At 39.3% G+C, this 60948-nt stretch overlaps 1 protein-coding gene across 1 annotated transcript; it reads left to right on the top strand.

The window, feature by feature from the left end:
* The first annotated feature begins 2595 nt into the window (after positions 1-2595).
* mpped2 (metallophosphoesterase domain containing 2b) lies at positions 2596-33889 on the top strand. The gene is made up of 7 exons (XM_052119976.1): positions 2596-2815; positions 3674-3904; positions 6729-6910; positions 8709-8934; positions 28740-28855; positions 28977-29090; positions 32645-33889. Exons 2-7 carry the CDS (start codon positions 3777-3779, stop codon positions 32761-32763), a joined length of 885 nt encoding a protein of 294 aa, XP_051975936.1. The 5' UTR covers positions 2596-2815; positions 3674-3776; the 3' UTR covers positions 32764-33889.
* The last annotated feature ends 27059 nt before the right edge of the window (positions 33890-60948 follow it).

Here is a 60948-nt window from a genome sequence, read left to right as displayed (position 1 = left end):
AATCTTAATTTGCTTCAATCTGCTGATGAAAAAAAGTCATACACATCTGGGATGGCATGAGGGTGAGTAAATGATGTATTTTTGGGTGAATTATCTCTTTAAAGCTTCATGCATATTAATTATGAAATAATTAGCAGAAGGCTTTTTTTAAAATAGTTATAGATGAAGGATAGGATGTTACACAGCAGGACATGTCAACTTCCCAAAAGTATTTAATTACCCTTTTGTTAAATATTCACAATGCATACAGGAATACTGGCAGCTGCTGTATGATTTGATTGTGAAATGAATGTGTCATTGTCAAAATAGATGATTCAGGGAGTTAACAGGACCTGCATCCCCCTTTACTAATTACCCCAGTCTCCACAGAGTCAATTCATCTCATAAAGGGGGACTCCTGGCAAGCTGCTGCAATTGTTGAGACTCCACAGGAGACTGCAAATGCCCAGTGACCACTGCTGAAGACCCAAACCCCACTGAATTATGTGGAATTAGTCTGTATTGATTCATTCTCTGTAGACCTTGGATTTATTTCCTTAGTAATTACTTCAGAGGTCAGCAAATGGTCATTCTTTAAAAATTGTTTTTTTACTGTACTTTGTTTATTATATTAACTGGAATAAATGTAATAGTCTATCATAGGAGATATGCTACTTCAGATATGTTTTAACAAGCATAAACAGCTTCATTTATGTCAACATGAAATTGCATTTTTTGACTTAGAAATACAAAATGCATAATGTAAATTGAGTTATATAGGATATTTAATGCGAAAAATTGGGCGGGTCTTGATTTTATCCATCAGAAATGGATTGAATCATGAAAAGTGTTACCTACAGTAGTATGACAGGTGGTAAGAGGGGAAGTGTTGAAATGTAAGAGTGATGACTATCATTTACTCTTTTTTTTTAACGTGATGCATAGATGAAACATTCACAATAAGATCATATTTATGTAAAAGTAAAAAGGGTAAAAAAAAAAATAATGTTGACTACTATTCTTGTTTCAGCCATGCCAATAAAAGCATCTTTTTTATGTTTTAGCCTTCTAATTAAATTCCAAATGGTTTAAAAAATATTTTTTAATCCATCTTTAAAATTTCTTTGAACACAGAAAACAGATTGAGCAATACATCACATAAACTGTATGCTATGTTCATGGTACATCTTGGTATCTCTTGATGTCTATCTATGGTATCCCTTGAGGGAGAATTATCCTTTGCAACAAAGACACTTAATATTGCTATAGAACCAATCAAAACACCCACAATCCCAATACACCAATACAGCCAGACTCTGAATGGTATACAGCAGTAATGATCTGACGCTTGCTCTCCTGTGCTGTACAGACAAGAGAGCAATGCTGGTGATGCCAGGCTCTGTCTGTTTAAAACTGAATGACAGAAGGCACGGAAGCTTGAACAGCCTGGTTGCCATGGAAGTGAAATTTTCTTTCAGCTTTGCTTTTCCCTGCCTCCCTCACCCTCTGTTCTTCAAAGAATGCCCCCTCTCTCTCTCTCTCTCTCTCTCTCTCTCTCTCTCTCTCTCTATCTCGCTCTCATACACGCCAACGAAGGTTTGGTATATGTGTATAAGCATGTCTGAAGAAGAGTGAAAATCCAGGTTTTGTTCCCTTATCACTGTCACTACATTAATTCAATAATTAAATACATAATATTCATCCTGGTACTTCAGTTATATTAATCAGACTTGATGTTTACAAAAGTTTCAGACGGACTACATTATAGCAGTCAAGAGGTGAGAGTATGTTTGCCATGATAAATTAGTTTAATTATGAATTCTAAAAATACTAAAAACAAAAATGCAACTTAAATATAATCATGCAGAGTTAAAAATACATTTTTTATGTCTCAATTTCATGTTTAAAGGGAGAGTTCACCAAAAATGAACATGTTCGCATCATTTACTCACTTTCATGCCATCCCAGATGTGTGACATTCTTTCTTCTACAGAACACAAACAAAGACTTTTAGAAGAATATCTCAGATTTTTTTTTCCTTTCAATGCACATAAATGGTGCACTATCCCTTTAAGTTCCAGCACATTTTTGTGACTTTTCTAAGATAAATAAGCACTGTGTGAAACAGTGCTGAGTCGCCATTTGAAACCCAATGTAAAATTAGGGTCAAGAAGAAAATGCTACAAATGAACTGCTAGATCATAAAACCAAAGTTGGCCTATTTAGACTAGCTGTTGTCATAACCAGGGCTGGACTGAGAAGAGTCCGCCCCTGATCGGCCCCAAAATGCGTCGGCCCACCGGGAAAATGCCCGGTATGCCAGATTACCAGTCCAGCACAAAAACACAGTTCATGTCCAATGTAAATACAAGCATTTTACTAACTAACTGGCCCGTTTTTACTGACCGTATATACTGACCGTAAGTATATGCAAATATCACATTGTTAAATTCATTGGTTGTCTGACCTATCGCGTGCGTTTCCGGTTCAAGGTATTGCCCAATAGCTGTCTGTTTTTTCTCCCCTCGACGTGACAGCGGCGTTCAACCACTGTGTTTGCTGAATGCTCTCTGACCCCAGTGGCAGCAAACACTCACTGCACTCGTCTCTCGGGCTCCCCCTCTTCCCACACAGAGGCTGTTCTGTCTTCAATCTCCCTCCTTCCTAGTCTGTCGCATTTCAGTGAGAGTGCTAGTAGAGAGAGAGACCCCGGGGGTCGAAGGTTCTGCCCCGGCCGCCGCGACCTCAACCCCTCACGGTTTTCGAAATATCTGATGACCGTCGTTTTTGACACTTCAGTGGACGAACCCGGAGCGATTTTGGGCCAAAAGAAAAGGTAGCCTACCTACACTCTTGAAGAAGAAGGTCGCTGGGGGGAGAAATAGCGAGGCACAAAGCGGTAATGGGTTAGAGGTGGCTGCTTGTCATGTTCGAAGGAAATAGGTTAGAACGTTTCTTCGGATACATTGTATTATTTTCCCGCGGTCAAGTTTCTTTCATGTTTCTGCATAGCGCCGCGTCTGATGATTTATATGGAAAGCGGAAATATTTGATAGCGTGGCTTTTATGTGGTAAAAATTGCTCTTGTTCTGCATATGGTAATAATAAATGGGTTATTTGTGTAGTTTGAATGAACGTGTTTTTATATGTTACTATCAATAGCTGCTGCTTCGTAGCAAGCAGGTCAGATTTTGCATAACCGGTACAATGAGGGGGAAAATACTGACTTTCCCCGTGTAGTCTGAGGCCAGTTGAGGAGTCAGGCTTTTGTTGACAGATAATTATGGAGTCAGCCTGCCAGTTTACCGTGTAACACGAGCTATTGGTCATAAGTGGTATTTATGTGGCCGTTCTGAAATCGTCTAGGGAGGGTGACCAAAGTTCAAGTTTATGGCAAAAGGTTAACCCGCCAGAGACTGTGTGAGAATACTGTATAAGATTGGAACAGCTTTTTTACGTAAAGCCATAAAAGTGTATATCCTTATCCTTGAGCTCCCTTTAGTGAGTAGGCACTATTCATGTAAGAACAAAACTGTTTTCCTGTGTATATAGATTTATATGTAGAATATACAAACAGATGTATGGAAATCATGGGATCATATTTTTTCTTATACTCTGATTTTGAAACTTTTTATTTAACTGTATTTGGATTTGCATCATTAACATTTTGACCTTGTGTCTTGTGTCTATGTAGGTGGTGACTCACAACCAAGCCTTGGGAGTCGACTTGAGAGATGCTTGCTTACTGGATTGGCACTGTTCCGTTGTGACCTGCTCATGTCCAAATCTGAGGTGCCATGGCTCGCAGAATATCCTCTCAGGGGAAGGTCACCATCTCTGTGGATGAGTACAGTTCCAAACCGACCCAGGCTTTCACCCATTACAACATCAACCAAAGCCGCTTCCAGCCCCCTCACGTTCACATGTGAGTATCTGTGTACAGTGCTGCTGTAACTGAAATATTGATTTAATTGATTGATTTGGGGAAGGGCAGAATGCTGACAGCGAGGACATCTGGCTGCTTTTGTCTCTGTCTCGCCCACCAGGTGATCAGAGAGACTCCTGCAGTTTCACTTCTGTTGTAATGAATTAAATTGGCCTTTTTAACTTGATATTGTTATGGCATTTGCAGATTAAGCATCTTAATGAGATTTTTTGGGGCATAACAAGGTTTAATAATGTTCAGATGTTTCAGATAATGGCACTGTGTAAATCTAGTCCAGTTTTAAACTGGCTATTACATTTTTTTTATTGCCATTTAAGGGATAATACACCCAAAAATGAAAATTCTGTCATCATGTTCTCACCCTTATGTTGTTCCAAAACAGTAAGACTCTTTTGCTTTCTTCTGTGGAACACAAAAGAAGTTGTTAAGCAGCATGTTAGCCTTATTAGCCATTTGTTTTCATTGTATGGGAAAATGGTGCAGTGGAAGTGAATAGTGACTGAGTCTAACATTCTGCCTAACATGTCCTTTTTTAATCTGCTGAAGAAAATCATACGGGTTTGGAACAACATGTTTGGAGTAAATGATGACAGAATTGAATATTTTCATATTTTCCAATAGCCTATTTACTGTACCTATTTCCCCCTTTTCTTTACAGCCAAATATTCTGCCTAACCTGATGCTTCTGTGGATAAAAATAAACTTTGCTGTCCAAAGCATGAAAAACAATCACTCTTTTAAGGATTAATCTGGCATGATCAGCCAAGTGGGCTGTTGGATTAGCAGATGCCTTAATTGCCAGAGAGTCTTTTTAAAGTGCATTATGGGATTTAATTGGGAAGTTTGGAGTTTAAATAAAATCTCTTAGCTTAAACGCAGACCAAAAACCAATGGTAGATTATGTATACATAACATCAGTACATTTAAAAAATAAAATCATTTGTGCACACAATTTTTTACAATCCTAATAGAGATGTTAGGACCAATACAGTGTAAGACTTGTCTCATGTTATTGTACTTATTAACCAAAGAGAGGTTAAAGGTTAGTTGACTTGATTAGCTCTTTAACAATAGCTTTTTGACCCCAGGGTCAGAGCTCACCTCTAAAGAAACCTGACTATTGACTGATGCTGATGATGGCATAATGAGGTCTGTTGTGGATATTGAAGAATGGGCTGGGCTGATTAGCAGAGCCTTTGCTGCCTTAATGGTGTTGCACAATAACATACATCAGCCTTAGGAAAGGGAAAGCATTAGGATGTACGTACCATCAAATTGCTTCTAAGTATGAAAAACTATGCTATTTGTCATTTTACTCTATTGTCTGACTAATTCAAAGCACTCTTGGCAACAAATGTGCAGTACAGTACAGCTTAATTGATCTGTATGGCATTAATATAATTGGGACATTTATAGGAATGATATGAATTCACATATAGAATGCTTAAATGTAGGGTATAGAGAAAGAATGCAAAAATCATTATATGTGTTATGAAAGCTCTTTTTTTCCTCTTGCCAAATCACTTTCAATTTAAACATAATCTACTGTTGTTGAGTAGTTTAAGTGACATCTACTACCTATGCCAGCCTTATAGATTCTAAAAAATCTTTTGAGCTCTTTATTGCCAGGTGTATGTGGTTGATATAGACATTTGAGTGAATGTTAATGTAAAACATAGGAATATGGCACTAGTGAAAACCTGTATGTGAATAATTGTTAAAGGGATAGTTCACCCATAAATTCTCCCATTACTTTCTCACCCTCATACCATCCCAAACGTGTATTACGTTCTTTCTTTTGCAGAACACAACATTTTTTAGAACAATATCCCAGCTCTGTTGGTCTTTTCTTTTATGCAAGTGAATGGTGGCCAGAAATCTGAAGGTCCAAGAAGCATATAAAATCAGCAGTAAAAGTAATTCTTAAGACTCCAGTTGTTTAATCCATATCTTCAAAAGCAATATGATATGTGTGGGTGAGAAACAGATCAATATTTAAGTTCTTTTTACTATACATCTCCACTTTCACTTTCAGATATGAATGGAGATTTATAGTAAAAAGGATTTTAATATTGATCTGTTTCTTACCCATACTTATCATTTGGCTTCCAAAGATATGGATTTAACCACTGGAGCCTTATAAATTTCAAGGACCAACAGATTCTTCTAAAAATCTTTGTGTTCTGTTGAAGAAAGATAGTCATACACATCTGGGATGGCATGAGGGTGAGTAAAATATTATTTTAATGTTAAAACCAAAAAAGAAAAGAAATTGTCATATCTAACATTATTTAATTGGTTTATTTTTCCCCTGAGGTTCACTTAGGTCCTAGTATAATGGTAGTCGAGTTTTTGTTTTGCCAACAGTATTGTGATGTAGTTTAACACTATCATTTTCCACTCTCTCTTTCACCTTTAGTTTAAAATGTGCAATTTTTGCTGCCTTTAAGACTTCTATGTAAATTACCTCTTCACAGGTGCATTCACAACTTTCTGAAGTACAGAACAAAGCATTTTTTATTTAATACATGGCCTTCTTGGACTAGGGTGGAGGTTTTGAGGGAGTTCTAAAAGTTACAGTGTATTTTTTATAGTACATTGCTTTCTCAAGTCAAAATATCTAGGAAAATTAGATTTTTCATGACAAGACCCTTTAAAAATATCTTGAAAATTGCAAAGATACAGTTTCTTAGAAGGTTTCTTCTACCAGTCACTAATGGCGATGATTAAAGTAATGATTTTTACAAATAATGCATAAGTATTTCCCCCCGAAAACGAACACACTTGCTCTCTATTTCTACAGGGTAGAGCCACTTCCCTATGATGCGCCGAAGCCTGTTGGTCATACGCGTTTCGTCTGCGTTTCAGACACGCACTCAAGGACAGATGGAATCCAGATGCCTTTCGGTGATGTGTTGCTTCATACAGGTGACTTCACTGAACTCGGCCTCCCTTCTGAAGTGAAGAAGTTTAATGACTGGTTAGGTAAGTCTTCAAAACCAGTCCTGTCATCAGTTCTGTCAACCCCTTCCCCTTCTGTCACAACACTAACTCTCAAATAGGAAGTTCATATTAATGTTTCTTCTACAATATAGTTCACCCAAAAATTTTATGAAAATGAAAAATCATTTACTCACACTCATGTCATTCCAAATCCATATGAAATAATTTTTTCCATGGAAAACAAAAGGAGATGTTATGTTGAAGGACAGTGTCAGTTACCATTCACTTTCATTGTATGGAAAAAATGAACGGTTACTGAGATTAACATACTGCTTAACATCTGCTTTTGTGTTACTAGGGCCCTATGAAATAAATTTGATCTTTTTCCAAACTGCATGTTTTATCTTTTTATTTTCTCTTAATTCTGTGTTTTAAAGTTTACTTACATTGAATCATTAAAAAAATTGTCTAATCAAATTAATATATAGAATTTTAATCAAATGAAAACAGAATAATTACTTTTTAACATAACATTGCATTATTTTTATTAAATGAAGACCATCTGTACTGATCCTCACATAATCCAAAACACAAAAAGGAGTTAGTTGTTTACTATTATTATTATTTATCAAATACAGTGCTATCATTACACTACTACTACTACTAAATTGAATATACATTTTATTATACAGAAATAATATATTTCTGTTGCATTTATTTCAATTTCATGCATCTAGTTAAATCAAGCTTTTATTTTGGTGGAAAACCTGATGTTTTTGACGGCTTCACTTCCACCTCCAAAAATGCAGTTTGATATATGCAGTCTAATATGCTTATTAAACCGCAAAAGGCTATGATGTAATTATATAAATATAAAGTCTGCATGTGCTACACGCTTCACAGTGATTAAAGTGCTCTACTCTTTGTCATTACTACACACACAGAGTGCACATGATGTTAATGATGCAGTAAGTGTATAAGCAGTGGCTTACATTCGTTTACTGTTGAAGCGTGCACCTCATGCAGACCGTAAATCTTAGCCTTTTGTGGTTTAATCATTACACTAGGACATATCACAATTTTAATTTGATTAATTGTGCATTTATATATTAAGGTCATCCTATATATGTAAAATTCTGTATATCATTCTGCGTTTTATAGTTAATTCAGTTTTTATGACTGGATTCCACGATTCTGTCTTTGTTTTCCGCATCGCAAAAATCATAGGGCCCTTTGTTCCACCGAAGAAAGATGGTGAACTATTACTTATAACTATGATTCATCAGCAGCAGTTCTGGCAAGTACTGACTGAACATCTTTGCTGTTAGTGGGAGGTCAAGGAGGTCAGATTGGAAATTGGAAAAATGCCCAACTGATGGCTGTAATAGTTGCCCTTTGGACTCAGCAGCATTTCACTTTGATAAAATTAATAAAGGTTCTTTTAGGATTGCAGAGGTCAAAAAAATTGTTTATCTGGTGGAATCAAAATCATGCCGCCACCTTCGAACGGCAGCAGCCACAGTGAACTGATGAGTTGTAAGTTCGCCTTGGGATAGTAAAAGCATTTGTTGCAGTATGTAAACCATATATTGTATTTCACAGTACAGCCTAAATATTTCGCACAATTATGACTAAGGCACGGCAGCTTCTTTTTGTTAAAGCATCATTTTCTGTAAAGTGCTATACAAATAAAAATGACTTGACTTTGATCAAAAATATTATGGAATTATCTAAAGTAGGAATCTTCAAACCTTTTCAGGAAAAGGACCCCATGGTGCATAGAAAGATGGAGCGAATTTGAAGTTTGCTTCTAAAAGATGTTATTCTCATTATCTTACAGGTAGTCTTCCATATGAGTACAAAGTTGTCATCGCTGGAAACCATGAACTTACCTTCGATAAAGACTTTATGTCGGAACTCATAAAGCAGGATTACTACCGCTTCCCCTCAGTCTCCAAGCTGAGGTCTGAGGACTTTGACGACGTTCAGTCCCTCCTTACAAACTGTGTGTACTTACAGGACTCTGAGGTCACCATTAAAGGATTCAGGATATATGGGGCCCCTTGGTGAGTTCCACAGTCTTTTCGTTAGTTGTCTTCATCATTGTGTTGTCATCACATTGTCAGTTTGTTCCTATTTCTGTGCTACATCTTCCTGAAAGATGCCATGCAGTGGCACAAACTGTTCAACACTTTATCAGACACTTGAATTAGATATCCTCGGCAAATGCTTAGCCAGGTTTAGTTTTTGGATAATAACTTAAAATTCCTTTGTAGAATACAAAAGTAAAGTTTCCATATTTGTTTTAAAGTTAACATGAATTAAAAAAGCCTATTTACTTTTAGTAAATACGTTCTTGGTTTGTTGTGCAGGATTAATTAGTACTGTACAGTTTATAGTACTGTACAAAAAAAAAAAATTATGGCTTTGTATCTTTCAATAAAATGTAACACCTAGTCTGTTTTACCTGAGATAAATATATTAACAAATTAACTATGCAACATTTATCATATTTTTTTTATTAATAACAGTTTAATTTAAATAGTTATTGTTGTATTTTTTCCATGTTTAATTCTAGTGTCAAATCTATTTTCAGTTCAATACACTAAATATATCTTTGAATGTCTAATCATTAGACTCTAATGTGTAGCCAGCATTCTTACAGGCTTCAAATAGGCTATGTTTTTTTTTAGGTGATACTTGGATAGTCTGATTTGATCATACATCATACTTGGTTTGGAAAGTTTGAGAAACTCTCTAAAATATTTAGAAATGTTTAGCCATATTTCCACGCTTGACGTGGAGTGTTTAACTGCAGCAAACAGACGTCATTGTTTGGTGACTTTTATTTATTTTGTTTATATTATGCTGAAGTAGAATCCATAGCAGTATTAATATATTTGATAAATCTCCATAAATCTCAATCAGTGATGTATATGTATAAACCATTATGCAACATATGCCAGGTCCATTAGTTAAGTAACAGATGGCCGATTGACCTACATTATTCTTTGTCTGTAATTTATTGGAATCAAATAAGATTTATTGTGTGACGAAGTCTCGGATGATTTCTCATGGTTGGGCTATATATTGAGATTGACGTATTGTCTCTGGCCATGAACAGAGAGACCTCTGTAGACCTGGGTTATGTTAGACACTTTTGTGTGCTCTGCTCCAAAGGACTTGAGACATGTCCTCACTCGCTACAGATAGTGTTACACACACACACACACACACACACACACACACACACACACACACACACCGTCATCACACATTGGCATCCATAATGTGAAGACCTCACCATCTGATAAGCATGTTATTATCTGAGTTAACCCCTCACCCACTCTGCCCCCTCTCTCCCACGGGACGCTGAAAGAGCTGTGTTAGATTTCAGGTGTGGAGAGATGTCTAACAGTGTTTGGCATGGAGGGCATGGTCACATTGTGAAACGATGGTCTGTTTATTACCTGGAGACAAAGGCGATGGTAAAGCGTCAATGGAAATTCATGACAGTTGCTCAGTGTGGACAAGGAAAATAAAAAAATATTCTTATATCTTATAGTCCTTATTTAAAGGTGAAGCATATAAATTATTTTGCGCAACTTAGCAGTTTTAAAACAAGTCTCATCACTGCCCCCAGTCTTTTTTTGTTTTATTATTCCAGCTAATAAAGGGTGCATACCATCTTGCTCCCTTTCTCTCTATGTCATAAATCAGTATGTCTTGAATATGATTTTGGGCACTGGCAAGGGTTCCCATCCATTGAATGTTGGGACACATATGACACAATTAAATGTTCGCTCGCAAAACATTTTTGTTGGAGATATTATAACATGGTGTTATTATAAAAAGATATATTTTTACATCTTCTTCTAAAGACTAATATTCACTACTTTTGCACATGCAGTCATCTTCAAACGACTTGATAGACTTCAGATGACATGATGACATTGCCTGTCAGGGAACATGGGGTTCCTGTAGCTAAACTGATAGAGCATGGGCTAGCAATGCCAAGATCATGGGTTTTATTTCCAGAGAACCCACAAACTGATAAAATGTATACCTTGAATGCACTGTATGCCTAATGCATAAATGTAACATTGAGAAACGACGCGCCCTGGTTTTTTACAGTGCATTGTTGGAATTTTTAGGGAGCGATCTTTTCAGTGCACTGGAATGATTTTGCTAATTGGACAGCCCTAAAAATGTCTCACTCCCTGGTTGGTGCCCTGATTGGGAGCTGATTTGAGACACACCCAAAATCAATTGTATGTGATAATGTTTTGATGCCTGATGTAATATTTTCACTTGAATCACATAAAAGTCTGGAAAATGTAAAATTCTAGAGTTTAAGTGTGACAAAGAGAAAAACAACAACCAAAACAGTATAGTTTTATAATGGCAACCATCATATTGTTTATCTGTAAAATAAAAAAATATTATCGACTAACAGTATTGGACAAAATCTAATGTAAATCATGTTAAAGTCTGGAAAATTGAACATTCTGGAGCCTGAGTGATAAAGAAAAAAACCAGACAAAACATTATAGATTTGTTAGAGCGTCCTTCATTTTGTTATCTGAAAAATAATTATCAACTATTGATATAGGCCAAAATCTAATGTAAAATCATGCGAAAGTCTGGAAAATTGTATATTCTGGAGCTGAAGTGGGAACAAGAGAAGAAAAAAAATAGACAAAACAGTATAGATTTATAACAGCAACAATCACATTGTTTATCTGTAAGATAAAAATTATTATTGAATATCGTTATCAGCTAAAATTGAATGTAAAAGTCTGGAAAATTTTACATTGTGAGAACAAAGAGAAAAACAACAGACAAATCAGTATAGATTTATAAGAGCGACCATCGTATTGTTTTTCTGTAAGAAAAGAAATTATGATCGGCTATTATTATGAGATAAAATTATTTGTGGAATCCTTCTTCTATTTTTAGAAGAAGAAAAACAACATGCAAAACAGTTTAGGTTTATAAAAGCAACCATCATGTTATATTGGCTATTGATATTGGCCAAAATTTCCTGTAAAATTATGGAGCAATGAAAAAAACTTGACAGAACTAGGTTTATAATAATGACAATCATATTCTTAATGATATATAAAAATATTAATTGGCTAGCAGTATCTCCCAAATATCAGTATTGGTGCATCCCTAATGAAACTAGCAATTTGTACAAATTTTAAAAGGTTTTTATTGTCATCCATTTCCTGGTAACCATTTGTCTTAGCTAATTGTTAAATATTTTCTGCAAATGCATGCTAGATGGAATATTTGAGCCAATCTTTTTGAGCATATGTTTTGAAAAGATCGATGATGTGATTGTATTGCATATAGACAAAAACAACCAAATACAAAACTGTATAGGGTATCTGCAATATCTGTTCTTTATTCAGCCAAAATTAGAATGCTAATTTTGGTAAGAAGTGGGAAAGCCAGACATCTAAGGTGGGTGGTCTTGGGGGGATGCCCTTTTGTCATGATTTTCCCAGCCTCTCCTGCAGGAAGTGTTTTTAGTTCTAACACATCCTGGTGCTTTGTTGTTAGCCAGGATCAAAACGTGAGGCCGACCCTGGTGCACCCCTCTAAGGACATGCTCGCAGTGGGTCGCTCTGACCTGCATGACCCTGGGCCTCAAGTATCAAGGAGGTCATTTACATGGCTTCATTCTTCTTCCCTACAAAGAGCTCGCTCAAGCTTGACTCAGACCGAACTCCTGTCTGGTCCAAGGTAGAAGAAAAGCTCCCCTGTTTTATGTCCATTTATTTATTGGTGTTCCATGTCATGGCGGTACTCCCATCAGTATGTTGACCTTGGCTGTGACATGGCTGTGGCAGATAATGTTGATTTTTCTCTGTATCGGACCAGTCAAATCTCAGATTTACCATCATAAATATAATCAGATCATCCAATAGAAATTAGACTATCTCATATAACTTGACAACAGCTATCCTGATAATGGTGCATTTGGTAATCCGACTTATGCTACGGCTGATATCCGTACAGATATTTGTGGCATATATTCCAGCTTGCAGCTGTGATTAGTTTGATTAACCAGTAAGCTGGTTGTGCCAGAAGGCGGTTTGGCTTTTGAAAATCAAAGGCTGTCTAATCCTCTTAGGAATTATTCTCAAGATAGTGGGGGTGTGCCTTGTTTTTTCTGCCATTAAAACAATATTGAACAGTGAACAGCTTCATCTCCTGGTTAACATTATATGTTTGTTAAAAGATTCTGAATGAAAGTTTGGCGATAACATAGTAGATACTTCTCCATTTTCGTCTTGAAGCATTGTGGGTTTAATTTTAAATTTTAAATTTTAACATTAAATTAATTATTTGTAAAACCATTCTTCCGTAAATTGTTGCATTTAATTGGTGAGTTGAATTGAATTGTAACAATGGTTTACGATCAATTCGCATAGTATTTCGTTCTTCTCATGTTTCATCAATAAGGGCCATTGAGCGGGAATGTCTTGCATGAAACTAAACAATGCATTTTGTTTCTTTTGCTGTGCAATGGAATATATAAACTGTTGGATCAAATGTCAGTATACCTTGATAAATATATATATGCAATCCAGGAGACTGAATATATCAGTTACATTTTTGCAATTAATTTTATTTTGCATAGGCAATTCATGTTACTTTCAGTGTGAATAGGCTTATTATTTCTTGAAATAAACTTGCAAACATGTTTGGCATTTTTAAATTATTTGCGTCATTTTATAAATATTCCAGATTAGTTTTGGAAGCCTCAATGGTACACAGAGAATTGCCTGTTTGCATGCTACAATTATTATTAAAAAAATTATATATATTTATATATATTTATCTTTTTTCCCTGAGAATCTGAGTAAATATAATGCTAAGTAAAAATAATAATTTTGTGTGTGCAATTTTATGGATAACAACACCGACATTCTGAACAGCACTAATGAGGGAAAGAGCAATCACCTGCTGCCCAGCACTAGCATCAGTTATAAGACTTTACATATCTACACATCAACACCCTTACTAACATTTATTCCAGTTAACTGTAACAGAATTTTTCATTACAACTGTGGTAGTTGTAGCCAAGAAAACCATGGATGGTTGGAAACAAGTCATGGGTATGTAAGTGCTTTCAATTGTCCCAATGTGTATGTTTCAGATGTCCCAATGTGTATACAGAGAACTGAATAAAATAAACAAATTATATATTGGTTGCATTCCAGGGCAAAAACTAAAATTCATGTTGAGTGTGTAAAATAGGCACATATTAAATTGTATCACGGCAGACTTTGACGTATCAGCATATATAGGATCGCAGGCCAAGAGAATCGATTCAAGAATGTATCTTGATGAAACGTCCGATTTACACACTTAGACATACCTCAGTAGTGTTAGAAGGTCTGCTATTGAATAAATCAATAAGAACATGTTGACAGGGTCTGCATCAGACTGACACTCATAGTGCATAGTTGTTTCGATAAATGTGAACGCACTTGCGACGTGTCCCAATATCAGAATTTAATTGTGATTGAAACTGCACAAATGAAATCCAGTATATGCTTGAGAGAATCTGCGGGAAAGAAAAAAAAAGCCACTCTTAGAATCTGGGCTTCCATAAAAATTTTCGCATTTTTAATGTTCTTTTCTGAAAATTCTTCTAAAGAAAATGCGAAACACTGCGCATTTCCATGAACTGAAAATGCGCATTATCTTGAGAGAGCATGCCTTTTTGTCATGGAGCAGCTAAACAACCTCTTTGCTTCGGGGACAGTTGTACGATATGTTATTAAATGCTGCCAGGAGATGTCGCAGAATGCAATAGCTCACAAAACGAGGGCTCAAATGGCTATTCCCATTCACCAACAGCCTCCATATACATGGGAGCACCCTCGCTCAAAAAAGTGCTGGTGGATTGTGAGGACCCTCTGTGGGTTATGCACTTTCAACTGACAAGAGCTATGTTTGTAGAATTGTGTGGCCTTTCGTTGAGCCAGTCATGTCAAGCTCTCGCACACCTATACCATCCGACGAGCGCCATCATGGTTTCCAAATGACCATGACACGTGATCGTTCATGTGAATGTCTTTTCCATCACATTAATGTGCATTTTAACTAATGTGAAACTCCAGAAAATCCACCTCCTCTTAGCGCATAAAATGTTATGCTAATTTTGATAGCTTATTCACATATCAAGCATTTCCTTTCAGGATTTCTTGCGCATAAGGTATCCTGAAAGGAAATGCTTGATGAGCAAAAATAGTTGGATGGAAATGCAGCTTGAGTAGGTGTTTATTTAGATGACTTGCTTCTGCATTATTGAAATGTAGGACATTATATGAATGAAAAAATAGATGGACAAAAATATCAATACAGGGTGCTAAATTATCAATACACATAGCATTTTGAAAAAGCATTGCGATATATGATTGTATCAACAGCCCTAGTTTGTATGATCCCTGAAGTGTGAAAAAATACGAATGAAAGTGGGTGTTTGCTGTGTGATGTACCAGATGCTCATCTTGGAAACAATTTTTCATTTCATCATTGACCTTGAAACCGACTGTCTTTTGTCATGAAACAGCAATTCGCATACAGTGCATAAATCTAATTACCTCCTGCATCCGGTCTACTCCGCTATCAACAGAAGCCTCTATAGAAGCAACAATCCTTTCCAGCTCCTGCTGACAAGCTACCTTTTCACGTCACTGATTGTAAGCTGACCCCTGGCCTGTAGGTGCCGTCATTTGTCAGCAGTAATTAACAGCTGACATCTCCTCCACTGGGCTAGCTGATGGCTGACGGCGGTTGTGGTACCAGGCAAGATGGATTGGGAAAGGGGGGTAGAGGGCATTGTCAGGGCACATGCAGAGTGAAAGAGTGTTGGCTGAGTCGAAAAGGTTGTGCAAGCTGTACAGAGACACTGGCGGCTAAAAAAGAGAAAATTGGTACTTTTATTCACCAAAGTGGCATTCAACTGATCACAATATGTAGCCAGGACATTAATAATGTGAAAAATTTCAGAACTTCTTAAATTACGTCAAAGAGTTCTCATCAAAAAATCCTCCACGTGTAGCAATGCCAGCTTTGCAGATCCTTGACATTCAAGCTGTCAGTTTGTCCAGATATGTGACTGTGGAGCAAAGGGGGCTGGGCTGGGCTGGGCTAGAATGTCGCACGCCCGGTCCCCAATCGGCCTGATGGGGTGCATGAGGGATAAAGGTGGCCGGTGACGATGGTTTGGGATAGAGAGAATTACGGGCATGTCCGTCATGTGTGTGTTTATGTTTGTGCTTTTGGTTTAAGTTTTCATAAAATTTTGATTTATATTGACAAGCTGGTTCTCACCTCCTCCTTGCCCATCTAAACCCCCTTACAGTGACATTTCACTCTGCGCTTCCTGTAGCACTTGCCATAGATGTGAATGTCTTGTCAGGCACTTCTCACGCAACTTACAATCTAGCTGAGCCCACAAAAGCTCAATCGGGTTAAGATCCATAACACTCTTTTCCAATGATCTGTTGTCCAATGTCTGTGTTTCTTTGCCCACTCTAACCTTTTCTTTTTGATTTTCTGTTTCAAAAGTGACTTTTCCTTTGCAATTTTTCCCATACAGACTGTACCACTTAGTCTTCTCTTTACTGTTGTACATGAAACTGGTGTTGAGCGGGTAGAATTCAATGAAGCTGTCAGCTGAGGACATGTGAGGCATCTATTTCTCAAACTAGAGGCTCTGATGTACTTATCCTCTTGTTTAGTTGTACATCTGGCCTTCCACATCTCTTACTGTCCTTGTTAGAGCCAGTTGTCCTTTGTTTTTGATGACTGTGGTGTACACCTTTGTATGAAATTTTCAGTTTTTTGACAATTTCAATTTAATTGTATAGCCTTTAGTTTTGTGCGATCTTCTCCATAGTCCGATCGTCCTATCGTCAGCTTGTGAGATCGCCAATACACAATATTATTACGTGGGGGAGGGGCAATAATTTACTTATTTGCTCATTTATCATTGTCCATCATTTTACAAACAAAGATTGAGTTGGTGATAAAGAAAATATCACGTCACCTATTTAGCAATATTTAGGTTTTAAACCAGACTCAAATGGCGAGTTGTGCTGGTGAAGGAGTCTCAAACCACAAACCTATATGTACATTTGCGTGCCAAAAGATCAAAGTCAGACATCTATCTTCGGAGCTTTTACAAAAAGCACTATGTACAAATGAAACAGCGAAAGGTGGGCTCAGTGCACAGCAGCTGTCTCCAAGAATATTGCAAAGGAGATGGTCTTCTATCATGCAGTTGAGAAGGCAAGTTTTAGAGAACTACTTCAAACCTTTGCCAAACAGTATGAGCTGCCGGGGAGCAAGTACTTCAACAACACTGCTATCCCTGATCTATACAATAAAATGAGGGAGAGCATCACTAAAGATTTGAAAAAGACTTTTTCGCTTTGACCACAGAGCATAAAGCATAAATATGACCCCCTACATGTCTGTGACAGTCCATTATATTTCGGAGGATTGGAAACTGGAGGCAAAATGTCTCGAAATGACATTCATCCTGGAGAACCACACTGCAGAGATACTAGCTGAGGGGCTGACAGAGGTCATGCACGATTGGGACATATAAAAGAGTAAAATTTAATTTATCACTACTGACAACGGGGCCAATATTGTTGCGGCCATACGAGAGATCAAATGGCTATGGCTAAACTCTTTTGCCCATAACTTGAATGTGGCAGTCAATTATTCACTACATAAGGAGAAAGCAAAAACTGATCGAGCTTTTGGCATCTGTCACTTCATTAACGGCGCATTCTCTCAGAGACGACGAGAGCTCCGCAAGGCACAGGAACAGCTGAATCTACCTCAACAAATGCTGATAACAGTATAGCAACATTTTTCTTAATTCTTAATTTATTAGCTTAATATTTCTCAAGGCCCATACATTAATGTTAATGACAATGTCAGTCTTAGACTAGAAATAGCCTAATCCTAATTGTACGTTAATTAATGACAATATTAGGCAAATTATTATTATTATTATTATTATTATTGTAAGATTGTGCAACTCGTTGGGGATCAATCTATTCAATGATAGTTAAAATCTTGGAACAGCTCCCTGCAATCAAATGTGTTTTTGCTGATGACAAGAGCCGTTGCACACTTGCAAATGTGACTTGGCAGGACATTGCTGTACTAGAGGCTGTCAAGGATGGGTTGACACCTGTCGCAGAATTTACTGTTATTTTATCATCTGAGAATTACGTGACATTCTCATCTCTGCTGCCCATGCGGCATCTTATGAAGGATATCCTGAAGGAGGAGGAGACTGATATAAAGATGATGTCAGAAACTAAAAGGGGGATCTTGGAGAAACTCTACTCAAACTCGACCCTTCAGTTGATGCGCAAAGCCACCCTCCTTGACCCGCGCTATAAGGTAGACCACATTGATGCCGCACACCTTGATGTGATCAAAAGTCAGATTGAGGTTTAGATGGTGGCAAACTCGAAGGATAAATTCAAGCCACCTTTATGCATCAGAGTGGAGGATGATGAGGAGGAGGAAGAAGAAAAAGAAGTGGGTGTAGCAGCTAAGAAGCAGCCGGCTATGAGGACCAAAACACTGGGCTGTTTATTCAAAAACCGAAAACCATTTATTTTGACACACTGTTTTTGATTAATAGAAATATAAGGAGTGGATGGACTTTTAACATTGTAGGGTGGTTGTGTACACACAATTGCCGACTCGCATTTATGTATAAACACCATGTAAAAGTGAATTTAGCATAATTGGTCCCCTTTAAGGCATGCCAGTCTATTGCATACTGTGGCAACTCAAAAACAAACACAAAGACAATGTTAAGCTTCATTTAACAAATCAAATAGCTTTCAAATAGTGGTGTTTGATATAATGGCAAGTGATTTTCTAGAACCAAATTAGCAATTTAGCATGATTACTCAAGGATAAATGTTGGAGTGATGGCTGCTGGAAATGGGGCCAAATTAGATTTGATCAAATATAACTTTTTTCCTAGTGGTGCTGTTTTTTACATCAGTAATGTCCTGACTATATTTTGTGATCCGTTGTATGCCACTTTGGTAAATTAAAGTACCAATTTCCTTCCAAAACAGCAAAATCTGTACATTATTCCAAACTTTTGGCCACTAGTGTACGTTGGCTAAGATGTTGACCATGTGGAAGTTTCTCTCAAAAAAAAATATTTTGGATCTTTTTACTGGCCTCAGGAGTAGAGTGATCCCTGAAACCCTTATTTCATCTCTCGAGAGGATTGAATAGTGCTATTTCTGTGTTCTTTCAAGGCATTGTTTAGACGCAACATATTTTGTCTAGGATTAGTCTAGCTTGGTGGTCTAAAGTTACTTTATATATAATTACCTATTATTAAAATAAGTGTATTGTTTGTAGAGGAGCAACATTTAAAGCATTAACATTATTCCAGATACATTTGAAAATGGCATTTTCATTTTCAAAATGCAAAAAAATAAATAAAACAAATGCGGTTCTACGTACGGTCTGAAACGCAATTGTTCTCATGTTCTGTCACCGGACAGCAATTCTGAGTAAACTTCCCATTGCCTTTGAAGGAATGCAATGAGGAGTTTGTACAAAGTAACATTTATCTTTTAAAAACATTATCAACATTTTCAAACTGGATAGCAGGCACAACAACCTTGAGTGATTTGTGTTGAATGGATCACATGACTGACACATATCTTCTTCAGATATCTCCATTTCCCCTGTCCACACTACAACACGAAGAAGGCGTTTTATAGTTTATCCACTTTGGAGAGTGTTTTCGAAAAGCTCAGCTTTTGCTGTCAAAAACGCAGAGAAAAAGATGCGTTTTCAAACGAAAAAATATTAGTGTGGACGTGGCTTTAATTTATCCCTATTGTCAAGGCTATAGTGAACATAAGATTCCTGTTTCGGTAAACTCCAGTTCTATGAAAGCGAGAACAGCTTAAAGTTAAGCTACTTATTTGAAATATCGTACAGAAATTATGTCAGGTGTTTAAAAAAGAAATTACAAAAAAATTATTGATAAGCTGGCTTTTGTTTTATTTATATTTGCATGTCAAACATGATATAAATTTTTTCAGAGAGTGACAAGAATTCAACATTTGAATAAGGTGTGAATAGTTTAACCAAAAACTGTCTTTGGTGTGAAGTCTTATCTGTCTTTGTGTGAACAAGCCTTAGAGGGATCATTTGCCCCAAAATGAAAATGTTTCTAATTTAATCACCTTCAGTGGAAAACACCACTTATTGGACCGCTCCGCCCGCAAATCTATCGTATGACTTGAAAAGAACATGGCGCACAATTCATACGGATTACTTTTATGGTGGTTTTTATTCTTATTGGAGCTTGACTGCCCATTTTGTACACTTTTAGATCCAAAAACATTAGACATTTGAACCAGATTGAATGAATTTGTTGCTTGGAGATGCTATTGTCACTCTATTGGACTGCCTTACAGAATAACACTATACAGGAATTTTCTTTCTCCATCTCTCTCTTTCTCTCCTGACCTGTAACACTCCTCTCCAGCATCACTTTCAGAATCACGCCGTTCTTTCTCTGATCCCGCTCTTTCTTGCCATCCTGCTGTCAGGGACAGATAAATATTTCATTAATCCTTTTTGCATGTGAGGTGTTTGAAGGACTGGCAGGCCTGTGCATCAGAGTGGCACACTAATTCCTCAGTAAGCACACAGAGTGTGTATGTTGGGGGTTGGGGTGTGTTTCTGAGGCTCAGCCACAGTACTGCCGTCTGCCCCTGTGTGCCAATGTTTGTGTGTTGTGTCCAGGTCACAGAGAGTTCATCAAAACAAAGTGCTGTCACAGCCAAAATTAAACACATGTTCACAGAAACATATATACATTCACGTCTCACTGCAGAACACAGTTCTTTCTCTCTTTTTGAAAGATAATTTTTTATATAACTTTTATATTGATTCTAGTTTTACAGCTTCAACTTTTCTGTTTCTTTTCTTGGTTTGTATACTTTCCTTTTATGTCTGTTATGTCTATCAGTAGTAGTAATGTATTTAGATGAGATTATCGGCATTGGCAAATAATTTGGTGTGCTGGGGCGATTATTAGAAGTGCTCACTTGTTAGTTTCAAATCTGTCAACAGCCTTGTCAGTGGAAAAATGCACATTTGTTTTTTGGTGAATTTAAAAAAAATATTTTTTGTAAAATAATATTTTGTTTTTCAAATAAAAAGCACTTGTATATAATTTGATATTGTATCATTTATTGTATTTTAAATATTATTATATTTTTACATTATTATTTAAATTATATGACATCTGCAGTATATCAGCTATTGACTATATTAATCTTTATTTTAATCTAATTTTCTACACTTTTTATGTTATATTCTAGTGACATATCTGACGATATTTTGCGATTATCGGCATTGGCCAAAATCAAAAGTAACAGTCAGTATCTGGTGTGACCACCAGCTACATTAATTATTAATTACTGCAGTGCATCTCCTCCTCATGAACTGCACCAGGTTTGCCAGTGAGATGTTACCCCACTCTTCCACCAAGGCACTTGCAAGTTCCCAGACATTTCTGGGGGGAATGGCCCTAGCCCTAGCCCTCACCCTCCAATCCAACAGGTCCCAGATGTGCTCAATGGGACTTAGATCCAGGCTCTTCGCTGGCCATAGCAGAACACTGACATTCCTGTCTTGCAGGAAATCATGCACAGAACGAGCAGTATGGCTAGTTGCATTGTCATGCTTAAGGGTCAGGATGAACCTGCAAGAAGGCTACCAAGTGAGGGAGAAGGATGTCTTCACTGTAACGCACAGCGTTGAGATTGCCTGCAATGAAAACAAGCTCAGTCCGATGATGCTGTGACACCGCCCCACACCATGACGCACCCTCCACCTCCAAATCGATCCCGCTCCAGAGTACAGGCCTCGGTGTAATGCTCATTCCTTCAATGATAAACATCATCAAACGAGTTCAACAATCACCCGTGGTGAGACAAAACTGTAACTTGTCATTGAAGAACACTTTTTGCCAGTCCTATCTGGTCCAGCGAAGGTGGGTTTGTGCCCATAGGCAATGTTGTTGCCGGTGATGTCTGGTAAGAACCTGCCTTACAACAGGCTTACAAGCCCTCAATCCAGCCTCTTTAGACAGTGCTGGGTAGATTACTTGTGAATTGTAATCAGTTACTGATTACAAATTACATGACAAAAATGCAATCAGTAACATAATCATATAGATTGCAATTTTGGGGTAATCTAATCTGATTACTTTTTAGTACATTTGGATTACTTAATCTAAAAACACTGAAACACATTTACATTTACATTAATTTATGCATTTGGCAGACGCTTTTATCCAAAGCGACTTACAGAGCCCTTATTACAGGGACAATCCCCCCGGAACAACCTGGAGTTAAGTGCCTTGCTCAAGGACACAATGGTGGTGGCTGTGGGGCTTGAACCAGCATCCTTCTGATTACCAGATTACAAGTTATGTGCTTAGACCACTACACCACCACCACTCCATTTAACCCTCACTGCTTACTCGTAGTCCATCACCTATTCCAAAGCTGAGGTGCAATATATTAACTTTTGATCTTCAAGAATATTGTAAAAGAGCAGAATATTTTAAAACTGCAGAGTTCCACCAAATCACACAAGGAACAATTGTGTCAAATTGTATGTCAAGTTTCATGACAAAGTTTAAACTGACTGCCAGACCACTCCATCTACACTTGGCTGACTAGTAGCGAGTATCAGTTCTGAGTGAAATACATGCAAACCTCCCCCTCTCTTTCAAAATACTAGAAGATTTACCGAACGTATATCAGAGGTAGGGCTGCACAATTAATCGGAAAAACTAATCGCGATTACGGCTGCCGCGTTCAATTTAAGTTTGCTCCTGTTGCATGAATGGTTTCTATTTACAACGTGTTTTTGCAGTGGTTGAGTATTCTAACAATCACTAACATGTCCGTTGAGTAATTAAACGGCAATGGCCAATCAGGGCCGCTTAGATTAGTCCTCCTTCTTATCAGTAAAGACAACTGATCCTAATGCGCAAGCGTTAACCCGTCTGAATGCCCAGATGCTTGTTTTATGTTTTTGCTCTTTTCGCGTGGCACACGAAAATTAATACTGGAGAAACATCACCTGACACTTGAAAAGTAGAACAAGAGCGAAAGCACTTTGTAATTATTTTGGATTTATTGCATATTGCACCGCTCACTTTGAACGTAGACGTTAAATACACCGCAAATGAGCAACACGACAAAACTAAAACGCTCCTGTTCTAATCAAGGCATAGACAGGGTGTAAATTATTGAAATTATTGATTTATTATGCTTTGTTTTTAATGAGAGCTTTTATGAGAATGCAGAACTTTGTGTGGAGTGTCATTGAGCTCGTGTCGAAATACAGGTCTCATACAGTGTAAACCTGCAGTGAATGACGGCAGTCATTGTAATGGAAGAGTTTGTCGTGTTGCTCGATTTCTGTGTACATTTTATAAAAATGTTATACAATTTTTTTTTAACATTTTGTTTTGTCATGTTAATAAGTAGGCCAATATGAACTTGATTTTTTACAAAATAGCAATAAAGTAATAAACTGATCTATATGTGTAGTCAACATAAAGAATATGGCATGAATAGCATTTCAGGAAACACCGTCATTGTTATCGCGTTTGCTCTTGTAAGACCCATTTGCCACGTAGCTGGTATTGGTAGATTTAACATTTTCATGAATCGCACAAACTCCAATAGCAAATGACTGTTTTTAATTTCCAAAGTGCAACCACTGAGACCAAAAATTATCTAACAATGATCTTACATGAACAAGATCACCATTGAAGATCTAATGGGATGAATGGTCCTTGCTGAATGCAGTAACTTGGTCGATTTAAATCAACTGTTAATAAGTTTGAAAATTGAATATGTATTTACTGTATGTGGACTAATAATTTAAGTAGTAATTTAGCAATAATTTAATTTATTCTATACCATAGATATCCATTTAAAGTCGTTTTTATTCGTCTTACCTTAACAAACGTTATTACAATATAAAGTACAATATAATATAATGCTTAAAAGGAACTGGAGCACAGCTCATATCCAAGATTGAAATCTGCTATTGAAATCTGCTATTTAAAAGTAAGAATCCAAATGGAAAAAAATATCCCAAAAAATCATATAAGGATGACTGAAGCTAATTGGCCACTGCCAATTTAGTATCACTTAAATAAGATACTGGTTTGTGTTTGTTCACATGCCCTGACAAAATGCAGCTAGTCTGCTGATATGCGTTGAGTTTTTAATGTTTTGTTGCCTAATAAAATTATTTGGTATTGGAGATAAAGTGCTTTGCTCGTTTTCAATTTTAATTTGATGTTGAAAATTTTTAAAGATTGAAAAAAGAGAATGATTAGGATGATCAGTAAATTATTAACAATTTATTGCCGTTGCCTTGTTATTACTTAATCTATAAAAAAAGTAACTAGTCTGATTACAAATATTTTTAAATGTAATTTAATCCAATTACAAGTACTTGATTTTTATAATCTGATTACGTAATCCATATTATATGTAATACGTTACTTCCTAGCACTGACTCTAGATATCTGCTTTGGCTACTGAAAAACCTGTTTGAGAACTGTTAATTGGGCTTTTGTCTATATGCAGAGACAACTACAAGTAAACCATTCATAGGTTGATTTCTCCAAAAAAGTGCTTTGTTTGAGTGTCCCAATCAGACAGACAGTGCAACATTGTCTCAACCAATTGCGTGAGTTTGGGTTGGACTGTGTGTTTTTTCAACCACTGGAAGATACTGCATTCAGAAAATCTGTTTGAAAACTGTTTATTTTTGCAATTCTGTTCAGTAACGCTTGTGGCGCAGAAAATATACACTGCAGCTTTAAAGGTGAAGTATTTAACTTTTTCTGTGTTAAAATACTTCTATCCCATCTTAATATGCAGAGACAACTATAAGTAAATCATTCATAGGTTAATTTTATCTAAAACTTATCTAAGCACTGTGTTTATGTTGCACTTTTGTTTTAGTTTGTTTTGAGGGACCCGCTTAGACCCGCACCAGTAATGTTACAAAAAAAAATGACATGAGTTGGGGCAGGAATATCTCTTTGTTTGACCAATGGCATATTCAGAAAGCTGTTTTTAAAACGGACTTTATCTTTGCAATTCCCTTTGTTGGTGCTAGTGGTGCCAACAACTGTATTTCTTACAGAGAGAGAATTTGCACACAATTCCCCCCTTTTTTTGTTCTTGAAAGTGATCCTTCCCATTGTTTTTATGTGTGTGTTGGGATGTAATGGCAGATTAATGACGACTAGCTTGATGTGAGGATGGAAGCGCGACTCAGACGCTGTCATTTTATGTGCAAGTTAAATGCTCCAGGAAATCTTTGCAGGGTTTGAGTGATTGTACCCCAGAGGATCGGCCTGGTGCACAGACACCAAAAGCAGCCACTCGCCTTTATTTGCCTTTCCATCAATCACTTGTGGACAGGCCCAGCTACCCAACACATACATGCACACTTGCACTGAAACCTCAGCAGCCATTTCCTCTGTTCAGGCATTATTTTGTCCAATATCAGCCCCAGTCTTTCGCCCCCTCCCTTCAGATGGCCTGATCTATGAAGGAACGTTAATGGATAGACAAACAGTGGGTAATGCTGGAAATCTATGAAACCAGCCTCTGATGATTGACATTTAGTGTCCACTACATAAATGAGTGCTGTATTCAGTTTAGTTAATGAAGGATGTTGGTGGTAAAATGGCAGCTAATCTTTGAATATTTGCCTAAATAGCTTCTTTTTTTTTTTTTTACTTTGTCATCAAAGTAATTGGCCAAAATTCTGCTTAACTGTATATTAAACATCCAGTATGTTCTGCTTGGACGTTATTGTGCAGATGGAGAAATTACCTGATGCTGGAAAATGATTGTGTCACGTCTGGTTAGGAATTCTGATGCTATTTTTTCTGATGCAAATTCTAGAGACTGTTGTGTGAAAATCCCAGGAGATCAGCAGATACAGAAATACTCAAATCAGCCCGTCTGGCACCAACAAGCATCCATGCGATTATCTAATCAGCCAATTATGTGGCACTAGAGCTGTGCAAAAAATCATGCAGATACGGGTCAGGAGCTTCAGTTAATGTTCACTTCAACCATCAGAATGGGGACAAAATGTGATCTCAGTGATTTGGACTGTGGCATGATTGTTGGAGCCAGATGGGCTGGTTTGAGTGTTTCTGTAACTGCTGATCTCACTGTGATTTTGATGCACAACAGTCTCTAGAATTTACTCTGAATGGTGCCAAAAACAAAAAACATCCAGTGAGCGGCAGTTCTGTGGACAGAAATGCCTTGTTGATGAGAGAGATCAAAAGAGAATGGCCAGACTGGTTCGAACTGACAAAGTCAGATAATCGCTCTGGTTTGGCACTGTTTTGGCAGCACAAGGTAGAACTACACAATATTAGGCAGGTGGTTATAATGTCGTGGCTGATCCAGGGGTGGACTGGCCATCGGGATAAACAGGACTTTTCCCAATGGGCTGGCCAAACGGGCGAATGGGCCACGATAAACTGAAATGGACCGTCAAGTTATGCAGAACGGGCCACAAAATGGTCCTGCGATATGCCGAAGGGGGCAGCGATATACAAAAAAGGACAGCAACACTCATGTAAAATCCAGGGCCGATTTCTGTTCCTAGTCCACCCCTGGGTTGATCAGTGCATGTATGCCTGTGAATACTGGCAGTATCAAGCCTCTTCAGACTTATTAATGCTATTAGCTGCTACTACTACTTAGCTACTTAGTATTTGTAATCTCATTCTTCCCAATGCTTCTTTTTTGTTTCAGTTGGTTTTATATTAATAGGAAAAGGGGCTAATTTCAAAGGGGACATATTGGAGAAAAAAGGATTATCCTTGCTCTCTAAAAATAAGACTTACTCAAATGTTTACAGCACAAAGCTCACGCCCCTGTCCACCCAGACCATTTATGGAAACTAAGCTGCAAAAATAGGTCATTTCAAAACTGTCATGTTATAGCATCCAAACCTTCAATATATTAACTTATAATATACTGTGAGTCCCCTGTTCACTGTGTTAAGTGCTTTGAGTGTAGTATTTCCAAAAGGCTGTATAAATGCAACATTCATTCATTATGATTGGCCTGGTTTGCTTCTCACTGCATGTTCAGCAACTTATTCTAACTATAGTTACTGGTTTCACAAGCAAAGAGGTCAGCCAATCATAACAGATGTTGTTTACATATCAAAGTCTTAAAGGTACATTAGCAAAATCAGCATGTTTTATTCTAACTAGGGTTTCAAATTTTAAGAAATTTCCTTAATCGACAATAGTTAATGTTATTGAATTAAAATCTATTAATCTTTAACAAATAACAATAATAAACTGTTGGTGGTGAACAGCTTGAAACTCTAAGACACATGTTTCTCTTCCATTTAAAGCTTTATTTCTACAAAGTTTGATTTTTGACTGACCAACTGTTCTAATGCAGACTTAAAAACATCAACATCGGTGAAAAATTGCTTACTGTAGAAGGAAACGTGAAAACATGAAACAAATTATGTGCATGTAACCTACTGTTTAAATAAAATTTTAATAAATACAAATATGAAATGAGATATATATATATTTTATTTTTAATACGTTCAGTCTATGTTTAGTATGAATTTGTGAATTGTTTAATTTACCGTTAGTGTATTACTGTTTATAGTATCTTGTATAGAAGAGACAAATTTGAGTCCATTAAAAATTCCCATTGCAGATTGTGATTTATTTCAGTATTTTGTCATTCATTGATTTCTTGTTCAATGTGGACAGACAAATTGCTTGTAATCGGAAACTTGGAGCATCACACTTGGTTAGGACACAAAATAGTCATTAAAACTAAATTATAACTTATGTTGGTGTAACAAGCCTTGACTAATAGTTTAAGTTGACTTCAAGAAACAAATAAAATGTTACAAAAGTTTACTTAAAATTAGTGATGCACCAAACTGAACATCTGTGCAACTGGGAAATCGAAATACTAACTGAATTTGAAAGCCTATTTGAATATCCCTACTTTGAATAAGGCTCTTTAACAGCTTTTTACATTTTTGTACATTTGTAAGCCCACTGTGTTTGTATCAAGCATTGTGGTTATAGAAATCCTGCACTATAGCGCCATTTTTAAAGCGCAGTTGCAGATGTAACCCTGCTGGCAGTGTACTCTGTTGTGCTTCTAACGCTCATTTATCTGCACCGTATCCATTTATCCCCAGCCGTAGTTATCAGCATGAGGTCAGTTCCTGCCCTCTCTACCAAGGCCTGCATTTAGTCCTGGCCTTGCGCAGCCTTGTCTAGCTGGGGCCAGACACTTGGCCCTTATCAGACGGGGTCTGAGAATGGTAAATAAAGGTCTGGCCCAGGTTACAGTGTGCTGTCAGCAGGCCTGTCCCAGAGGGGAAATAAAACTCTTATTAACATGCTTCTGCTCATTGGTGCTGACAGCTTGATCAATCTCCCTCCTCTGCAGATGACCTCTGCTCTGCTGCGAACTGCCGGGTGCCCTGATGGAGACTGAAATGAATAGCTTTGGTTGTGCCGTGGTCTCAAATCTGATACTACAATTCTCTGGAAGCATTTCGATTTTTTTATATTTGTTTAAAAAAAAAAAAAGCCATCTGGATATTGTCGAGCTTTGCTATATGTGTGTGAGAACAGCATGCAGGCATGTGTATGATGATTTCGACATTTATGAAGTGTGTAAAATGTGCTTTGTTCCCATAGGACACCCTGGTTTAATGGATGGGGCTTTAACTTGCCTCGTGGCCAGTCACTCCTCGATAAGTGGAACCAGATCCCTGAAGATATAGATATTCTTATGACACATGGGCCTCCTTTGGGTAAGCATCGAAAAATTAAGTATGAATACATGAGTTTGTGTCTGGTGCATGAACTGTTGTTTTTATGTAGTCATAAATGTGATGGTGGGCCACTAAGATTGTGATGTTGGTCTTGGTCCAGGGTTCAGAGATTGGGTGCCCAAAGAGCTCCAGAGAGTTGGATGTGTGGAGCTGCTCAACACAGTACAAAAGAGGGTCCAACCCAAACTCCACACATATGGGGGAATCCACGAAGGTAAGTGCATGCATGTTTTGAACACTATTTGATAGTGTGCTGCAGGCCCACCACAGCTCGTTTGACCTTGCTTAAATCTGTGGCTGATAGATTAACTTTGAGATTCAATACTGCTTCTACATAAATTTATTTAAAGAGTTGGTTAGATTGAAAGATCGTACAGACAGATAGACAGACAAATTGTAAACAAACAGACAGAGATAGTTTGTAGGTTAGTAGACAGACAGACAGACAGACAGTTAATTAGTTAGTAGAGAAACAGACATATAGACAATCAGACAGACAGTTAGTTGACAGAGTTAGTTAGTTAGTTTTTTTGTTAGTGAAACATCAAAATTTCTTCTAAAAACATTTATTAAGTATTTAGGCACTGAAGACACGTTTGTTATGTTTAAAAAGTGAGATTTTTCCCCCATTCATTCATTATGCTGGTCTTCAGCTGCACAATTGTACGAGGTCTTCATGCCATTTAGTGCGCTTCATAATGCACCACATATTCTCAATTGGAGATGGTCAGGAATGCAGGTAGGCCAATCTAGCACCCGCACTCTCTGCTTATATGCCCAGTATGTGGTTTGAAGTTGTCCTGCTGAAAATGCCAGGACGTCCCTGGAAAAGATGGTGCTGGATGGCAGTGTATGCTGCTCCAACATTTTTACACTTTGCTGTGTTTTTTAAAAACTATTTGAAATGTGAACTCATCGGACCAAAAAACACAAGATCCACTGTTCTGCATTCCATCTAAGATGAGACAGAGCCCAGAGAAGTCGGCAGCGCTTCTGGACAGTGTTGATGTAGGGCTTCTGCTTTGCATAGTTAAGTCTTAACTTGCATCTGTGGAGGCAGTGGTTAATGGTGTTGACTTACAAAGCTTTACTAAATTAATCCCAAGCCCATGTTGATGATATCCATTACAGATGAATGATGCTTTTTAAGACAGTGATTTGATCATGCACATTCAGAAGTGGTTTTCATCTTGCCCTTTATGCACTGAGATTTGATGAGATTTGTCTTTCCAATTTGTCTTTGGGGAACATTGTTCTCAAAGTGCTGGATTATTTGCTGAAGAATCTATTTGCAAATTGACAAGTCTCGAATGATTCTTGCTGTTGAAGGACTAGGCTGTTTTTGGAGGCTCCTTATATACTATAACACGATTGCCTCACTCGTTTAACATCTCCTGTTTCACATTGCCTTGTTATTTTAACTATTCAAATTGTATGTAAGTCTTAAATTGCTCCTGTCCCAACTTTTTTGGAGTGTGTTGCAATCATCTTATTTGAAATTACTGTACATAAGAAAAACAAACAAACAAACAAACATAGAAAATCACAAGTTATACATCATATAATGTTTTGTTGTAGTGCTTTCAATATAGCACTCATTGTTTTTATTAGCATTTTTCATACTGTCCCAACTATTTTGAAATTGGGGTTGTAGATAAACAGACAGTAAGTTAGCAGACAACCTATAGACAGATAGGCAGTTATTTAGTTGACAGATAGACAGACACCGTCAGTTAGTAGACACACAGTAAGTTAGACAGAAAGACGGACAGTTTGTTGACAGAGATAGAAAGTTAGGTAGTTAGTTAGTCGACTGTAGACAAACAGACAGTTAGTAGACAAACAGAAAGACAGACAGTTAGTGGAGAAATAGACTGAAAGACACAGTTAGTAGATGGACAGACAGATAGATAGACAGACAGACAGACAGGTAGTTAAAAGACATGCAGACAGACACAGTTAGTCAACATGCTTACATTGAGTTAGTTAGTAGACAAACAGACAATAGAAATACAGAAAGATAGTGTTAGTAGACAGACACAGTTAGTTAGTACAGTGTTTCCCAACCACTGTGCCATGAAAGATTGTCAGGTGTGCCGTCAAATCATCAAATTCCACAAAATAAATAAATGCATGAAAAAATATTATAATTTCAGGGATCCAAACTCCTCACCTTTGGGAGAAATTTGCCATTTTGAAACCATAATCGGTCAATTTTGTGAATGTGCAAAGCAATGATTAATGTGCAAATGTGAGTGATATTTATACGGCTGAGTTCAGCCTCCAGAACCAAATTAAAACTGCCACGAGAGGTGGTCTGTCCGAGGCAAAGATGCAAAATCGAATGACAATAGCCTCGGCATCAGTCTCCCTTGATGCGAGCACCCAGTTTAAGTTGATGCAGACAAGGAGGAAGCTTTAAGTTGTCGATTGATTTCTGTTCAGTTCATTTTTTTACGTGTTTTGTTCATATTTTAATCGTTTTTGTAATATTGTGTTGTTCATATGTCGTGTTTTAGTGGCCTCCGCTGTCACTGCGGGCAAAAAAACATTAATCTGCTTTGTGTGGTGCCTCTGTTGTTCATCGTTTCTCTTCATAAATAAATAAATGCATAATCTGCTATATGCTCATCCTGTAAGTTCATGATTAAAAATGAAAACGTGAACGAAAATAAAAGCTGTTAAATGTCTTATTATCATTCAATATGAAAATTAAAATGACGGGTAATAATAGATTATGAGAGAATTTTTACAACCCTGTCCGTCCAAATGATGGACGATGAGAAAGTTGAGCAAGCACTCTGTGACTTGTTGTTTTATTTTGCATTGCCGAATTCAAACATTACAAGTAAACACGCTACTAAGATGGACAGAAAACATGGACATTCTTGAAAAGGAAAAATATTTGTCGATGGTTAGCCTATGTGAGATGGTGTGCCGTAGATTTCTTTTGGTCGTAAAAAGTGTGCTGTGGCAACACTTGGTTGGGAAACACTGAGTTCGTCAACAGATGGATGGACAGACAAGAAGTTAGTTAGTTAGTTAGTTAGTTAGTTAGTCAAACAGAAAGATAGACAGTTAGTTAGTAGACAAACAGAAATAGACAAACAAGCAGACAGACAGACCGACAGACAGTAGATAAACTGACTGGTAAAGAGACATGTAGTTAGTAGACAAATAAACAGACAAACAGACAGTTAATTAATAGACAGACAGTTAGTGGAGAAACGGATAGACAGAAAGACACAGTTAGTAGACAGATAGGCAAGGTAGTTAGAAGACAAAGAGAAAGAGACTTTTAGTTAGTAGACAGACAGACAGACACAGTTAGTTAACAAACAGAAAGACTGTTAGACAGACAGTAGACAAATGGATAGACAGACAAAGTTAGTAGACAAACACGTAGACAGTTAGTCGACAGCCAGATAGACAGAAACCGTTAGTAGACAGACAGACAGACAGACAGACCGTTTCTTAGCTAGACATAGACAAACAGACTAGACAAACAGACAGTTAGTTAGTTTATACCAGATTTCAGTACCCATGCATTTCAGGTTTTCTTGGTTAATTATGTGAGCTGGCAATGAGAAATCCAAGTTTATAAATGAATCTAGCCAGAATGAGGGTCTGTATCTAAGTAACCTTTTGATTTCCATGGCAACATTTAAAAAGTGTATTCTATCATGTCTTTGTTTGAATGAGAACATGCACAAACATCCCAGAAGAGCAAGATGACATTTCTTTAACCTTGTTGTCTCTCACTCACAGGGTATGGCATCATGACAGATGGCTACACAACATTTATCAACTCCTCCACATGTACAGTCAGCTTCCAGCCCACCAATCCACCAATCGTATTTGACCTCCCAAAACCAGGAAATTCCTGAGACTCCTTAAAGCTCTGCCCTGTTTTTTCTACACTTTCTTACTTTCCATGAATGGTCTTTTTGTACTGCTTGTATTTAAAAATGCATGGAAATCTGCTATTTTTAAAAATCATATTGAAGCCCATGTCATTTGAATGACTAAGTGTGGGTAAAAAAATTGTGAATTCATATTTGTAATTTGTATGCATCAGTTGCCTTGTGTTTTTTCTTTTGTTTTTGGTCAGGATCTTGAAAGTGCATTATAAAGGTACGCAAAGTTTCAGCAATACTTGTGTTTGATTTAATAATAATTGTGCTTTGTAAATTTGTTATAAAGTTATTATTTAAAGTCCTGAACCTTGTGTGATGTATCCAATTTTGCATTTATATGTGCATACATCGCTTATGTCCAAGTGTCCTATGGGTCTGATATTTATTGCTGCTATCAGACTTTGCTCATTTCTGTGAATCTTTATCTTGCAGGCCATTAAACATGCCACAAGGCAAGCATTTTGTTCTCTCAGCAAATAATACAGTACAGTATGCATCAAAAGATGTGTGATATTGGTTTGTAAATGAGATGTTGTGAATGGAATCTTGCATTATTGCTGTGCTGCTTGTGTCCTATGATTGCAAGTTAGAATCTGAATGTGCTTATAACTCAATCAAAAAGATGCCTGTCATGATTGTATAGTTTTTAGCAAATGGTAAAAGATGATGAGAATTCTCAATGTGATAGGTTTAGTCTAATCCCTGACAAAATATTTGTGCAAATATTTTAACAGGTTCTAAATAACTTCTAAATTAACCAAATCTGACCCATTCTGTAAAGAACCAAACAAGCTGTTCCTATGCTGGGTTTGCCATACCTGTAGTATTACATTTGTTAACTGGAAATGACATCACTATACCCAGAGACAATGGTTTTATTTTTCTCCATATGATTGCCCATTTTTATGTGTGTTGTATAAAAATTCGTTGCACTGTGGATCTGCAATCTCATAAGCACACAAAAAAAACTATTTAATGTCTTTTCTGCTATTATAAGTGCTTACTTTGTAAGTTTTGTGACTTTTTTTTTTATCCATTGTGACATTTAGTCAAGTTTATATGCAAATAAAACTGCACGATTTTTATCTGATGTAATTTACCCCCAAATAGGTCAGTCAACTTCCGATCTGTTCACACCAAAAGTGAAAGAAAGAATAATAAAAATAAAAAAACGAATCCCAGATTAATGGTTTATTCAACGTTAGACGGTACTATAATTTTTATTGGGCTGAAAGAAAATCTATTTTGAAATCGTGTTTGTTGAATATTAATACTTAGTGTGAACAGGCCATTATAAACCACAATTCTAATATTGGCTATGGTGTTTGAGCCCCGCCTGTTTTGGCGCGAAACTGTCCGCTATAAAAACAGTTGCACAGACACAATTTCCTCAGAATTTCTTCAAGAATCATCTCTTGTCGAAAATCCCTCTACCTTTGCTGTCAATATACACGAGTCAGTGGGTGGAATCTTTGCGTGAAAACTTTCCGCTCCCCTTCAGTGTTCCGGTGAACATCACACTGCTTCGCTGGTGAACGGGCCTTAGTATCCTGATCTCCGCAGCGCTTCGGCAGGGTTTGTGTATTCTTATAAAGCAATTGTATATTTTGTATTGTAAACTGTGTGATATAAATATTAATTTATATATTTATATATGTAAAAGAGTCACTTATGTGTTCGCGTCTTTTTAAAGATGTCGTTCCGTAAGTGTTCCTTGTGCGAGAGGCACATCCCGCCATCAGATCATCATGGAGACAGACTGCCCTCACTGTGACGGCATGAGTCTCAAGATGCTTCGCTCGGGAATCATCCTCGTTCTGAGGGATGATTCAGCCACATGCACCCTTCCACCCACCTCTTCTGTGATAGCTAAGGATTCACACGAGGAGGCATGGCGGAGCCGCGAGGTCGAGCAGGATGACTTTGAGATGGTCCTTGTGGCGGCACATACCCCACGACCCCCTCAATCTCACGGGCGGCCTCGTCTCTTGCAGCGGTTCTGATGCTGGGGATAATAATGACGATGTCATTATGTCTCTCACTGTATCTGTCAAGAGGTCAGTGGATGATGCTGCCGCCCCTCTCCCCAGCGAGGGTGTAGAACCTGCATGCACCACTGACAGGGAGATACTCCACATCCTAATAAGGGCGGTCGAAGAGCTTCACCCTGAATGGTTTCCCCCAGAGGAACCTGAACAGTCTCGCCTCAATGAATGGTTCCAGCAGTCCGGACGCTGTCAAACGGCAGCATGGGAATGGATGCAACGGCACACAATTGGCTGGTGAAACGCAAATATACGTTTCCTCCGGTATGCCTTATTCACTCTGTCATATGCAAAGTCAGAGAGGACTAGGAAATGGTTCTATTAGTTGCGCCGAAATAGCCCAACCAGCCATGGTTTCCAGAAATGATGGAGATGCTGTACAGCTTGCTCACCATGGGAAATACCACTGAGGAGGGACCTCCTCTCAGGTGTGAGGCACAATCTGGCATCCCCAGCCCCAGCTGTGGAACCTGCATGTGTGGCCCCTGAACAGGGCACACTACACACACCAGAACTGACACGTTTAGTCATAAACAACATTTTATAAGCCAGAGCCATGAGACGCCTCTACGCACTAAAATGAAAGGTGTTCACTGATCTCTTACATGGCAAGGACCCAATAAACTGCCCCATACATGAAATTCTAATATTTCTTCAAGAGTGATTAGACGCAGGACTCACCCCGTCAATGTTCAAAGTGTATGTGGCAACTATATCTGCGTATACTCTTATACTCTTCCCTTTAAGTTCGTGCTCCCCATCATTTACAAAACCGCCTGCAATCAGGCCGTTATAATGTACCATAAATTTGCAAGCACTTTCATTATAAATAAACTCCCTTCCCGACAGGGTTCATAAGGTGTTAATTCATACTATATGACTATAGTTCATATATTCGTTATGAGTGCTCTCCTCCTGACCAACCTGAGATGAAGGGAATGAGGCATTGCGAACACTAGCCACACTAAAAGACTCAAAGTTCTTGAGGCACGAGCTATGCGCTCCTTGTTCTTAGTCAGACATTCTGAGGCGTCTGTACACCTGTATTTATAGCGGACAGTTTCGCGCCAAAACAGGCGGGGCTCAAACACCATAATCAATATTAGAATATTGGTGTTATTTTAGAGAGGTTTCAACTAGGTTGTGTATGAAGGCACTCCCTATATGTGTAGCTGCACAATATCTCGTTCCCTTCATCTCAGGGAACCGAGGTTACATATGTAACAAAGACGTTCGTATCGCAGACCATAGCGTTGACACAAGGGGCATTATAGCAGATATTAGGATGAACTATCCACTTCTACAGTGATTTTTCTCTTTCGAGTCAACTATTGTAATGGCGGAGCAGTTTGAAGAGAATATTATTGTGGAGCAAATTAGTTAAAGTCGATATATCTATTGAAACTTACCTGAATAATAATATCTGGTTTTATGTCACAAACTGTTGAAGGTAACTCTATTGTCCCCTTGAGTAGACTACTGGGGGTTGTTACCACCACAGTAACGCAAAAACAGTTGAATATTTTTGGAAATACATCACATAAAGGAAAATAGTTTGAGAATGCCATTTCTTGTTGAATTAAAAGACAAAACAGAAGCTGAAGAAAAACACTTGTTTAAAAGCAGTAGTTCACCCAAAAATTCTCTCTATCATTTACTTACCGTCATGCCATCCCAAATATGTATGACTTTCTTTCTTCTACAGAACACAAAGGAAGATTTTTTTAAGAATATCTCAGCTGTAGGTCCATATAATGCAAGTGAATGGTGACCGGAATTTTGAAGCTCCTAAAAGCATATAAAGGCTAAATCAATATGACTCCATTGGTTTATCCATGTCTTCCATTATTTGATCTAATCGATTTTGGGTGAGAACTGACCAAAATGTAACTCCTTTTTCACTGTACATCTTGCCATTTTAGTTTCTTAGAATGATCGTGATTTCAAGCTTGATTAATCTTCCTAGTTCTTGAAGCTGTACATGGCCCTAGATGGCACTAGGAAGTGTAATCGAGCTTGAAATCATGATTGCCAAGGAGACTGCAGATTTCAAGATTTATCGTGAAAAGAAGTTATATTTTCATCTGTTCGCACCCAAAACCGACTGGATCACTAGGTTAAAACATTGGAGTCTTATGGTTTAAATTTATGCTGCCTTTATGTGCCTTTTGGAGCTTCAAAATTTTGGTCACCATTCACTTGCATTGTATGGGCCTACAGAGCTTAGATGATTTGTGTGTGTGTGTGTGAGAGAGAGAGAGAGAGAGAGTAAATGATGCAAACATTTTCATTTTTGGGTTAACTATTCCTTTAAGGGCTAGATATATTTCCCGCTTAGTAAGTAGAGATGCTACGATGCATTTTGATGGCAAAGTTTAGCAAACAGCTTTGACTGATTAATGAAGTCCATTAACTACCCCACATCTGCCAGACCTGAAAATGAATAGAGACCACAGCCAGGGATGGCCATAACCTCATGTTGCCCTGTCAGAGGCTATTGATTTCAGAAATTTGTCAGTGCAGCCTTGGTGTGCTTGTCTAATGGATGTCAGCAACAAAGATGTTCAATCAGCCAACATTATATAGTGTCAACCAACACTAAACAGCAAACAATTTTGCTACAATTTAATGTCAGCCTATCAAAGTCAGGCTTATTATACATGAGATCTGATGAAATGCTTGGTTTCACATACTTTTCCCCAAATCTCATATCTTGAATGTGTCCTGAAATTTGGAGTGCAGGTTTCTGTTTGAGACCTTGTATTATACACTCATATCCTGCTCCAATTTTACTCTCATCCCACGCTCACAATTGGATATTGCCAGGCATTGTGGAACCAATGCAATAGAATAGTAAAATGTTCCCTTTAAAGGTGGAATATTTCCATGAATTGACAGAGATACTGTACATACAGTTGAAGTCAGAAGTTTACATACACCTTAGCCAATATAGTTTTTCATAATTCCTGACATTAAGAAAGACGTCGTAGAAAACATTCCCTGTCTTAGGACAGTTAGGATCACTACTTTATTTTAAGAATGTGAAATGTCAGAATAGTAGTAGAGAGAATTATTTATTTCAGCTTTTATTACTTTTATCACATTCCTAGTGGGTCAGAAGTTTACATACATTTAGTATTTGGTAGCATTGCCTTTAAATCGTTTAACTTCGGACAAACATTTTGGGTAGCCTTCCACATGCTTCTCACAATAAGTAATTTTGGCCCATTCCTCAAGACAGAACTGGTATAGCTGAGCCAGGTTTTTAGGCCTCCTTGCTCGCACACACTTTTTCAGTTCTGGCCAAAAATTTGCTATCAGATTGAGGTCAGGGCTTTGTGATGGCCACTCCAATACCTTGACTTTGTTGTCCTTAAGGCATTTTGCCACAACTATGCTTGGGGTCATTGTCCATTTGGAAGACCCATTTGCGACCAAGCTTTGAATTCCTGGCTGATGTCTTGAGATGTTGCTTCAATATATCCACATTATTTTCCTTCCTCATGATGCCATCTATTTTGTGAAGTGCACTAGTCAGCAGGAAACCGATGGAGTGCGTACTCCATGTAGGGAAGGAGGTATTGCCCCAAGTGAAGGAGTTCAAGTACCTCGGGGTCTTGTTCACGAGTGAGGGGACAATGGAGCTGGAGGTTGGCCGGAGAATCGGGGCAGCGGGGCAGTATTGCACTCGCTCTATCACACCGTTGTCACGAAAAGAGAGCTGAGCCGGAAGGTAAAGCTCTCGATCTATCGGTCAATTTTTTTTCTACCCTCACCTAATGGTCATGATGGTTGGGTCATGACCGAAAGAACTAGGTCGCGAGTACAAGCGGCCGAAATGGGCTACCTCAGAAGGGTGGCAGGCTTCTCCTTTAGAGATAGGGTGAGGAGCTCAGTCATCCGTGAGGAGCTCGGAGTAGGGCCGCTGCTCCTTTGCGTCAAAAGGAGTCAGTTGAGGTGGTTTGGTCATCTGGTAAGGATGCCCCCTGGCCGCCTCCCTAGGGAGGTGTTTCAGGCACGTACAGCTGGGAGGAGGCCTCGGGGAAGACCCAGGATTAAGTGGAGAGATTACATCTCCACACTGGCCTGGGAATGCCTCGGGGTCCCCCAGTCAGAGCTGGTTAATGTGGCTCAGGATAGGGAAGTTTGGGGCCCCCTGCTGGAGCAGCTGCCCCTGCGACCCGACTTCGGATAAGCGGTTGAAGATGGATGGATAGATGGCACTAGTCCCTCCTGCAGCAAAGCACTCCCCCAACATGATGCTGCCACCTCCATGCTTCACGGTTGGGATGATGTTCTTTGGCTTGCAAGAGTCACCCTTTTTCCTCCAAACATAACGATGGTCATTATGTCCAAACAGTTACATTTTTGTTTCAACAGACCAGAGGGCATTTCGCCTAAAAGTAAGATCTTTGTCCCCATGAGCACTTGCAAACTGTAGTCTGGCTTTTTATGGTGGTTTTGGAGCAGCGGCTTCTTCCTTGCTGAGCAGCCTTTCAGGTTATGTTGATATAAGAATCGTTTTACTGTGGATATAGATACTTGTCTACCTGTTTCCTCCAGCATCTTCACAAGATCCTTTGCTGTTGTTCTTGGATTGATTTGCACTTTTCACACCAAACTACATGCATCTCTAGGAGACAGAATGAGTCTCCTTCCTGAGCGGTAGGATGGATGTGTGGTTCCATGGTGTTTATACTTGCGTACTATTGTTTGTACAGATGAACGTGGTACCTTCAGGCATTTGGAAATTGCTCCCAAGGATGAACTAGACTTGTGGAGGTCCACAATGTTTTGTTCTGTGGTCTTGGCTAATTTCTTTTGATTTTCCCATGATGTCAAGCAAAGAGGCACTGAGTTTGAAGGTAGGCCTTAAAATACATCCACAGGTACACCTCCAGTTCAGTACACCTCCTATCAGAAGCTAATTGTCTAAAGGATTGACATAATTTTCTGGAATTTAATAAGCTGCTTAAAGGCACAGTTAACTTAGTGTATGTCAACTTCTGACCCACTGGAATTGTGATAAAGTCAGTTAAAAGTGAAACAATCTCTCTATAAACAATTGTTGGAATAATTACTCATGTCAGGTACAAAGTAGATGTCCTAAATGACTTGCCAAAACTATAGTTTGCTAATATTAAATCTGTGGAGTGGATACAAAATTTGTTTTAATGACTTAAACCTCAGTGTATGTAAACTTCTGACTTCAACTGTATTTTAATATACAGAATAATGGATGTATTTCATAAGGTTTAGATTCCGGTATATTATTTTGGTCTATTGATAAGTCAGTAATGGGCTTTGCACTCTTAAATTTGTTTACCAAGTGTCATTTTAACCCTGGGTTATCTTGTCCTGTGTTGTCAGGCTGTAATTCACACTGTATAACATTGGCACCACAATTTGGGGTGCTAACCCTGGTCTTGAGCAAAGCTCTACAACCCATGGTTGAAAGCAGTGCTAACGCCCTTTTAAAATTACAACTGTGAAACATTGCTACATTCATGGTTAAAAGTGACCATAACCCATTGTTAAAAAATGCATAGGCATAGTGTGAAAAGCCTATGAACAGTATAAGTTGAACTGAAGGCACCAATCAAAGGTGTAATTTACTACAATGTGTTTTAGATGTAGCCCTGCTATAGAGTATAGTGACATTTCCACCTGTGATATTCAGTATGTATTAAATAAAAAAAAAAGAACAAATTAATAAATAAAACTGAAAAATATCTGTAAAACTCTCTTCTGCTTTGTACCACTTGTATACCACAGACATTGTTATAAACGGTCCCTTTCCCTAGCAAATCCTGAGAGGTAAGTCTCATCTCACCTTGTTTCAGGACGTCCCCTATGCTGTCCTGTCCTTTCCTAATCCAAATATAAATCCTAATCCTATCCTTATCCTGATACATATCCTAATCCTATCCATTCCTAACCATAGAAACCAATTAAAGGGATATTTCACCCCAAAATGAAAAATAAAATAACTAACTAAATATATATATATATATATATATATATTGTAAAGGGGTTAATGGAAAGGAGGAGGCGAGAACCGGCTTGACAATATAAATAATAGTTTAATATAAAACTGAAACAAAAAGACAAACACACAAAGGTGTAGGGCAGCTGTCCGTAAATCTCTCTCTCTCTCTCTCTCTCTCTCTCTCTCTCTCTCTCTCTCTCTCGCACAGCAGCTTCCAGTCGACCTTTATCCCTCTCTGAGGCTTGATTAGCCTGATTAGGGGCCAGGTGTGCAGAATCACGACCCGGACCACGATATAAGTGTAGGTGAGAAACAGATCAATATTTAAGATCAATTATATATATATATATATATATATATATATATATATATATATATATATATATATATAAATACTGAAAATACTGATTTAATCACTGGAGTAATTAATTACTTTTATGCTGCCTTTATGTGCTTTTGTAGCACCATTAACCTGCAATCTTTGTTTGTGTTCAGCAGAAGAAAGAAAGTCATACACAACTGGGATGGCATGAGGGTGAGTAAATGAAGAGAGATTTATCGTTGTTGGGTGAATTATTCCTTTAATGATTTAAATAGAATTGAACCCAAGTCAAAGGTGATAGAGACACAACAGAAGCTAAGGCTTTGGCTCCATCTTGTGGCTTGCCTAAGAAAACTGGTTTCAACAAATTAAACACGTTCCTCAAATTAAACATTAAGCTCAGAAAGTGGATTCCCACGGGTTTTTATCATGTCTAGTTAAAACAAAAAGGAAAACGATACGAGGCTCTTGGTCTGTAAATGTGCTACTCGAATACATGAAAGTAAAAGCATGCTTCCACACAAGATACCAGATACAATTTGAGAGAGAGAGAAAGACTGAGAGAGAGTGAGAGACTGCTTCAGTAGATCTGGCTACAGCTTCCTCTAGAGTTCAGGCCAAGTCCTGCAGGTGAAATGTTTTTTACCGTCAACAAAAATGCCTCTTGGGGATCTTCCTTTATATATATATATAATTTATAAAATAGCAAAATGTAACTTTGATAACATAATAAAATCAGTCATTATAATCATTTTACAAATGGTGAAGTTATGAAAATGTGAACTATGTCACCTTTTCACTTTTCTCTTGTCTGACAAAGTAAAACAAATCTGATTTATGAAGCTGGTGTATTCCTTTTGACCACTAGGGGGAAATAACACTCCATTATAAAATGCTACAACACAAAAGAGTTTTCTTGTTGCAAAGAAGTTAACAATTCAAATGCAATTCTTTCTTTCTTTTTTTCTTTCAGTTTGCAAAGGGAGAATTTCTGATGATAAAACATTTTCATCAACATGAGAATTCTTTCATTTTGTTGATTTGTACTATGTGAAATCACCAATGTATTCACTGTGTGTTTCAGTGTGTGAGGTTGTCAGAGTGTGTGTGTGTGTGTTACAGACTGGTAATTACAACGGTATTATTCTAGGGGTTAGGTTTAGTGGTAGGGGATAGAATATATAGTTTGTACAGTATAATAATCATAATGTCTATGGAGAGTCCTCATAAGGTTATCTGCACCAACGTGTGTGTGTCAGTGTGTGTGTGTGTGTGTGTGTGTGTGTGTGTGTGTGTGTCAGTGTGTGTGGGTGGGTTTGGGTGGTTTACCAGGACATTTCTTTAGGTTAAAGACTGGTAATTACAAGAGTATTATTCTAGGGGTTAGGTTTAGGGGTAGGGGATAGAATCTATAGTTTGTACAGTATAATAATCATAATGTCTATGGCTGCACCAACGTGTGTGTGTGCGTGCACCGAGGGTTAAGGGTAAAACTAAGTCAAAATAAATCCTAGGGCGCCTTTACATACTTAGCACCACAGAACCAAACACAAACTCATTGTCTCTTTCACTTTCTTTATAGTACACTTTATTTTTCTGTTTATATTTTTTCATAATGGTCACAGAAAAAACTATGCACTCTAATGGGGAAGATCCCAGCAAGGTAGACACAGATGGGGAATGTTAATATTTCATTCAAAAGACAATAAATAATTCAGAAACGTTAAAAGTGAAATGGACACATAAAAAAGATAACATGACAGGACAAGTAAGGCAGAGGACAGAGGTCCTTCTTATAAAAACTAGACTGCACTGAAATCAGTCTTACCATTAACTAACTTCCCAGAAAAACAGCACTTCTGATTTGTTCCCCTCTAAATAATTTGATGTCTTCATTTTTGTTTATTTAAACCAGGTGCCTCTAGGAGCTACAAACTATCTTTTTAATCAAGCTTCCTTCACTTTCTCTTCCTTTCTTCCATCCTTCCTTCCTGCTTGCCTGCCTGCCTTTCTTTCTTTCTTTCTTTCTTTCTTTCTTTCTTTCTTTCTTTCTTTCTTTCTTTCTTCCTTCCTTCCTTCCTACCTATCTTACTTAAGGGTGAAATTCAAAATACGTCAACATTTTAATTATGTTTTTAATCAGTATATGTCCTCAAACGTCCTGCTTTTCATCCAGAAAATAGCTTTTAAAATTACAGGCCTTGCATTTGTTGTAAGACCAAAATAATTATGAAAGTCTAAAGAATCGACTAATTAAAATGTAATTTTGTCTCATCAGATCACAGCACCCCCACTCCCTACACCATCCCCTCTTCCACTCCTCCCCTATCTGCAGTTGGGGTGGCCCATCAAGGCCTGACATTTAAATGGGCTGATGTTGAACACATGCGGAATGATGGGACTGAATCAGATGGAGCTCCCTGCTGTGATGATTAGTGTGCGGCTACTCAGCCATATTGCTTTCTCTCAATCAGAGCGAGCGTCTTCATTTACATGCGCTGGCTGCTGTCATTAGTGCTTATGCAAAAGAGGCGGCTGATCTTGGGGCTGCCTCACCTGCAGCATGAATGGCATGGTCGGTCTGGATGTGTACACAAGAAGGATGATGCCCCATCTGTGTACATACACAATTACATACGTTTACATATATGTACACATGTATATTACTTTTTAATGTATATGTGTACATTGTGAAGATGTGACCATAGACATTGTTGAGTAAGTTACTTAAAAATTGTAATCCACAAATGATTTATCTAAAATCGTAATCAAATTACTAATTACTTTACTTATAAGTTACTTTCTAAAACACTTTTCCACTCAACAAATTCAAAATAATGCCTATATTTCTTCATTGTTCATTGTTAAACACAAGGAATACACTCAGCAACTCACATTTGTCCTTCTCAATGACTCATTATGGGGCCATAATTTATGTATTCTCTATATATATTATATTAGAAATAAGCATAACCCTATAGTTAAAATAATAATAATAATTTAAATAACTAAATTACTTGAAAGTCAGAATTTAAACACAAATATAAAATGTAATTTTCTGGACTAAAAAGTAATAAGATTATGGTAACTAATTACTTTGTGATTGGATTACATCCAACACTGCCCATAGGAATCTAAAATGACAAAAAATCTCTTTAATGTCTCAGAGATATACTCTTACTGTAAGTACAGAATGTAAGGAGAAATATGTCAGACAAACATGCAATAATGTGGTATTTAACGACAACTGGGCAAGAAACGAATGCAGATTTTTTGCCACCCGTGTCCAGTATGGTGTCTCTGTTTGACTCTTCAAATGTAGCATGCATGTGTGTTTGTGTAAGTGTGTGTGCGTGTGTGTGTGTGTGTGTGTGTGTGTGTCTGTGTGTATATCCTCTTCAATTCTCCCAGGGTTCTTGGTCACCTCCTCAGCAATCAGACAACTTTGCTACACTGTGGCAAACTACCTTCTGCAGTCCCTTGCTGGCTATCACACCCCAGGACACACACCACTGAGTGGACGATCACAGCTGTTGTTGATGCCCCACAGTGATCGTTACACGCACACACACACACACACACACACACACACACACACACACACACACACACACAAGGTCGTGTCACTGGGGGCATGCCTGCTTTTCCTGTCAGGGCACGGTCGGTGATGTACGCACAATGCGATAGAGGAGATCTGTCTCTTGTATTCTGTGTATCTTAGATCTGTCTACATTCAGTCTAACAAAAAACAGTAGAGCAGGCCAAACGTGACCCAAAACTACACAATGAAAACCACATGTTTTCCTTTTACAATATCAGGCAGACAGACAGACAGATAGACAGATAGACAGATTATCCCCAATGAAATGTATGAAAAAGACAGCTAATAAAATTCGAACAGCCTGAAGGTCTGAGCCAAATTTGGTGGATAGACACAATTTGGTCTAAATATAACAAGCTTAATTCAGTTATCGGTATGTTGGCTTTGTTGCAACTTGTTGCTTACCTGCACATGTATTTTTGACCTTCTTAAAGATACAACTTGAAAGATATTCTAAACAGAGATTTAAAATTGTACTGTAGACCTACTGTATTAGAGGCACAATCAATTTATAAACATTTGTAATTTCATTACTACTGGGATTATTACCTTAAAAAAAATACATATATCTTACTATATGTGTATCAGGTTGTTTCTCAGCCTCGAAACACACAATCTTCAATAATCTGAACCGCCGATCCAAGTGTGTGATCTCCCTTTCAAGTGTAAAAACTCTTGTCTGCTCGAATTACTTTTGCCACCTCCTCCCTACTGTAGCTAATTACTGTACAAATAGTCTACAGGGCTCACACACTCATGGTCACAAATACGTACATGGAGCTCAGGTCTGTCTGCAAATATCATGTGACAGGGCAGTGGGTCCCATCACCTGAGGTCAGACAAGCCGCAGACCTGCCGCTTGGCTGGTTCTCAACAGAGATGGACAAATCGGCAACAGATTGTTCCTGACACAAGTTATACCGCAACCTGACAGGACACAGAGGCCCGGCTGCTGGGTGCCCGCTACCACTGCGCATCATGGGTGACAAGTCTGGTGTGAACGAGAGATACACTATCAGAGCTGCCACACATCGGAGGATGGACGGATATGCTGGATGGACGAGTGCACATTGAGAAGAATGGATGAATGGAGGGTGTCAAAATGTTTCAAGGTTTTAAATGCCACCGCTGCAGAAATGTTCACCAAACCACAAGTATGCTGTGAAATCATAAGATAGGAAATTGTGGCAAGTTGTCTGCAAAGTTGTAGTTCAATGAATCTATCAATGTTTTCAGGACACATATGGTCTCAATTTGAACAAAATTCAAAGTGGGAATGAGAGAGAGAAAGAACAAGCATTATTTGTTTCATGATAAAATTGATGTCTGGAACTAAAGGATATAGGAGAAAATTGGAATTTTTTGTGGGTTTTTAAAGTGTTAGTTCACCCAAAAATTTTAATCCTCTAATGATATACTTACCTTTAAGCCATCCCAGATATGTAGGACTTTCCTTCTTCATCATAAAGTATAAGCAAGTGTCATGCATGAACTGAAAAAATAAATAAAAATAATTCTTACTGATAATTTTGGTTTTGTTTTCCAATAAAAATATCTGAACATTCTTAAAACAAGATACTTTTACTCGAGAAACAAAATGATATGTTTCAGAGAAATCTAACAAACTTTTGTAACATTTACTGTATGCTTATAACAAAAATAACTCTTTACCAGTGGGGTAAGAAAAAAAATTAACTTGATTCAAAGGGAAAACAAGTGTCTGGTATTTTTTATTAACCCATTAGCAATTTTCCCCCTTTGTTTTAAGCTTAATCCCTACAAAATATTGTTTAATTTTCTCTGAAACTTAATATCGTATGTCTTACTATCTGAAACTCAGTATCTTAATATCTTATGATTTAACATCTGCTTCTCAAGAAGTTTTTTCTTTCCTGTTTTAAGCATATTTAGATGATTTTTATACTAGAAAACAAGGCAAAAACAATAGTAAATTTGATAAAAGTGTTTCAAACGTTTACACGGATTCCATTAGTCGTAACACATTATCAAAGCATTGACCGTGATTGTTGATGGAGAGTTTTGTCTGCAAGTACAATATAATCATTCCCATCGGTGAGCAATCTCATCAGAGATGAGTAATAATTAACCAGGCCACGACGGTGGGCATTACCCAAAAGTGCTAGGGCTAGTTAAAGCCCTGCCCGCCTTTGTGGGCACAAGGAAGAGGGCATTGCACTAATGGGGGTCACAGAGATTCCAAAGCAACATAAGTCATGTCAGACACAAGCTCCTGTTGTTTACCTAGCTCCTGAGCTCAGCTCTTGAGCGCTTAATGCAACACTAATGTGGGTCTGCTGGCAAGTTAATTACAGTGCACACAAAACAAAATGGCACCAGAAAGTTTTTTTTAGTTGCTTGCTCTCTCTTTCCCTCCTTGGATCTGACATCGGTCAACACAACACCCACCAGTGTGCATGGTCTTTAAGAGCTGAGTAAATGAAAAACACATTAGAGTCACCATAATTCCAATACACGGAGACAACACAACACATGTGAATTACTAAAACTCTCATAATGAGTTGTTTTATGCAAAGTGCTGAATTAAATGGGGGTGGGGGTCCAACATTTCGTATTCTGCTGCTGGTCCCACAATGGTTTTAAAACAAATGAAATGTTTTGAGCCAACCATTACAGACTTACCATTACAATTACAATTCCACTACAATTTGCGTTATTCCATTTGTGGGTGCATTGTTCGAGTGAGAACAAATTCATGATTAGAGTAGATGACTAAACATAATTATGCAATTTAGATAACAAAGCCAGTTTCATAGAGTTTAAAAAAAATATATTCAACAGCATTTAACTCTACTGGTGTATTATTGCTGTAAAAACCCTTTCACATTATCTTCCACAGTATTTACACAGAATAATTAAACCGCAAGCCTTTATTCTTTGAGCTGTGATTATGCCACATAATCACAGGAATGAAATTAATATGAGCTGAAAATAAATCTTTGAGGGACAGTTTAATGATGACTAATAATTAACTAGACAGTTCTATTACATCCAAAAGCGTCTATGAATATTGCGCTGAAACAAGGCAGTGATGTTGTTTCTATTTATGCTTGAATAAGCAGAATATTAAAAAAGTAATAAGAACCACTGTTTGAGGCCATAAGTGTGACTGATCAATTAAAGTTTTCTGTGATAAAATGTTTGGTCTTGCTCTTTTCCAAAACGTAGATTGTTGTGGTCATAATGAAAAGCATTAAGTTATGAGTCATACATAAAGAGTTTTATGCTATATATATGGCAGTTTCATCAGAATCCAGGGGACCAATGGCAAATACCAAACCTACCCTACTGTCCACAGGAATCCATTTTGCAATCAAATTGTCCATCTGTTTAAGGAAGACTAGGGGGTAGTCTGTTCACACAAAATGTAGTCTTGTATTCCATCTATACTATTTTTATTAATTGTGGTTTGCAGACTGATCTCACTGTGAATTCGTAACAGTAGGCTAGGTTAACTTTTCTTGAGCTAAACTGTTTACTGAAATTTGAACCGCTGCCCCCAATGGCCAAAGCAGGAAGTGTTTTGAATGTAAGGGCACGTGTAAGCTCTATTTTCCAGTTGAAATATCTCCAAAACTGAGTTGCAAAGCAAATTGTTTTTAGCTGTAAATGGTGTAATACAGTAAAGAGGAATGCATTATTTAATAACTTTGCTCCTTAGCTGTTAGCTACTAGCTCATTGTTCTGCATAAAGCAGTTGCTGCATGGTGATTTTACACAAGAGTAACAGTTAAATTGGTCTGGTTGTTTTAGAAGCAAGCTTCCAGTAGCTGGTCAACTAAATAATGTGAAGCTTTCAAGCAGAGTATAGAGTTAACATAACAAAATGTACCATCCTCCGTCGTGGATTAACGTCCAGGGCACTCTCCCTCCCATTGCTCGACGGTTTAGATAGCGTCCATTTGGTCGAACCGCTTCATCTTTTCCTTGATGGTTCTGTAGTCACTTTTTTTACTTTTCCCTAAACTATTGTTAGGTCCGGTGGTAGCCATGTGCGGCCAACAGCTGATACACTCCCTGAGAGGCTTTTTCGTTTCGCTCATCGCTAACGAGTGGACTGTCTGCACCTCGTTTATTGACCATGCCATGGTTTTGCACACAGCCATTTCTTTTTTCACAATTCGAAAGTCGTGTGAACAAACGATACTGTTATTGCTGTTTATAACTTTAAAACGAACGGGTTGATGTTGCGTGTCGGAAATCCAGTCTTTAACCATTGATTTGCATCTTAATATTTTTTCAGCATCTTGCACTTTGATGCAACAACATGTCCTGTGTTTATTGTTCCTTAGGGTCCGTTTACACTGAAGGTGTCCTTTGTGTCCATTGGCACTTTTTTAATGTAAACATACACTAGATGTACATCTTTAAACGCTGTGCCGCATGTCTTTTCAGCGTCCCACACCATGAGCATTGGGTTATTAACATGGTACATCAAGCTAAAAAGAACTTCAACTTTTCAAAATGCATCTCAAGACACCAGCATTCTGTGCCATTCCGTTGTGCTCTTTTTTGTTTTTGAATGCAAGAATGCATCCTGTGTGAATGGTTTCTTGGGGTTACACAAAATCAGTGCTGTTTTTCAATTCTCTTTTCTATGTAAACATGCAATAGACGGACATCTTTGACCATTACGCTGCATCTCGCTGTTTTTTCAGCATATTGGACCATTAGCGCTGTTTTTTTTCCATACCTTATCAAGTAAAAAATAACTTTTATAAATGCAACTCCAGACAACTGCATACTGGTCCACTCCAATGCACACCATTTTTGTTTTTGAACACAAGAACACGTCCTGTGTGACTGGCTCCTTAGGTGCCTTCTACCGAAGACATTTTTGCACCTATCTATATATTGTCTTTTCTCTGTGTATATGCATCAGACGGATGTCTTTGACTGCTGCCCTGTGTCTCGCAACATGAGCGCAGAGTTTCCATAATGCTGTGTCAAGTTAAAAGAACTTAAATGTTTAAAAACTCATCTTAATAGACCTAAGTTCTGTTTGATTCTTTACGCTTTGTCTAGGTATTTTAGCGCAAGAAGATGTTCGGTCTGAACATCACCTTATTCTGTGCTGCTAGCTCTTGGTAAGGTTGGCATAATTAAATACATTAATGCTTTTAGTATGTTATTTTTTTTTTAATTGATTGTGCTAAATGAACACATTAAATTGACAGGACTAATTATTAGACCACATCTGTGGTGGAATAAATCTGATGAGTTTCCATTTTGGCCACAATTACATCCTTAAAGATGACGTTTTTGGTTATTGGAAGTTCAGGTTATGTTGCCAAAAACACCCAATCAGTTCATGTTTATATGCATTTTGTATGTGAATGTATGCATGTGCAACCCCTACCTGAGCCACTTTATACGAGATGTGAATAAATGTTAATGATTGAAGTCAAAAGATAATTACAAAAGCTTTCTGGAAAGTCAATTATCTCTGTCTGCCCCTCCCGCCCACCAGTTATCTACCCATAAGCTTCATCTATTACCTTTGGAGACATTTGACAGAAATACCATTAAAAAAAAGACACTGACATTATTTAAAAGAAAGGGCATCACACAGTTGGCTGATGGAAATTAAGCACCTCACGCGTTCGAAATGGAACTACACCACTGAGACAGGAAATTCACATCAAATGCTTTGCCGCAGTGGCTAATAGCCGTAGCGATGCCGGTGATGGCGAATGAGGGGTAGAACGCTATCAACCACTGTACATATGCACATCTCCCTGCTTGTCTCTCATCCCTCCCTCTCTTGCTAGGAGAGTGTGTGTGCCACTCAGGCGGGCCAGAGAGGAGGCCTCCAGCTGGGCCACATTTAGGAAATGCCAGTGAGCATGGGCGGCTTGCTTGACTAAGCACAGTCTCACAGAGCCACGCACCACTGTGGATAGTGTGAGAGAGGGTGCAGAACACGACCCTCCCCTTATAGAACACAAACATACTTACTCTCACACATACAAAAGGCACGTAAACACAGACAGGTCATGTAAACAAACAAATGTAAGGAAACAATTATTTAGTAATCACCATTATGCCACAAATACTGTTGGTTGAGTTTAACTTGTATTAAACCTGCAATTTAAAGGACAAATAAAATAGGAATAAATATTAAATAAACAATTAAAAAATATATAATAACCCTGGTCACCATGGCCAGTTACACTGCATTTCAATCCTAGATACACACACAAATATACAAAGCTGTGATGGTTACACCAACCACACTGTGGCATGGATGTTCACTTTGATGATCCACTCATGTTGAAAATGGATCAATGGAGTGAATGTGTGCAAGAGAGTAGGATCAACTGTGTGTCTGTTTATGGATCTGTGTGTGGGTCTGTTATTTTCATTGTCTAACATTTCAATCTAACTCTGAAAAGTTCAGATGAGGTCTACATAACTTCAGCCATGGCCACTCAACACTTGACTTTTCGGCTAACTGAAGTTGTTAGCAAGCACATGGTCATTTCAGGGGCAATGCTGGCTCAGTTACAGGCAGGGCTAACTCTTATTTAGCAATATTGCTAATGACTTTTTATGTACATACATGTTGTTGCATGTTCTTACAATTAAAGTACCTGCAATAAGTAAATCTGTTGTTACACTGTTAACCTTACCCCTAATCCTAAACCCTAAACCTACCCTTATCCTAAACCCCTAATTCCTAAACCTTGCTGTACCTCAGTAGAAGCATCTTGTGAGAATTTTGCAGAACACCATGTAGTTACACAATAAATACATTGTATTGTATGTATTTGAATGTTGGTACAGGGTAGTTAAAGACACCTAATATAAAGTGGGACCTACATTCTTTAAATACGCCTAAAATATATATATTTTTTAAATGAGGGTCGAGTCTGAATTATTTTGTTGAAATCCACCAATGCTACCAACTGAGCATCACTTGTATTAAATTTGGAACATTCCTTTAATTGAGTTCTCAGGTATGTTTTATTGAAGGTTCAACTTTACCTCAGATGTTTCTCCAAGAATTCCTGAGAAGAAATTAAGATAGACACTAATGAGACAATTGATGACATAAATTCACATGCATCACATAGCCTAAATAGTTTGATTTTGGAAGAATGTGATGATAAATATTTTAGATCATATTGCAATTTGTATAACAGACTTTTAAACAGAATTTGAGTACAGTTTGAGATATTGAGATCTCTTCTTAACATCTAGGGGAGAAACATGAGATTACTGGGGTCTTTTACTCAGGAGACAAAAATTAGCAGCAGTAGAGTTCAACAAACTTGATCTCCATTAAATCCCCTTGCTTTTTAGGAAAAACAATTGAGATATTAAGGAGATCTCATGTGTGATTTTTCGTACTTATGGGTGGTTATGCACCCGAAACATTTCAGCATTTAAAATGTCACTGAAATGAATATTCCGGGTTCGATACAATGCTCTAGCAACAGCATTTGTGGCATAATGTGATTAACCACAAAAATGTATTTAGGCTCGTTTGACCTTTTCTTAAAAAAAGAAAAAATCAAGGTTACAGTGAGGCACTTCCAATGGAAGTAAATGGGGACACTTTTTGTAAGGTTTAAAGACGTAAGGTAAGTGATTTGATTACACTAGAATCATGGTAACAAACATATTTTTTTACATCTTGTAGCTATACTTCTGACTATTTTAACATTTACGGATTGGCCTCATTCACTTCCATTGTAAGTGTCTCTTTACTCTAACTGCAATTGTTATTTTTGCTTTTTTTAAAGAAAAGGAAAAGTGAGAAAATAATTATGTTTTGTGGTAATCAAAATTATGCCAAAAACGCTGTCGATTGACCTTAACTTGTATTGAGTTGGTGTTAAATTGTCTGTCACGAAGGCCTACGTCTGTACTAAGAACACTGTTTCAGCCTGAAGCCGAATGAGCCGTTTGCCCAAGAGATTAGATGTCATGTTCATAGACAATCAGACATAATAGTAGAAGAAAATCACAGCACTGCTCAGCAATTCTGTGTGAGGGAATGCAAAGATATTTGGAACTGAAGAGGAGGAAATCCATTGCACATGTGCCAGAAACCGGTTATTTGGAAAGCAGTTGTTAACCAGCCTGATGGCAGCAACAAAGCTTGGCAGGGACTAGCAGGGGTGAGATTTTTCTCTCTTTTTTAAAAACACTCTCCTTGATTTCGAATACAGCTGTTGATGATATTCTGAATGAGGAATATTAATTTGTTTGGTTATTTATATATAAAAAAATGCCCATATGTGAGAATGCTGTCATGCACACACCACATCGAAATACAAAGCACATGCTTCACAGACACAGTTTCTTTTTACCCATTGGTTGCCATCCTTTATAGCATACCTTACGTTATATTCTACATATAGTACATAGGACAAATAATGCAAACAGAACACAAAACAATATAACTTTCACCTACAACTACATGCTTATTAATGATTTTAGTATATACCCATGCATGTAACCACATATTCAAAGTTAAATTAAGGGTATAAATGAAAACTTTTAGCTCCGCCTCAAAGCTTTTATGCAGAGAAAGGTGCCACAAAGAAGATGAATCTGAATCTGAAGTCCATGAGACTGGTTCTGTTAGAGAAGAAAGACAGTGGCATGTAAGGTCCATTCAGTCATGTAAGGTCCATCAGTAGTGAGGGTAATGATAAAACCTCAAATAGAGTCAGATCAAAAGTTTGTAAAACAGAGGATTTCAGGAGACAGTTTAAAAGAATCAATGAATACGGCAAAGGAAGGTGCTAAGAAAGTAATACTGAATAAATAAAGATATAAAACATTAGGCTGCATGTATGAACACAATGCTTTTAATGCAAACCATTTTCCAAGAGTCCTTATGCTGCAAATGGATATACATTGAGAAGAGAAAAACAGGTCCTTTGACCTCATGTAAGAGTTGAATGAACTATTGAGGTCTTACATGACTCTGAACTATAAGTGAGTACTGAGGACAGTCGAAGGGATTAGCAGATTCCCCAGGGGTCAAAGGCCTGTCACACACTCTAGGGTAAAAGCAGGGGGTTGTCACGGCAGTTGGTAATGATGCAGGGAAGAGACGTCCCCACTTGTCCAATTTCCTGCAAAATTATTTTCTCTTGATGAAGGGTGCTATAGTTTCACTTAAAATGTGTATATTTTAATCTAGTTTTTATTTCTATTTTATTTGACATTTGTACTTGTCATTTTGTTTAATTAATTGTTTGTTTTTAATCTTTGTTAGTTTTTATTCTGTGTTAGTTTTAGTTTTGTTTTCCATGGTCATAGAAAACCTGGAAATGTCAGTGAATTATACAATTGTGTTACAGGCCTTGAAAATTCATTTCAAAAGTCATGGAAATGTCTATAGAGAAAATATATTTCGTTTTAGTTTTTCCTCTGCTCTTAAATATTTAACAGCTCTTGTGTAAAACATTCTTGCAATCCATATTGATGTTTGATTTGTCAGTGAATTGCACTTTTGAGTCAGTCACTGAATCAGTCTAAATGATTAATTCGTGGATTGATCTGAATCAAAATGAGATATAAAAAATGTGTATTCAGTAATCATAAATGCCTGGAAAGGTCATGAAAATCCATGAAAATCTATTGTTTTTTTAGTTTCAGTATATTTAATGTTTATTTAAGTTTTAATATTTTAGGGCTGCATTGGTGTTGCATTAACTGTGATAATTTAAACATGGTTAACAGTGTTACATTTCTCATGTCCATCTACTGTTACCTGTCTAGTACCATTTCTATGTTTAATGAAGGCGGGTTATAAAGATTAAAAAGATTAGAACATATTGTGAATCAAAAACTAAAAGTAATTTTATGTAAGATAGTTTTGTAGTCATTAAATTGTAATTTAGTATACATTTTTTATGTTTTAAAATTTTTATTGCAGTTAACACATTTGTTTTTATTTAGTATTCATTTTAGTTCTTCACGTTTCTTTTAGTTTTAAGTTCAGTAATTTGTATGATTTCATTCTTTTAAAAAAGACTGGAAACAAGTAAGGGTGAAATAGGAAGAGAAACGGCAAGAATAGTAGGATGGGGCAGCGATACAGAGATGGAGAGTGATAGAGTGGAGGAAAGGGGGAGAGGATGAGAGTGTCGGCCCCACAGCAGTGCAGCTGCCCAGCAGGCAATGGGAAAACAACAGCGGGGTCCTCCACAGCTGTGCCTGGAGTGGGGCCTGTCACTAGCGCTTAGGCTGACAACCTCTTGCCGCTCGTTGGGGCCCCCTCACAGGTCAGTGGGTGACAGGAGGGGCCGTCATGCTCGACTGAACAGCCTCCGACACACACACATACATGCAGTCACACACGGTCATCGGCATACTGGGAAAAGGTGTTCACCACCTCATATGATTGGCTTGTAGCAACAACTCCATTTGCAGCACTCCCCAGGTTCCAAATTCATGTTTCTAATTAAGTGTTACTGTCACACCGTCTAATGAATATGTGCCCTTTTCAAATGAGGCTGTGTAGCATTGGTGAGGTGATCATGGTACACATTAATGAACCTCTAATGTGTTTGAGTGAAGCATGTGTCAGTCTTAGTTCAAACTAGCCCAGCTATAATGTAATTATGCATGATCTGAACTATCCATCCAAAAGAACTGAAAAAAGCATTGAGAAACTTCTCATTTGCAACAATTTGATGTCTAATTCGGCTTGAATTACTACCTTCTACAGTGAATATCGACCGAAAAAGCATTAAGAAACTCCAAACACATGAGAAGAAAAATGACTTTAGCTATTAAACACTGTTTTCAGAGAAATCTAATGAAGATTTTGTGAAGTTTGTGCTTAAAACAAAATATCAAAATAAAAGCAAACCATAACAAAATGAAACAAAACAAAACGAAACTAAACAAATACAAATCAAAACAAATAGCTATTGAGGTGAGAAACATAAACGTGTTTTCCCTTTGAATTAAGTTTATTTTTCTTACAACATTGGTAAATATGTTTTGCCTTTTATGCTTCTCAAACAAATGTATTGTGGTTGTGCTTAAAACAAGAAATAAAATGCAATTGGTTTAAGAAAATAAACTTGTTTTCTCTTTAAATTAAGTTTAGTTTTCTTTACCCCATTGGCAGTTATTCTTTCTTCTCAAAGATATAATGAGGACTGTGCTTAAAACAAGGAAAATAATATTTGATGTTGGGTTGAGAGAAATAAACTTGTTTTTTCCCCTTTGAAATAAGTTTATTTTTCATTACCCAATTAGCAAATATATATTTTTATTTTCAAATAAATGTATCGAGGTTTGTGCTCAAAACAAGAAAAATAATATTTACCATTGGGTTAAGAAAAATACATTTGTTTTCCCTTATAATTAAGTTTATTTCCCCTTCTGTCGCTCTCTCCACGTTGTGTCGGAGAAGCGACACTAGGGGTCTCTCTTGAGCGCCGATATTCACCTCTGACCTATTGAAAAGGGCCAATGAGAGTTGGCAGTCAGTATTTGCATACCCCGCCCCCGCATACGGGTATTTAAGCGGGGCAAATACGGAAGTTTAGTCAGAAAATTTCTTCGGAGCCGATGGTCTGTTTGCAGTCTGCTGCGAGAATACACACCCTGAACGTTCCTGTATCTCTGACGATCTGCTTGCTGTTGGATTTGACGGCGCACAACAGCAGCTTTCTCTGTACTTTGCACGGCGTGCATTGTTGCCCCTGAGTGCTTCGACAGCGCAGACACACACACGTGTATTACACAGAGTGATTTCCTTTAAAAGAGCAAATTTCTAAAAGAGCAAACACAGCGTTGAACGTCCTTTAAGGACGCGTCTTTTTCAAGATGCCTTTCCGCCCCTGTGTCGTTCCTGGATGCGGTAGAAGTCTCTCCGCTTCAGACGGCCACAGGCGCTGTCTCGTGTGTTTGGGCCGCGATCACACCGAGGCGGCGTTTGTGGATGATTCATGTTCTCACTGCGAGAACATGACCATGACCACGTTGCGGTCGCGGCTTGCTTTCAATAGAAAGCAAGCCACCCCAGCCGCACCCCGCATTGCTCCTTCTTCCCACGGGATTGAGGAGGATGTGGTTGGCGCTGGGGACCATTTGGGGGCGGCAGCGGGTGCGGTTTCACCGGGTAGCCCCCCGCGAACCTCCCGTTCCCCGACACGCTCGCTGGTCCCCGTCCAAGCTCGCGGCGATAGCGGCTCGCCTCACGGCCTGGCTGTCTATCCTCCCAAGTCCGAAGCAGATGAGCTCGCCGCTGCATCGGAGAGTGCGGTGTCTGATGCCGAGGACTCCCCTGGACTGCCGCCTTTGGGCCAGCAGGCCCAGGCTGAGGCCGACGGCTCAGATGTCCGACATGCTTTCCGGGCCGCCGTGAGCGTGGGGTTGGATTGGAACCCTCCGTCCTCCCCACAGCCTTCACGGTTGGATGATTGGTTCCTGGGGGCAGCGCGCCATTCACGGCCTCGCATCCCCAGGTCCCGTTTTTCCCGGAGGTGCATGATGAGCTGACGTCTACGTGGAGAGCCCCGCTCGCCGCTCGTCTAGGTGCCACCCGCTCCACTCTCTCCACCCTCGACGGCGGAGAGCGCCGCGAATACGAGGCGATTCCCCAGGTCGATAGGGCAGTTGCGCACCATCTATGCCCCGGTAGCCCTACCTCCTGGCGCGGTCGCCCTGTACTCCCATCCAAGCCCTGTAGGACAACATCCTCGCTCAACGCGAGAGCCTACAGTGCGGCTGGACGCGCCGCCTCCGCCCTGCATGCGATGGCCCTCCTGCAAGTCCACCAGGCCAAAGCTCTCAGAAGCATGCACGGGGGTGGACCTGATCCTGATGTGCTGCAGGAACTGCGCTCAGCGACCGACCTCGCCCTGAGAGCGACGAAGGCTACAGCGCAGGCACTCGGACAGACGATGGCCACCCTAGTGGTCCAGGAACGCCATCTTTGGCTCAATCTGGTCGAGATGCGTGAGGCCGACAAGAACCGGGAAAGCATGTCAGACATCTGAGCGTCGGCCTCAGCCTGGGCCTGCTGGCCCGAAGGCGGCAGTCCAGGGGAGTCCTCGGCATCAGACACCGCACTGCTCCGATGCAGCGGCGAGCTCATCTGCTTCGGACTTGGGAGGATAGACGGCCAGGCCATGAGTGGTGGTGGCGTAGTGGCTAAAGCACAGGGCTGTTAATCAGAAGGTCACAGGTTCTAACCCCATGGTCACCACCATTGTGTCCTTGAGCAAGGCACTTAACTTTCTACAGCTCCAGGGGGATTGTCCTTGTAATAAGTGCACTGTAAGTCGCTTTGGATAAAAGCGTCTGCCAAATGCATAAATGTAAATGTAAATGTAAACCGCTTCCTGGACGCACCTGTCTCCCAGATTGGCCTTTTCGGCGACACAGTCGAGGACTTCGCCTAACAGTTCTCCGTGGTGAAGAAGCAGACGGAGGCCATCTCCCATATCACGCCCCGCCGCAGACCTGCCGCTACGGGCCCTGCTCCATCTGCCCACCGATGGCGTCCCCTGTGAAGAAATCAGCTCCTGCTCTGCCTCAACCCGGGCCCAGCTCTCAGCCCCAGCATCGAGCACCCTGAAGGCGGCACACGCCCCCTGTCTCACGAACCCCCTCTAGGACCCGGAAGGCTCCCAAGCGTTCCTGAGACAGCCGACCCAGAGCCCAAGATGTTAGCTCCGGAGGTGGTAAGACCGCTCCATCCCCCGGTGGAGGGCCGGGAGGAGAATCCTTTGTTTTTTCATTTGCCACACTCCCTGATGGGGGCTGTGGTACCCACATTCTCAATAAAAGAGCTATTTCCTTTGCCTCTGGGTCACCTGGCCCGCAAATGCCGTTCTCACGGCAATCTGCTTTCAGATTACGACAGTCCCGGTACACCGGACGCGGCGATCCCGCCTTCCGCCTGCCTACGACTGCCCCCCGGCCGGTCAGTTCAGACGAGTCCAGAGGACGCCAGCAGACCTCCTCCTCAGTCACGAACCCGCCCCCTGCCGGGTGCGCGGAGCAAGGTAAGTGCTTTGAGTCTATTCTCAGCACCCCAGCCTCAGGCCGCAACGAAGCTGCCCGACGCTGCATTACCTGTTCCGCCCCGCTGCGAGGACCCGCCGGGTACGTCCAAAATACTCGTCCCTTTGGTGCCCCTAGCGCAGAGCTGGGAAGCATGGTTTTCACTTCCCAATGCATCACGCTGGCTGCACCGGACCATTCGACTCGGTTACGCAATTCAGTTTGCCCGGCTCCCGCCCCCCTTCAGGGGCGTCCGCTTGCCAGTTCCCTGCGCACGGAAATCGCGACCCTCTTAGCCAAGGGCGTGGTAGAGCCCATCCCTCCAACTGAAATGAGGAAGGGTTTCTACAGCCCTTACTTCATTGTACCCAAGAAAGGCGGCGGCTTACGACCAATCCTGGACCTGCGAGTTTTCAATCGGGCCTTGTTAAAACTCCCGTTCAAAATGCTCACGCAGAGAAATATTCTGGCTGGCGTTCAGCATCTAGATTGGTTTGCAGCAGTAGACCTGAAGGACGCGTACTTCCACGTCTCAATTCTGCCACGACACCGACCCTTCTTATGGTTCACGTTCGACGGCCAGGCGTTTCAGTACAAAGTCCTCCCCTTCGGCCTGTCTCTGTCCCCTCGCGTCTTCACGAAGGTCGCAGAGGCGGCTCTTGCCCCGCTACGAGTAGCCGGCATCCGCATTCTCAACTACCTCGACGACTGGCTTATCCTAGCACACTCTCGAGATACTATGCACACACAGAGACCAGGTGCTCCGGCACCTCAGCCGCTTGGGGCTTCAGGTCAACTGGGAAAAGAGCAAGCTCACTCCAGTTCAGACCATCTCTTTTCTCGGGTTGGAGTTAGACTCAGTCTCAATGACAGCACGTCTCACGAGTGAGCCTGCTCAGTCAGTGCTGGATTGCCTCGCTTCCTTCAAGCCAGGCACAGTGGTCCCTCTAAAACTTTTCCAGAGGTTCCTGGGGCATATGGCGTCCTCCGCGGCGGTCGCGCCGCTGGGGTTGATGCATATGAGACCACTCCAGCACTGGCTCCAGACTCGAGTCCCGAGACAAGCATGGCACCACGGCACGCGTCGGGTAAGGATCACCCCCACCTGCCTCAAAACACTCCGACCCTGGACAGACCTCTGCTTTTTATGGGCAGGAGTGCCCCTGCAGCAGGTGTCCCGGCGCGTTCTGGTCACAACTGATGCCGTTGGTGGGGTGCCGTGTGCAGCGGGCATGCAGCAGCGGGCCGTTGGAAAGGGGCCCCGCTGTGTTGGCACATCAACTGCCTGGAGTTGCTGACCATCCTTCTCGCCCTCAGGAAGTTCCTCCCATTAGTTCGGGACAAACACGTCCTTGTGAGATCGGACAGCACCACGGTGGTGGCGTACATAAATCGCCAAGGTGGCATACGCTCCCGCCACATTCACAACTCGCCCGCCGTCTCCTCCTATGGAGACTCAGGTCGCTGCGTGCCACTCACATCCCCGGCAAGCTCAACGTCGTAGCGGACGCGCTATCACGACAACACCTGCCTGGCGGGGAGTGGAGGCTTCACCCCCAGTTGGTCCAGCTGATTTGGGAACGGTTTGGCAAGGCCCAGGTAGACCTGTTTGCCTCCCAGGAAACCTCCCACTGCCCGCTCTGGTACGCCCTAACAGAGGCTCCCCTTGGGACAGACGCACTGGCACACAGCTGGCCCTCGGGGCTGCGCAAGTACGCATTTCCCCCAGTGAGCCTTCTTGCACCGGTGCTGTGCAAGGTCAGGGAGGACGAGGAGCGAGTCACGTTAGTGGCCCCCTACTGGCCCACTCGGACTTGGTTCTCGGAACTCAGACTTCTCGTGACAGCTCCTCCCTGGCGAATTCCCCTGAGAAAGGACCTCCTCTCTCAGGGACGGGGCACGCTCTGGCACCCGCGCCCAGACCTCTGGAACCTCCATGTCTGGTCCCTGGACGGGATGCGGAAGAGCTAGCCAGCTTACCGGCGACCGTTGTGAATACAATTAACCAAGCCAGAGCCCCTCTACCAGGCACCTTTACGCCCTAAAGTGGCGCTTGTTTGCAGATTGGTGTTCTTCCCGAACTGAAGACCCGCAGAGATGTGCGATTAGGTCAGTGCTCCTGTGACTACAGGAGAGGCTAGACAGGAGGCTGTCCCCGTCCACCCTCAAG

This window comes from Xyrauchen texanus, chromosome 46, assembly GCF_025860055.1.
Source record: "Xyrauchen texanus isolate HMW12.3.18 chromosome 46, RBS_HiC_50CHRs, whole genome shotgun sequence".
Classification (NCBI taxonomy): domain Eukaryota; kingdom Metazoa; phylum Chordata; class Actinopteri; order Cypriniformes; family Catostomidae; genus Xyrauchen; species Xyrauchen texanus.
The sequence above is the reverse complement of the archived record's forward strand: the minus strand, read 5'-3'. Positions and strand labels throughout refer to the sequence as shown.

Coding starts and splice junctions, on each gene's coding strand:
- mpped2 (XM_052119976.1), top strand. CDS start 3,777: ATGGCTCGCAGAATATCCTCTCAGGGGAAGGTCACCATCTCTGTGGAT. Junction 3,905..6,728: donor CAGCCCCCTCACGTTCACAT/GTGAGTATCTGT, acceptor CTATTTCTACAG/GGTAGAGCCACTTCCCTATG. Junction 8,935..28,739: donor AGGATATATGGGGCCCCTTG/GTGAGTTCCACA, acceptor TTGTTCCCATAG/GACACCCTGGTTTAATGGAT.